Genomic DNA, 72,089 nt, shown 5'->3' with positions numbered 1-72,089 from the left:
TACATCCATATACAGCTATACTAGTTAATACTTCAAAAGCAGGTAGATAGATGGCACTATCGTATCTATAATAAACCTTGTTAAAATAATAATTTGTTTTATTTTTATTATTAATAAAATTATGAATAAAAATAATAATGAATATATATCTCAATAATTTGCATTCTCTCCATTGACTCGAATATTTAGATAAACGATACTACTAATCTATTACTACAAATCCACAATCTTTTGTTTCCACGTTAGAAACAAATTAAAATAATAAAACATTATCCCCAGTTTGCTGGTTTGAAATTTTTTACATTGTTTTTTGTTGTTGCGAAACCAGCATATGAAGGAAACATATAAGGGTGAGTCAACATTACTAAGTGTACATAGAAGTTAGAAAATATGATTTAAAATCTGAGTACTACTTAGAAGTTATATCATTCCAACTTCACTTACCACCAAAAATTCACGTACATCTAATCTAACTCTTAGTAACTTTCCACCACAAACACAAACTTTACCTAACTCATGCGTAAAATAATGAAAACATTATCCTCCATTTCGGTGGTCAGTTATTTTAAAAAACTTTTTTCTATTTTTCTTTCGAAACCAGCATACAAATGAAACACACACACACACACACATATAAAGGGTGATCCATCTTTACTAATTTTACTCAGAAGTTAGAAAATACAACTGAAATACATATGTCTATATATTAAAGCCAAATCCATTTATGTTTACTTCTTTTTCACTTATATGTGTGTAATATAAAACCAAATACATTCTTGTTTTGTTTTTTATTTGTGTACAAGGTGAGAATAATGGAAAACCAAAAAATTGAGTTTGTAAAAAAGAAAGACAGAAAAACATATTTAACAACCTATTAAGATAGAAAAGAGAAAGGAGAATAACATATTTGAACTTAGATAAAATATCTCCTCTCATTCTTCTAATTATGTCAATTAGTGTCTGAAATCTTGAGGAGACAATCTTAATGTCTCACCGGTGGAGTTTCAAGACTGTAGATGAAAATAAATTTTGTCTTCTTAGAAAATCTCTCTACAAATTGAAGCAATCTCTTATACAATATGATAATTGAGATTTGATAAGTTTAAGGCAGGGAATGGGTTTTCGCTAAGCAACTTTGAAAATTAGGTGTATGTCAATTGGGTTAAACAGTTGTAGGATAATCTTGTTATTATACATTGATGACGTGTTGATAGAATATAAAAACAAGAAGAGAGTCCAGAACGTGTAATGGCTTTTAAGAATTAAGTTTGAAATGCAAGACATGAGACATGTAAAGAAACTTTTGGGCATATAAAAGTAGGACAGGAGACACAGTGTTATTCCTTTTTTAATGTGATTATCTTCAGAACGTGGTGGCTAAAATTGGGGGATGTCAGAAGGAAAACCGGTTCAAATACCTTTAAAATCTTATTTCAAACGTTTCGAGAGAATGTCAGTAGTTGAGGAAGTTCGGGCAACTATGGAGCGAATCCTTATGTGGCTAACCGTGTGAGCCAGTTTATGGCAAACTACATACGAGAACAATGAGAGACAATGAATTGGATCTTTTGAATTATCAAAGGCATTTTGCGGTCTACTCTATGAGTAAGTGAATGAAGATGAGGCAAATTCTAGAGACTTCGTAGATGCAGACTTTTCGATGACTTGATGAAGAGACAAATGTAGATAAGGCATGTGTTCACCTTGTTTGGTCTATTGAGTTCAAAAGTGCAACTGCAACCGCTGGTTGGGCCACGAAAGAGGCCGAATACATATAGCCACCAGGATTGCAAAAAATTAGGTTGAGCTATTTTTGAACAATAAAAGCATAATACGCTTGCCTAAGAACCAAAAGCTACACAATAAAATGAACCACATCGACTTAGAGCTAGTTTCATTAGACGTGTAAATGGGTATGAAGAATTAATAACAGTTTAAAGGTGAAGTCGGCGAAGAGTGTGTTAGGGGGGATCGAGTGGACAGCGGGGATGAGGCTAAGCCACGTGAGCTACAATTCTCAAGCTTAATCCCCACTTCGCCATCCTCTTCATTGTGACGACCCGACCTTTCGCACCGTCTTACTGTACTTGCTTTTAAAACTTTAGAAAATTCTTTAAAAAACTTTGAAGGAATTTTTTTTTTTTAAATACATCGTATAAAGGTGAACAAAAAATTTTAAGAACTTAAAAAGAAACAAACATAAAAATAAATATGAAGATTGCATTTCAGCATTTTAGGAGAAGTACTTAGACAAAACTGAAAATATGAAGTACCAATTTAAAACCAAGCTTAACAGCAAAATAAAACCTAATCCAAAAAATAACTTTCAATGAATAACAAAAACTTTTTGAAACTTCATAACTACAAGTACTTATTGGAGTTTGAAGATTGTAGATGAAAATAAATTTGTCTTCTTAGAAAATCTCTCTACAAATTGAAGCAATCTCTTATACAATATGATAATTGAGATTTGATAAGTTTAAGGCAGGGAATGGGTTTTCGCTAAGCAACTTTGAAAGTTAGGTGTATGTCAATTGGGTTAAACAGTTGTAGGATAATCTTGTTATTATACATTGATGACGTGTTGATAGAATATAAGAACAAGAAGAGAGTCTAGAACGTGAAATGGCTTTTAAGAATTAAGTTTGAAATGCAAGACATGAGACATGTAAAGAAACTTTTGGGCATATAGAAATCACGTAGGACAGGAGACACAGTGTGTTATTCCTTTTAATTTGTAATGTGATTATCTTCAGAACGTGGTGGCTAAAATTGGGATGTCAAAAGGAAAAACGGTTCAAATACCTTTAAAAGCTTATTTCAAACGTTTCGAGAGAATGTCAGTAGTGATTGAGGAAGTTCGGGCAACTATGGAGAGAATCCTTATGCGGCTAACCGTGTGAGCCAATTTATGGCAAACTAGATACGAGAACAATGAGAGACAATGAATTGGGTCTTTTGAATTATCAAAGGCATTTTGCGGTCTACTCTATGAGTAAGTGAATGAAGATGAGGGAAATTCTAGAGACTTCGTAGATGCGGACTTTTCGATGACTTAGAGAAGAGACAATTGTAGATAAGGCATTTGTTCACCTTGTTTGGTTATCTATTGAGTTCAAAAGTGCAACTGCAACCGCTGGTTGTGCTACGAAAGAGGCCGAATACATACAGCCACCAATAAAGGATTCCCCTTTAGCTCCACGGGTTGATCGATGAGCTCGGGATCGCAAAAAAGTAGGTTGAGCTATTCTGGGACAATAAAAGCATAATACGTTTGCCTAAGAACCAAAAGCTACACAATAAAATGAACCACATCGACTTAGAGCTAGTTTAATTAGACGTGTAAATGGGTATAAAGAATTAATAATAGTTTAAAGGTGAAGTCGGCGGAGAGTGTGTTAGGGGGGATCGAGTGGACAGCGGGGATGAGGCTAAGCCACGTGAGCTACAATTCTCAAACTTAATCCCCACTTCGCCATCCTCTTCACTATGACTACCCGACTTTTTTGGACTGTCTTACTGTACTTGCTTTTTAAACTTTAGAAAATTCTTTAGAAAACTTGGAGGAATTAAAAAAAAAGACACATCGTATAAAGGCTAACCAAAATTTTAAGAATTTAAAAAGAAACAAAAACATAAAAATAAATATGAAGATTGCATTTCAGCATTTTAGGAGAAGTACGTACTTAGAAAATAAATGTGATAATATCTGAGTTGTCATGCGGTCATGAGCTGCGTATATTTAAAGAAAATTGTTGCATTATATGCTAGCATTTGTACGATGTGTATAATATAAATGGTAAACAAAAAAAGTCGATTGAGAAAGAAGATTAAAGGGGACACATTACTCTTTCTTTTGGTGACAACATGTAAAAGGATATACAATCTAGGATCGACAGCCTTCTACGACACAAACCGAAAACAACTTAAACTTACAAGCAGCTAAAAACAAAAGTATATGCTACACTCTTGTGCTATCGTACACTTGCGATGTGCGTGTAGAGAGAAATCTCCACACCAGGGACTGAGAGGGGCGGGACCGAGAGAGAGGTACAGACGAGTGGCGGTCACACCGGTGAAGACGACGGTGGGAAGCAAGACCCGACAACAGTGAAAGTTGATTTAAAACAAGTAATTTTTAAAAATTTGTGAAAATTAAAAACTAATTTGTTAACTAATTCAACAAAGAGGAAAAGAAGAGTAAAACACATACCCGAGAGAGAGAGAGAGAGAGAGAGAGAGAGAGAGAGAGCGGAGTGACAACAATACCTGGAGAGGGAGGTTTAACATCAACCAAGCTTAGAGAGATAGATAGAGAGAGAGAGAGAGAGAGAGAGACATAGAGAGAACAAGAGAGTGAGGGAGTGAGAAAGATTGAAACAGAAAGAATGAGAGAGAGCAACTAACCAGAATTTCGGGGAGTGGCAGAATGGTTGAGGATTTATGGGAATCACACGCGAGAGTGAGAGAGTGAGAGAGAAAAAGTTAAATATAGGGCATGAGAGATTGATTCACCTCAACGAGCAGCAGAGCACTATGGTACTGGTTTCGATGAATCAAGGGATGCAGAAGTCAATCGGAGAAAATGGGAATCTGTTTCGCGCGGTGTAAATTTTTTTGGGGGATTTTATATTTTATAAACTATATTCAAACCTAGAAAATGGAAGAAGACGAGTCTATTTGTTTTAATTTTACAGAAGCGACTAGTTGCGTCTGATTCTCGTATATATTTTTTTCGATAATAAAATAAGAGGCGAATTTCACTCTTCGATTTTGGAAAATTACATATAGACAGTACTATTTAATATGGACGTGATAAGTCGCGTCTATTGGCATACAGATTTAATAAAAAGTGGGAGTGGTCAAAATTTTGGAGAAATTCGGATTCGAACGCAAATTCTCGCATCTGAAGAGTATATTGGCGCATCCACCATACATAACAAGTCAAAAAAATTTAATAACTTGTCACAAAATTTACGGCCGAGAAAGAAAAAGCCCGAAATATCTTGTTAACCTTCGATTCGTCGTCTATAAAAAATATCGACTCAACAACCCGACTTCAAAATTACATTATCACATAACAATGTCGGTTCATAAACCCCGTTCAAACCAACACGAGTTTATACTTGTCAAATCAACCATAACGACAGTCAAACCCGAGTAGCAGCTGAAAAACGTATCATAACTTTAGCTACACAAAAAAATCAACGATTCAAAAACCATAGCGGAACTAACATCCGTAGCTTTCTAACGACCTATTATACAATCAATTTCAAGCACAATAGCTATATGAAAAACTGTCCGCAATTTCGGGTCGTTGTTCTGGAAATTCACAGTTCACAGCTTTAAACACACAACTTCAAAAATTCATAACTAAATCAATACTAAACGGATTTGCACGTTAAATCGATTGGGATTTTATTTCTCAACGGATCGAAGAACATAGCGTTATCTCTCCAAAGGTCGAGGACAACGAGCATCCAATGATTATCTTTGTTGTACGGCATCAAAACTTGTTCCCCAAATTTGCATTGTCGTACCATGTTTCCAACGTCATTGACTCGTTTTGACAAATAAGCGTCCTCGTCATTGTTTACGATGTACGAACTTAAACTCGGATTTATAAAACAATAGTTTCGAGTCTTCTTCGCCTTTTCTAGGCTCGAGTGAAGATAACTATGACAAACAAGTATTTAGTTGATCAAAACACTAAATATTGAATATTGATATTAAAAAACACATATAAAAAAAACACTTACTCCATATAAACCGTTATGCTCCCCGCGCCAATTTCCAAGTATTGCAAAAAATCAGAAACATCTTCAAATGACACCGGAATCGGAATAGCGGCGAGACTTGGACTAACATTGACCATAATCACATCCCATTCCGGTAACATTACTTTGTTGACATGTTGAGCGAGCAATCAAAAGTTGGAATTAAACACCTTGTACGAAATCTTCTTAGCATCGTCGATGCCAGGTTCACTCTCAAAACCGAGCTTTGAGTGTTGTTTGACGACCGGACCGCGACTCTCTATTCTCGTGTCCATTTCTACTAATCTCTTCAGCCACAAGACAAACCCCCCTATAGCATCTTCAATGATTTGAGCTTCTTCGGTGGGAATTGACAATTTTTTTTAATCAAAACCCTCAAAACGGTCACGCGTAAATTTCCTTCCTCCAAAGGTGAGAAGTGAACTATTCTCCCATTCATGGACGCTCGCCCATTCACAACATGAATTGTGCCTCCTTTCACAACATCATCAATGAAAAGAAGACACTCGATGCTTTCATCCGAACTCGGTGTCACCGGCATGGTTGGATTCAATGAGCAACTAGCACGAACACTATTAGGTTTTTCCACAACGATACGATCGTTCTTCGGACGATCATCAACAATGATAGGATTGATCTTCGTACGATCTCCAACATCGTCGTGTTCTAAGAAAATCACGAATAAATATCAATAACTTAATACCAAAACATTTAGGTTTATTAATAAATTAGATAAAAAAAAAAGAATGAACATACCTAAAGAGACCGCTTCATTCATTGGTTCTTCAACATTTGTCATCTCTTCATCATCAACAACTTTCTCGTTGAGATTCTCTTCCACACGCTCGACACTAGGCGACTCGATATTAGCATCTCAGACATTAATGCTACCATTTCTACCGAAGGCTTTCATCACCAAAGATTTCAACTCGCTCATTTCCCGACGCATCTTAATTACTTCTTCATTCGGCGTTGGAGGAACAAAGTACTTGAAACGCGAAGTGTGTTTGGATCGACCGCGAACTCGCGATGTTCCCAAAACTTTTTGCAAAATGCTCTTTCGCGATTCCGACACTCATGTCTCTTGCGTTGCTTGTTGTGATAATGTTTTCTACACACAAATTTATTTGCAAATAAAATTACAAGATTAATTGCTATAACAAATATAAAGTACTTGCGATTTTTTATGCCATTAGTTTTTCTTTCTCATCCTTGTAGTAATCTACGTCTTTCATTCGCGAGTCAATTCAAAGTTCCTCTTTTGTAGGTCATTCCCCCGTTTCGTCGTGCTAGTAAGAAGTAATTATACAATAAATTAAAAAACAATTGCAAAATTTGGAATAACTAAAAAAAAAATGAATCTAACCTTTTCTTGATCAAGCTTTCGATATCCATTTCGGCCCGTTCGAGATTTGTACACACTTTTTCCGGTATTTGCTTTCCCATGTTCCGATGTTTGTTTGAACATTTCGGTTCGCCTATACTCAACAAATGCTATCCAATCTTCTTCGGTGACACTTGTGTAGAATTTCAAAACACAAGCCTGTGACGACCCGACTTTTCAGACCGTCATACTTATCTTAATTCTCTTACTTTAAAAATAATAGTGGATAATTTTTTTTTTTTAAACATCGTTTCATAAATTTATAAAGTTTAGATTTTAAAATAAAAAAAACTTTGAATATAACCAACATTTGAAATCTTACAAAAACATTATTTGAAAATATGAGAAACACTTAATTCGGAATTCCAAACTAAAGTAGATGGTTGGAATATTCAACGAAAATAAAACCATAAAAATTCAACTTCAGTTTTGCAAAAATAATTAAACTTGGAAAGTATCTTAAGCATAAAAATCTCAAACCGAGTGTTTAGAAAATTTCGTAGCGGAAGTCTTTTAAATAAGTGAGCGGAACCACAACCCAACCCCTTAGCCATCGAACGCCGCTGATCCACCTCCTCACTTGTTCATTTGTTGCTTACCTACAATACGGACGAATACACATAATATGAGCTAACGCTCAGCGAGAATAACTATGACTCACAAAAAGATGAGTAATGCGATGCATGATCCGGTTATTAGTGTTTTAAATTCTAATAGTGTCATGGTCTTTCGTATCATAAGTCTTATCATATTTTATTCGGGGTGCCCCTAGAGTAGTCGTACCAATTTCAGTGTACACTTTGGAAACGAACTACGGGGCTGCGACCTCCCATAGTTCGCACCATCTAATAACATATCATATGAGAAAACTCCCTTTATGAGCCCGTAGGTCGGCTCGAGAGAATTCTCTTAATACCTCCGTAGCTCGAGGCGGTACGACTCTCTTACTTATCTTATCACTTGGTTATTTGCGTTACATACAAAGATGACATATGACATAAACATAAATGAAACATGCTAATAAATAGAACATGTTATGCCAAAATTGTACTAAACTCATACATAAACTCATCATAACGAGTCATAACATAATAATCACAATTCACTCAATAACATATACATGCACATAAGAGATATCACACAATCAATCATATAACACATATAAACCAATTCAGATCACACACTCATCGTAACTTAATTTTAAACTAATCCGTATTGTAGTGAGATTATTCTCACCTTGTTTCGAGAACGTGCGACTTTAAACTATCGGACGATCGGAAAACGTATTTGGCTCGGGACCTAGACGGAAGAAAAAAAATGAATAAAGCTTATCACTAACTATCTCTAGTACTCTTAAAAAAAACATACAAGGCTGCTGGAAAGAGAATTCCAGAACTGAAAATTGGACATGAAAAGACCAAAATACCCTTAATCCTAAAGTATCGGGGAAAAACATTTTCTGGAAACAAATTCTGAAAAAATTACAGAAGCTAGAGAATAAAAAACTGAACGTTTTCATCTTCAGTGGTGTTACCAAAATCGGATCCCAAACAGCAGAACTAAATTAAAAGTATAAAATGTAAAAAGACGCTTTAAAAAAACTTCTGGAACCTATCTGCGCACTGGTCCAAAATTTCGGTTTAGAAATAGTTCTACTAATTAAAAACTCATAAAAAATTTATCATATAATATAAACACATAAAATTATCTTGTATAAAAATTTCATTCAAAAATACATCTTCTAGGTATTTTTAAAAAAACAAGACATTGCTGATTGAATCAATGTGAAACTATATGCGCACCGATGGTAAATGTTTTTTTATAAAATAAACCATTCAACTAAAAATCATAAAATTTTAAACACATACCGAAGACATCTATACTATTCAGGTATAAAAATATCAAATAAAAATTCCTTTTTTAGCTATTTCATTTTGAATCAAAACCTTGCTGTTTGAAACAGAAAACAAAATTATGCGCGCTGATCATAATTGAATTTTAGAAAAAAAACTGTTTGTCCAAAAATTATGAAATTTAATATACATATTATAAACATCTTGATTATTTCCGTATAAAAAAATCAGACTAAAATAATGTTTTTGACTAATTAATACAAAAACGTTTTCTTACTGCCTATAATCTTGATAGAATTGAACATGCTTAAATCTATCTTTTCCACAAACAAAACTTATATATGAAAAAAAAACAAATGGCTGAACACCAAAAGAGAGATGAACAAAAAGAATACCTTGAGAGATTAAAATTGGGCTGGTATACCTTTGAGCCTCTCAATAGAAACTACGTGGAATTCTATGTTGGTGGCTAAGGGTTACTATTTTTTTTTTTTTTTTTTTTCGTATGGAGATGAGAGGAAAAAAAAAGAGAGAGTAGTGAAAGATAGTCTGAACGTGTGAGATGAGGAATTCAGAAAGAAAAACTAAGGGGAAAAGAGTCTATGATGTATTGGATGAAACTTGCCCTATTCTTTTTTTTAAATCAGTTTTCAAAAGATTGGTTAGTTAATTCATTCATAAATTTGATATCAAAAATTGGTCAACTTATGAATTATCACGATATGTATATACATATATACTCATTACCATAACTTATGTAACGACCCGACTTTTCGTACAGTCTTACTTATCTTGCTTTTTAAACTTTAGAAAATTCTTTAGAAAACTTGGAGGAATATTTTTTTTTAAAACACATCGAATCAAGGAGAACTAAAATTTTAAAGATCTTAAAAAGAAACAAAAGTATTTTTAAAAAAATATGAAAATTGCATATCGAACATTTCATGAGAAGTATTTAACCAAAATTGAAATACGAATTTGAAACAAAACATAACAGCAAACGTACTAAAACATAATCCATAATCTAAATCTCAACCAAAAATATTAAACTCTTTGAAACTTCGAAATAAATGAAAATAAAAACCTTTAAAAATTATTTCTTAAAAACTCGTAGCGGAAGACTTATTTCGTGAATGGAAACCATGACCCAACCCTCTCGCTATCGACGCCGCTAGTCCGCCCTGCTCAGTTCCTTGCAAGTTGTTTACCTACAACACAGACGTATATTTTTTTTTCGAAGAGATGAGCTTACGCTCAGCGAGAATAATATAAAGTTCACAAAAAAAAAGAGTAATGCAATACATGAACCGGTTATTAGTATTTTAAAACTAAACGGTGACTTGATCTTTCTTTTCTTGATTCTATCAACTTTTAATTCGGGGTGCCCCTAGGGTAGTCGTACCTATTTCAGTGCACACTTTAGAGACGAAGATATGGGGTTGCAAGGTCCCACACTTCGCTCTATCTTATAAATTTATTAGGGCCTCGGCCCGAGAAATTTCCCCATTTGGGCCCATAAGTCGGCTCGAGAAATTCTCCTTAAGACCTCCATAGCTCGAGGCGGTACGACTCCCTTGCTTATCTTTATCTTTTCACTTTTTTTTTCGTTACATGCACGAATGACGTATGACATACAATAAACATGATAACATGACTAGAAAAAGAACATGATATAAGTATTCTAATTTATAACATATCATCACATAACATATCATACCATATCATATCATCACATAGCATACCATACCATATCATATCATAAACTCAACATATCATAACATATCCTTCATAATTTATCATACCATACCATATCATATCATTACATAATTACATACTATACCATATCATATCATAAACTCTGCATCCATAACATATCATTCATAATTTATCAAATCATATCATATCACACATATGTCAACAATCACATAATAACAATATAAAAAATATTATTAACTCATTCAGATCATATACTTATCGTATTTTATTTTGAACTAATCTGTGTTGCAGTGAGATTATTCTCACCCGTAAATCGGAAGTTACGATCGTAGATCCTTGACGGAAACAGACGCTTTAAATAACTCAGAACCTAATCGAATGAATCGATAGTTAACTTTATGCTAATTATAACATTTAATACACTACTAGGATTCTGCAAATTTTCTTGATTGCGGCTGAAAGAAAAAATCACTTAAATACCCTTGGGCTCGGGAAAAATAAAACTTTGAAAACAAAACTGGAAAAATTACTATAAGAGGTCAAAAATATTTTGAACATTTTCTCCTGAAGTGATGTGGTCGAAATTGGTTTGGAACATTAAATAAAATATTAGAGGCTTAAAACACAAAAAGTCGCTCTTTTTTTTAGAGGACTGATTTAAAACGAGTCTGCGCGCTGCTCGAAAATAAATCCGAAAATATTCTTTGTGCATCCAAAAAAAATTCTAAAACTTAGATCACAAAATGATATCATATAAATGAATCTCATATTAAAGTTTTAGATTAAAAAGAAATTTAGAGATATTTAAACCAAGAACGTTTTTTTTCAAAATTTGGCGGACCGGAAAAATCAGTGTATGCACTGTTTGGATAAAACTCACAAAATAATATTCATAGCTTTAAAAATTATAAAATTTAAACCACGACTGAAAAACATATGGAAGTAGACGCTGTAAAAATATTAGCTTAAAAAACATTCATAGCTATTTTAACAAAAATTGACTTTGTCACTGCTCGAAACTTATTTCATAAACCTTCAGCCTATTCTTTTCTTCTCCATAAACAGTATTAAATCATAAGAACAAAGAAGAGTATGAAAGCACCAAGACCACGAAATTACCTCTCTAATTGAAGAAAAGTTCACTCCTAACACTCCTAAATAGGAGAGGTTTTGAAAACGGGTGGTTATTGTTTTGAGGGAAAGACAAAGTGGGATAGAGATGAATAGGTGGGAGATAGATCGTGAGAGAGTCTGGAAGAAAAGAAATAGGGTGCGCTTTAAAGAATTTTAAAATATATAATATATAGTTAGGAAACAAGATTACACGTACTCCTGATGTTACTCTTTAATATATGGAAAAATGGCATGAACTAGCCAATTCAAACTATGGCTTTTGCAAAATAGCCATAGTTTCATTAGGTTAACCAAAATAGCCATCACTCTCATCCCTGGACTAAATTAATCCTGCCTGGATTAAATTTAATCCCGATATTTTGTGTGGATTAAATTTAATCCTGCCTGGATTAATAATCGCAGCTTGGCTATTTTGCTTGTACTTGATAAACTTTGGCTATTTTGCAAATCCTTAAGTTCTATTTGGCCATTTAGCCGCTTGACCCTTAATATATAAGCAAATAACAAATAACTTTTAATTTATTATTATTTCTTTGGCTCTAGGTGGAACACAGTTTTCAACTTGTTGCTATATATATGCAACAGTTGATCGTAAACCAAATATATGATTTACTATATATATATATATATATATATATATATATATATATATATAATATTACATTCGCCCGCATATCTATTATATATAAATATATAATATATATCTTTAACATCTAGTTGTATAACCATATCAAAAAGAAAATACCTAGTATATTTCCTTTTTATTTTATTATTTTATATAAATGGGTGTGGTATTTAAATTCCACACATATAATTATATATATATATATATATATATATATATATATTCTTCTTCACTCACATACATATATGTGACATAAAAAAAATACATCAATATAAAAAAAAAGACTTAAATCTTAATCTATAAAATTCATAACGTTATCTACAATGTTGAATTTCGGGGTTTCACAATCTCCCGTACTTATTAGAATTTTCGTCCCGAAAATGAACTAGAAAGTCGACAAGAAACGTAAAAACTCTTACTTGGACATAATAAAACTCTCTTAAAAGATCGAGATATTGCGATCTCATGTCGTCTTCCCTGTGACAACCCGACTTTTCGGACCGTCTTACTTTACTTACTTCATTTACTTATCAAAATTATGTATAAAAAAATATGAGGATTTTTTTTAAAATCATATAATACTCTTACAAAACCGTAATTTGGAAATTCGCGGATTATATATTTTTTTCTTCGAATACATACATTCTCAAATACCATAAAACAATAAAACCATAATAGTCCTTATCAAAATAATTTGGTCAACAGTATAACAAATAAGTGAATAAAAACTAAACTTTAAACTTTGATCATGGTAAATCTTTGACTTGAAAATATTTTGACATTTACTTGAAAACTGGAATTTTAATACCAACTTAATAGAAAATAAATTATAATAAATTTTTTAATCAAGCTAAGGATAAAATTATACAATACTATAACATACTACTTAATCTATATTAAAAACTTTATTTTAGAAATTATATAAAATCTAATTTATCTTATGCTTAGCGGAAGTCTTTCTTACGAAGTTGTAACCATAACCCGACCCTCTTGCTATCGACGCCGCTGATCTATACTCATCACTTAGCAGAAAGTTGTTTACCTACAGCACATACGTAAAATTTTCGTGGAAATGAGCTATCGCTCAGCGGGAACAATATAAAACTCACAAAACAAGATGAGTAATGCAATGCATGAACCGGTTATTAGTATTTTCATTCTAAAGGTGAAATGGTCTCTTCTTAACATAAATCTTATCATATTTTATTCGGGGCTCCCCTAGAGTAGTCGTACCAATTTCAGTGTACACTTTGGAAACAAAGATATGGGGTTGCAAGGTCCCATACTTTGCTCCATCTTATAAACTTATAACATATGAGAAATTTCCCCATTTGGGCCCGTAAGTCGGCTCGGGAAATTCTCCTTGTAGACCTCCGTAACTCGAGGCGGTACGACTCTCTTACTTATCTTTTCACTTTGTTATTTAGGTGACATGCAAATATGACATGTAATATAGATAACCATCATACATAACATCAGACGTGACATGATTATAACTTAAAAAAAAATAACATGACATAGCTTACCAATGCATATGAAACATAACATACAGCACATACGTAAAATTTTCGTGGAAATGAGCTATCGCTCAGCGAGAACAATATAAAACTCACATATCATATCATCGTACTTAAGCATATCGTATCATGTATCATTTGGCTTATAACTATAAACAAAACCATATAATACTATCTAACTAACCACGTCATGAATCACAAAACTCATCATAATTTTATTTAAAACTAATATGTGCTGTAGTGAGATTGTTCTCACCTGAGGATTGAAATTACGTTCTTTGATCGTGAACGGCTAAAACGCTCTACTCGGTTCAAAACCTAATAGGAATGATTAACAATTAAGATATCACTAATTACTCACTAAAAAATACTATTATGGACGGAAGATGTTTTTGGAAAAATTCAGAATCAATCGCTAATTGAAATTACTAAAATACCCATAGCTATGGAATCTCGAGAAAATAAAAGCATTAGGATAAATTCTGCAAAAATTTCAGAAAACATAAACTAATATTCGGAACAGTTTTTTTTTTCCATAAGAACAACGTTAAAAAGAGTGTTTTACTATATATTAAAATTCATATACATAAAATAATATCTTATTAAAATTTCAGCTCAAAGTAATATATATATATATATATATATACGTACATTTTTTTAAAAAAATAAAAAAAATCATATAACATGTTGATCATAAAAAAATAGATAAACCAGAATAAAATAAATAAATCTTTTGTTTTTAATAAAAGAATTTATAAACAAAATTATGATCATGAACATATATCTTGAACATGAAATACTAACGAAAGCAATACCTTTCAAAAGGTCGAAAGAATCTTTTCATGCGCTTCGCTTCTTAGAACCCCAAAAATTAGTAATTAGGGATCTTTGATAGTTGTGAAAATTTTGTTTGGAATATGAGTGTGGTAAAAGATAGAGAGAAAAAAAATGAGACTGACGAAAGTTTGAGAATGAGGAAAGATTCTCTATCATTTTTTTTCTTTACGTTGGAAAAAGGAAAATTTTGCACAACAAATAATCTCCAAAGAAGAATTCTGAATACCTCCTATTGAATTGAACGTAGCCATTCATAGACGATTTTAAAAATATTTCCTTACCCATCATATATTAATTCACTCCATACTTAATGTCATATATACACTTTCCTTTTATTCAAAACAGCCTTGCCCACTTTAAAGGTAATTTAAATTCCTATATAACAGCTATACCTATAAATATAATTAACACGTAGTACAACCATATACTAAATGTATTCACACACAAAATTCCAAGAACACATGAGGAACTTTTTATTTGTATTTATTCCTTAATAATCTTACTGTGTCATATATATAAAGATATTAAAACCAATTATTCTACAGATATTATAGGTATACAAAATATGAATCGGATAATTTACTCTAAACATACTTAATATATAAAATATTAATTACTTTAATTTGGTAACGTATGTTGTGCTATAACTGATATATATAGCTTCCCTCTAACATATTCATGATTTTAAATTAAAAGTACAACCAGACATATATATATATATATATATATATATATATATATATATATGAATATATATTATACACCATAAAACATCTTCATGTTCATAGGACATAAGTTTGGTTTAGAAATATCTTTTCGAGGGAGATAACTCTCATAACTTAATCTTGAAATTAAAACTATTCAAATCACCAAAAACAAGCATAAAGCCTAACACATAATAAACAATTTAATTTAAAAAAAAAACATAACAAAATTCTAAATTTCATATAGCTAGGTTTGGGTTTTCACAATCTCCCCTACTTATTGGAATTTTCGTCCCGAAAATTAACGAAAATGGTCATGATAAAACCATAAAAGTACTTACTTTGCAACATTAAACTTCTACGAACATATTGAGATATTGCGATAGGATATCGTCATTGGGTTTCCATGTGACTTCTTCCATCTTATGATCCAGCTATAGTACCTTGACTAGAGTAGAATCACCTTGTTCCTTAGGATCTTCTCCTCTCAATCGAAAATCTGGACCGGCTTTTCTTCGTAGACGTCAAGTCCTAGTGTACTTCCTCTAGGATTAGCTCATGATTTGAATCGGGTATGTACTTTTTGAGCATCGAGATGTGAAACACATTGTGTACCGAGGTAAAATTGGGATTCAGAGCTAGACGGTAGGCTACTTGTTTAATTTATTTTTTATATGTGATCTTGAAAGGACCAATGTACCTGGGGTTCTATTTTCTCTTCTTGACGTAACTCATCACACTCTGGAGAGGTGCTACGTTCAATAACACAGTATCTCAGACTTGAAATTTAAGTGATGGCCTTCTCTTATCGGCCCAGGTTTTTAGTCGGCTTTAGGCAGTTCCCATTCGATCTTGTATTTTCTTGATAGCTTATGTTGTGCCTCGGATAAAAAATCTGCCTTCTCGAGACTATTTCATCCATATTCAAACCAGTGAATTGGAGATCGATACTTTCTACCATAGAGATCTTCATACGGTGCAATGTCGATCGAGGCTTAGTAGCTAATAATATGAGAATTCAATGCCACTACCCATATAGTATCATAACCCTCAACCGTCTTAGGTAGTTCAACCACAAAATCCATTGTGATTTGTTCAAACACTTCCATTCAGGAATCTCAATTGGCTGCAATTCTCTGGCTGTTCGTTGGTGTTCGGCCTTCACTTTGGCATGTAATACATTTATTAACAAAAAAATTACAACGTTGCCCTTCAGGCCGTTCCACTAGAAGTGTTCTCAGAGGCTTTGACACATCTTCGTGGAACTTGAGGGAACTGAATGCTGTGTCTCATTAGCTCCGGTCAAAAATTTCCTTTATAACTCATCTTCGTTGGTTATAGAGATCTTGCCATAAAAATTTTGAATCTTGACTTTTCACTGTGTCGTCTTTCAGCCTAGACATCTCAGGATCACGCCCTTGCGCCTCTTTGATTCTTTCAAATAGATCTCAATGTAAAGTCATATCGGCTAACCCTTGAGTGACAATTTCAACTTCCAATTTTTTTTTATTTCGTCAACTAATTGAGGAGATAATTCTCGCATCATCGATAGCCTAACCTCATATTTTTCTACTTAAAGCGTTTGTTATGACGTTTGCCTTTCTGGGGTGGTAATCGTTACCATAGTCATAGTCCTTAGCCAATTCTAACCACATTCTTTGCCTCATGTTTAACTCCTTCTGAGTGAAGATGTAGTTTAAGCTGTTATGATCGGTAAATATCTCACACTGAACTCTATACAAGTAGTGTCTCCAAATCTTGAGGGCCAGAACCACTGCGGCTAACTCCAAATCATGAGTAGGATAATTCCTCTCGTGGTTTTTGAGTTGTCGTGACGCATAAGTTACTACGTTTCCATTTTGCATTAACACAGCACCAAGACCTGTCTTTGATGCATCGCTGTAGATAGACAAAGGTTCTCCACTTTCAGGGACTATAAGGATTGGAGCGGTGGTGAGTCTTTTATTCAACTCGCGAAAACTCTGTTCACACTTCTCGGTCCACTCATACTTCTTATCTTTCTTCGTGAGGGCGGTGAGTGGAGCAGCTAATGTAGAAAATCCTTCCACAAATCTTTTATAGTAACCTGCTAGACCGAGAAAACTCCTTATCTCTGTCACACTTCGAGGTGGCTTCCAATCATTCACGGATTCTATCTTGGCAAGATCGACGGAGATTCCATCTTTAGAAACTACGTGTCCGAGAAAATGCTCTTTATCTAACCAACATTCACACTTTGAGAATTTGGCATACAACTGATGTTGTCTTAGCGTCTGGAGTGCGACTCGTAAGTGACCCTCGTGATCTTCGGCGCTCTTGGAATAAATCAGTATATCATTGATGAAGACAATAACAAACTTATCCAAGACGTCGCTAAAGATCCTATTCATCATATCCATGAATGCTGCTGGGGCATTAGTGAGTCCCAAAGGCATGACCGTAAACTCGTAATGGCCGTAACGGGTGCGGAATGCAATCTTTGGAATGTCGTCCTCCTTGACTTGTAATTGATGATAGCCGTATCGCAAGTCAATTTTCGAGAAGACTTTCGCTCCCCTGAGTTGGTCAAATATGTCATCAATCCTAGGAAGCGGATACTTGTTCTTGACCGTTACCTTATTGAGCTCTCGGTAGTCGATACACATGTGGAATGACCCATCATTCTTCTTGACAAATAGAACGGGTGCTCCCCATGGCGAAAGACTAGGGCGAATAAATCCCTTACCCAACAACTCTTGACTTGTGATTGTAACTCCTTGAGCTCGGCATGAGCCATTCGATAGGGTGCCTTAGAGATCGGACCTGTTCCGGATAGCAATTCAATCACAAAAGAAATCTCACGTTCGGGTGCTAACCCATGGAGATCTTCAGGAAAGACGTCAACATATTCCCTCACCACTGGTACCTCGTTCGGATTTGCTTCTACCTTCTTGGTCTTGTCCACTACCGACGCTAGGAATCCATAACACTCTTTACTAATCAATCTTCTAACTTGTAACACTGACACCATCATCTTTGATTTCCTGAGTGGCCTTCCTACAAAGGTGAACTCTCATCCTGATACCGGTTTGAAGATTACTCTTTTGTGGCGACAATCGATAATTGCATTGTTCTCGTCTAAGAAGTCCATACACCAGATAGCGTCCAAGTCTTTAATCTCTAAGACAATGAAATCACTCTTTAGCTCTTGTCCACCTATAATTATCGGTACTCCTTCCAGACAGTACTCCGATAATAACTCATCACCAGATGGTAATGCCGTCCTCAAAACCTTATTAGTTTTTACTACACTATCACCTAATTTCCTAGCCAGTTCTAATGAAATAAAGTAATGCATGACACCAGCGTCAAACAATACTAAAGCGTCAAAATGAGCTATAGGAAGCTGACCTGCTACCACATTCGAAGAGCTGGCTAGAGCATCGGCGTTGGTGTAAGCGTAGATGCGAGCTTGTTGTGGTTGTGGCATTTGGTTGGCTGGAGGAGCTTCTAGACGACCCAAGGAGATTTGTTGCCCTTCTAGTACAGCCGGCATGTAGTTGAGTCATCCGTTCTGATTGTGTTGTTGATACTGTCTGTTCTGAGCGAGATTTGGTTTCGGGCAATCCTTGAGAAAGTGACCATGCTGACCACACTTGAAGCAAGTCATGGTTCCTCTCCGACACTCTCCAGGATGCATCTTTCCACAAGTCTTGCATATTGGAAAATTTGTGTCTTCTATCTTAACCTTGTTGTTGGCGTTACCCCTATTACCGGGATGAGTCCTTTTCTTCCCATTCTCATTTCCTTGGGGTTGCGCCCTGAAGCCTTGATTGTTGCGGTTAAGTTGGTGGTTATTTGGTTGGTTTGGCTTCTTATTGGCGTCAGCACCCTTGTTTTGACCTCTATCTTCTTTCCGAGCCTTATAAAATTGGGCTCGTTCCTCCTTCACTTGGATCATATGATATTCGGTACTCGTAGCATATGATAAAATCTAAGATGGTGGAAGATGGGTTACTTCCCTTTAACAATGGATTTATCCGAATCAGCTCAAAACACCCTCATCCTTTTGCATCTTCTTCCCTTGGTGTATTTGTTCCTCGACTCCTATATCTTAGTTTCTTGAGCTTTGAGCCAATTGAGTAAAGTGGTGTCTAGAACCTCTAGCTTTGGTTGAGCTGTCAGAGCATGGAACTAAAATAGTGCTCTTAGTACTCCTTTAGGAGTACTAACTCAACTCAGATCACACTACTGGTATTGCTATTCACAAAAAAAATTCTTTACATATTGCCGTAGAAGATTTTATTTGAATATATAAAATAACACATATTCATAACGTAAGATGGCATCTTTTGAGCCATTGAAAATTTTTTTTTTTATGAAAAGAAGTGTATAAATACAAACGAAAAGAAAGTAATAACATCAAAATGGAGTAGAGTTTTGATCGGCAAGGACCACGATCAAATTATCCATAAAATAGACAAGTCTTTACTTGTCAATAAAATAACAAAAACATCCTGACCTCTAGCTCTTTTGTAAACTTGCCTACTAATTTCAATTCAATAAAAAAAATTGTAACCAAAACATATTAAACTTACATGAGTAGAGGGACAACCGTGCGATCGAATAGCGAAGAGGGGTCATAGGCTCGTTGCTCTGATACCAACTGTGACAACCCGACTTTTCGGACCGTCTTACTTTACTTACTTCATTTACTTATCAAAATTATGTATAAAAAAATATGAGGATTTTTTTTAAAATCATATAATACTCTTACAAAACCGTAATTTGGAAATTCGCGGATTATATATTTTTTTCTTCGAATACATACATTCTCAAATACCATAAAACAATAAAACCATAATAGTCCTTATCAAAATAATTTGGTCAACAGTATAACAAATAAGTGAATAAAAACTAAACTTTAAACTTTGATCATGGTAAATCTTTGACTTGAAAATATTTTGACATTTACTTGAAAACTGGAATTTTAATACCAACTTAATAGAAAATAAATTATAATAAATTTTTTAATCAAGCTAAGGATAAAATTATACAATACTATAACATACTACTTAATCTATATTAAAAACTTTATTTTAGAAATTATATAAAATCTAATTTATCTTATGCTTAGCGGAAGTCTTTCTTACGAAGTTGTAACCATAACCCGACCCTCTTGCTATCGACGCCGCTGATCTATACTCATCACTTAGCAGAAAGTTGTTTACCTACAGCACATACGTAAAATTTTCGTGGAAATGAGCTATCGCTCAGCGGGAACAATATAAAACTCACAAAACAAGATGAGTAATGCAATGCATGAACCGGTTATTAGTATTTTCATTCTAAAGGTGAAATGGTCTCTTCTTAACATAAATCTTATCATATTTTATTCGGGGCTCCCCTAGAGTAGTCGTACCAATTTCAGTGTACACTTTGGAAACAAAGATATGGGGTTGCAAGGTCCCATACTTTGCTCCATCTTATAAACTTATAACATATGAGAAATTTCCCCATTTGGGCCCGTAAGTCGGCTCGGGAAATTCTCCTTGTAGACCTCCGTAACTCGAGGCGGTACGACTCTCTTACTTATCTTTTCACTTTGTTATTTAGGTGACATGCAAATATGACATGTAATATAGATAACCATCATACATAACATCAGACGTGACATGATTATAACTTAAAAAAAAATAACATGACATAGCTTACCAATGCATATGAAACATAACATACAGCACATACGTAAAATTTTCGTGGAAATGAGCTATCGCTCAGCGAGAACAATATAAAACTCACATATCATATCATCGTACTTAAGCATATCGTATCATGTATCATTTGGCTTATAACTATAAACAAAACCATATAATACTATCTAACTAACCACGTCATGAATCACAAAACTCATCATAATTTTATTTAAAACTAATATGTGCTGTAGTGAGATTGTTCTCACCTGAGGATTGAAATTACGTTCTTTGATCGTGAACGGCTAAAACGCTCTACTCGGTTCAAAACCTAATAGGAATGATTAACAATTAAGATATCACTAATTACTCACTAAAAAATACTATTATGGACGGAAGATGTTTTTGGAAAAATTCAGAATCAATCGCTAATTGAAATTACTAAAATACCCATAGCTATGGAATCTCGAGAAAATAAAAGCATTAGGATAAATTCTGCAAAAATTTCAGAAAACATAAACTAATATTCGGAACAGTTTTTTTTTTCCATAAGAACAACGTTAAAAAGAGTGTTTTACTATATATTAAAATTCATATACATAAAATAATATCTTATTAAAATTTCAGCTCAAAGTAATATATATATATATATATATACGTACATTTTTTTAAAAAAATAAAAAAAATCATATAACATGTTGATCATAAAAAAATAGATAAACCAGAATAAAATAAATAAATCTTTTGTTTTTAATAAAAGAATTTATAAACAAAATTATGATCATGAACATATATCTTGAACATGAAATACTAACGAAAGCAATACCTTTCAAAAGGTCGAAAGAATCTTTTCATGCGCTTCGCTTCTTAGAACCCCAAAAATTAGTAATTAGGGATCTTTGATAGTTGTGAAAATTTTGTTTGGAATATGAGTGTGGTAAAAGATAGAGAGAAAAAAAAATGAGACTGACGAAAGTTTGAGAATGAGGAAAGATTCTCTATCATTTTTTTTCTTTACGTTGGAAAAAGGAAAATTTTGCACAACAAATAATCTCCAAAGAAGAATTCTGAATACCTCCTATTGAATTGAACGTAGCCATTCATAGACGATTTTAAAAATATTTCCTTACCCATCATATATTAATTCACTCCATACTTAATGTCATATATACACTTTCCTTTTATTCAAAACAGCCTTGCCCACTTTAAAGGTAATTTAAATTCCTATATAACAGCTATACCTATAAATATAATTAACACGTAGTACAACCATATACTAAATGTATTCACACACAAAATTCCAAGAACACATGAGGAACTTTTTATTTGTATTTATTCCTTAATAATCTTACTGTGTCATATATATAAAGATATTAAAACCAATTATTCTACAGATATTATAGGTATACAAAATATGAATCGGATAATTTACTCTAAACATACTTAATATATAAAATATTAATTACTTTAATTTGGTAACGTATGTTGTGCTATAACTGATATATATAGCTTCCCTCTAACATATTCATGATTTTAAATTAAAAGTACAACCAGACATATATATATATATATATATATATATATATATATATATGAATATATATTATACACCATAAAACATCTTCATGTTCATAGGACATAAGTTTGGTTTAGAAATATCTTTTCGAGGGAGATAACTCTCATAACTTAATCTTGAAATTAAAACTATTCAAATCACCAAAAACAAGCATAAAGCCTAACACATAATAAACAATTTAATTTAAAAAAAAAACATAACAAAATTCTAAATTTCATATAGCTAGGTTTGGGTTTTCACATTCCCGTTCTCAAGATGGTATATATTTAAAAAAAAAATCATCTCCAAGATGATGAAATCGATCCTTAGCTCTGACCATAATTATTATCGGTACTTTTTTTTAAGTAGTACTAGGATAATAATAAAGCATTACCGGACGGTAAAGCCGTGCAAAAAAAATTTCTAGTTTTCTCTAGACTATAGCCTAACTTTTTTTTTTCCAACTAAAAAAAGAGTGAATAGCAACGGAGTCAAACACAACAAGGGCGTCATAACGGACCTGTGACTACATCCGAGGTGCTGGCTAGGGCATCAACATTAGTGTAGGCGTAGATGCAACCTTGAGGTGACGGTGGTGTCTGTGTTGCTGGTGGTGCTTCTAGTCGGCCCATGTAAAATCTGTGGCCCTTTAATTTCAGCTTGAATGAAGTTAAGTCACCCATTCTGATTGTTCTGCTCGAAGTTCTACTTTAGACAATCTTTAAGAAAGTGTCTTGACTGACCACACTTGTAACATAGTATACTGCCCATCTTACATTCTCCTGGGTACATCCTCATACATATGTTGCACTTCAGAAATGACCCATTTTCTGTCTTGACTTTGTAAATGGCATTACACTATTTTCAAGATGGCTCATCTTCTTCCCATTTTCATTCTCGAGATATTGCGCCTTGCCGACTTGGTTGTTGAAGGGAGGCTGGTCAGACTTCAGAGATACTGTTGCATCTTCCTCTACTTTGAGTCTTCTCTTCCTTCCATGCCTTGATGTACTGGTCTCGCTCCTCCTTCACTTGAGCCAAATGGTATTCAGCACGAATTGCACGTTCGAGACAGTCTGCAACAGTGGATGGTGGATGACTTCCACTGTCAATAGCTAGAGCCAGTTCCGGTCGAAACATTCCCATCCTCCTTTGAACTCTTTCTGACTCGGTCGGAACCAGGTGAAGGCATAGTCTTGCCAGCTGGTTGAACTTGCTCACAACTTCAGTCACAGTCATCGTGCCTTGCTTTAACTCCGTAAACTCTTTTTGTTGAGTTTTCATTGTGCGCATGTTAAAATACTTATTGTTGAACTCCTCGATGAAGTCGTCCCAAGACATAGTGTGTGTGTCTCTTCTAGCTGCTACTGTCTCCCACCAGTATCTTGCATCCTTCTTCAGAACAAAAGACACGCACATGACCTTCTCAATTTCCGAGATATTCATGAAGTTGAAGATCTTCTTCATCTCTGACATCCACTCATCAGCCACTAAAGGATCAGCGGATCCTTCAAAATCTGGAGCTCTCATCCTCCTGAACCTTTCGAAAAGATCATCAGCCACGACAACTTGGCCCATCTGAGGTACGCCTTGAGGAGGTGCTGGTGGTGCTTGTTAACCATCTCCCACATTTCCATTCACTTGGGGGAGGTGGTTCCTCAACTCTTGTACCTCTGCTTCTTGAGCTTCGATACGTTGCAGCAATGCAATAACGAGCACCGCAAGATCTGGTTGGGCCGCTGGCTGAGGTCCCGGAGCTGGACCGTTGGGATTCTCTACTGCTCCATGTTATGCGGGAAACGTAGCGACATGATAAGCATCTTGCACTGGGACATCAACGGCAACTCTGCATCTTCCTCTACCTCGGCCTCATGGCCTACCTCTACCTTGTCCACGAGCAGCTTGAACGTTTTCCATCTAAGTAAAAAAAAATATATACCTAACATATAAACAAAAAAAATAAAAGTACTAACTTACTTTAGTAGGGGGCAGCCGTGCGATCGAATAGCGAAGGGGGTCATAGGTTCGTTGCTCTGATACCAACTGTAACGACCCGACTTTTCGTACAGTCTTACTTATCTTGCTTTTTAAACTTTAGAAAATTCTTTAGAAAACTTGGAGGAATATTTTTTTTAAAAACACATCGAATCAAGGAGAACTAAAATTTTAAAGATCTTAAAAAGAAACAAAAGTATTTTTAAAAAAATATGAAAATTGCATATCGAACATTTCATGAGAAGTATTTAACCAAAATTGAAATACGAATTTGAAACAAAACATAACAGCAAACGTACTAAAACATAATCCATAATCTAAATCTCAACCAAAAATATTAAACTCTTTGAAACTTCGAAATAAATGAAAATAAAAACCTTTAAAAATTATTTCTTAAAAACTCGTAGCGGAAGACTTATTTCGTGAATGGAAACCATGACCCAACCCTCTCGCTATCGACGCCGCTAGTCCGCCCTGCTCAGTTCCTTGCAAGTTGTTTACCTACAACACAGACGTATATTTTTTTTCCGAAGAGATGAGCTTACGCTCAGCGAGAATAATATAAAGTTCACAAAAAAAAAGAGTAATGCAATACATGAACCGGTTATTAGTATTTTAAAACTAAACGGTGACTTGATCTTTCTTTTCTTGATTCTATCAACTTTTAATTCGGGGTGCCCCTAGGGTAGTCGTACCTATTTCAGTGCACACTTTAGAGACGAAGATATGGGGTTGCAAGGTCCCACACTTCGCTCTATCTTATAAATTTATTAGGGCCTCGGCCCGAGAAATTTCCCCATTTGGGCCCATAAGTCGGCTCGAGAAATTCTCCTTAAGACCTCCATAGCTCGAGGCGGTACGACTCCCTTGCTTATCTTTATCTTTTCACTTTTTTTTTCGTTACATGCACGAATGACGTATGACATACAATAAACATGATAACATGACTAGAAAAAGAACATGATATAAGTATTCTAATTTATAACATATCATCACATAACATATCATACCATATCATATCATCACATAGCATACCATACCATATCATATCATAAACTCAACATATCATAACATATCCTTCATAATTTATCATACCATACCATATCATATCATTACATAATTACATACTATACCATATCATATCATAAACTCTGCATCCATAACATATCATTCATAATTTATCAAATCATATCATATCACACATATGTCAACAATCACATAATAACAATATAAAAAATATTATTAACTCATTCAGATCATATACTTATCGTATTTTATTTTGAACTAATCTGTGTTGCAGTGAGATTATTCTCACCCGTAAATCGGAAGTTACGATCGTAGATCCTTGACGGAAACAGACGCTTTAAATAACTCAGAACCTAATCGAATGAATCGATAGTTAACTTTATGCTAATTATAACATTTAATACACTACTAGGATTCTGCAAATTTTCTTGATTGCGGCTGAAAGAAAAAATCACTTAAATACCCTTGGGCTCGGGAAAAATAAAACTTTGAAAACAAAACTGGAAAAATTACTATAAGAGGTCAAAAATATTTTGAACATTTTCTCCTGAAGTGATGTGGTCGAAATTGGTTTGGAACATTAAATAAAATATTAGAGGCTTAAAACACAAAAAGTCGCTCTTTTTTTTAGAGGACTGATTTAAAACGAGTCTGCGCGCTGCTCGAAAATAAATCCGAAAATATTCTTTGTGCATCCAAAAAAAATTCTAAAACTTAGATCACAAAATGATATCATATAAATGAATCTCATATTAAAGTTTTAGATTAAAAAGAAATTTAGAGATATTTAAACCAAGAACGTTTTTTTTCAAAATTTGGCGGACCGGAAAAATCAGTGTATGCACTGTTTGGATAAAACTCACAAAATAATATTCATAGCTTTAAAAATTATAAAATTTAAACCACGACTGAAAAACATATGGAAGTAGACGCTGTAAAAATATTAGCTTAAAAAACATTCATAGCTATTTTAACAAAAATTGACTTTGTCACTGCTCGAAACTTATTTCATAAACCTTCAGCCTATTCTTTTCTTCTCCATAAACAGTATTAAATCATAAGAACAAAGAAGAGTATGAAAGCACCAAGACCACGAAATTACCTCTCTAATTGAAGAAAAGTTCACTCCTAACACTCCTAAATAGGAGAGGTTTTGAAAACGGGTGGTTATTGTTTTGAGGGAAAGACAAAGTGGGATAGAGATGAATAGGTGGGAGATAGATCGTGAGAGAGTCTGGAAGAAAAGAAATAGGGTGCGCTTTAAAGAATTTTAAAATATATAATATATAGTTAGGAAACAAGATTACACGTACTCCTGATGTTACTCTTTAATATATGGAAAAATGGCATGAACTAGCCAATTCAAACTATGGCTTTTGCAAAATAGCCATAGTTTCATTAGGTTAACCAAAATAGCCATCACTCTCATCCCTGGACTAAATTAATCCTGCCTGGATTAAATTTAATCCCGATATTTTGTGTGGATTAAATTTAATCCTGCCTGGATTAATAATCGCAGCTTGGCTATTTTGCTTGTACTTGATAAACTTTGGCTATTTTGCAAATCCTTAAGTTCTATTTGGCCATTTAGCCGCTTGACCCTTAATATATAAGCAAATAACAAATAACTTTTAATTTATTATTATTTCTTTGGCTCTAGGTGGAACACAGTTTTCAACTTGTTGCTATATATATGCAACAGTTGATCGTAAACCAAATATATGATTTACTATATATATTACATTCGCCCGCATATCTATTATATATAAATATATAATATATATCTTTAACATCTAGTTGTATAACCATATCAAAAAGAAAATACCTAGTATATTTCCTTTTTATTTTATTATTTTATATAAATGGGTGTGGTATTTAAATTCCACACATATAATTATATATATATATATATATATATATATATATATATATATATATATATATATATTCTTCTTCACTCACATACATATATGTGACATAAAAAAAATACATCAATATAAAAAAAAAGACTTAAATCTTAATCTATAAAATTCATAACGTTATCTACAATGTTGAATTTCGGGGTTTCACAACTTACGCCTAAACAGTTGCTATATATATTTGTATATATATAATGCGTTACTGGAACAAATTACCAGGATTCACAAATCCACTCCCCACAATTATTATATATACCTATATACATATATATATATATATATATATATATATATATATGTATGTATCTTTATAATAAACACTTCACATCTTTTACATAAACACTCATAAATATTCTACGTCATAGCATAAAATGTTTTATATAACCTTGCCATCACAAACTACTGTAGAGCATAACTTATATTCTACGTCATAGCATAAAATGTTTTATATAACCTTGCCATCACAAACTACTGTAGAGCATAACTTATCGAATATATATATATATATATATATATACTAGATAGTAACACGTGCTACGCACGTGGTTATTATAGTTTTATTTGAAAAGGAAGAACTTAAAATAATTCAGTTTTTCTAAACTAACAGACATTAAAGAGAAAATAAGAATTATAAAGCAAGTATCGTATTCACAAACAAATAAATAAAACTAATAATTCCCATAGTTTTTCAATCAACACACGCAATCCTAAAACGCAAAGATGTGAGAGAAAAAAAAGAAAAGTATAGAAAATGCATGATGTTCTTTTAAAATAAAATAAAAAATAGTTCAATCAAAGTCTAGGCTTTTTGTTGGAGCTAGAAGTTCCGGGGGAGAGATCATCATCTTTGTTCTCCAATTCTTGGTCGATACAATTAAGCTCGGAGAGCTTGTAAACTTGGCTAACGGTGAGTTGGTGTTGCATTCCTCTTGAATTTACAAATCGCGTGTCTTGAACATAGAACGCTTTAGTGATAGCTTCTCTCGCCTTGAATATTGGTTTCAAGGAATCTTTTTGTGTACCCTGTTTTAGCAAATGTGATTTAGTTTTGTAAATTATTCAAAATAATTTAGATAAGCAATACACATATCCATTTATTGATTAACCTGCTCCAAAATTTTGGATATTTGTGAAGCCTTGCATGAAAAGATCTTTTCAGCAGTATAACCAAAGCACGTAGCTTCGAATTTCTCTGAGCCATCCGTCAAAATGAACTGAATCCTTAACCTACAAAGTACTTACACGCACGTGAGAGATATAGTTTCAAATTTTGAGCTCAACGATTAAAAAATTCTATGCATAGCACATACCACGGCACGACTTTGCTCTTTTCAGTTCCACAATTTTTGCATGTGAAACGTTTATTGATCGGGAAGTTGGTTCCTTTCTTGCAATTCGAACATGCATTGTAGTAGAAACGTTGTTCATAATTTACGACCGACGCCGTCGCTTTGACCCAATAATTTCCAGATTTATTCTCCTACTCAAGTTTGAACTTTTAGACAATGAAAATTTTAATTTAACAAATAGAACGTAATAGTTTTCTTTCATACCTTCATCTTGGTATTTATGAATTCAGCAAGTAGCAGTAAATCTTTTTCTTTGGGTGGTGGTATAGGTTGCGTCGTTGGGTTCTTTTTTTGTTCTTTTGCCAACTTTTTTAGACTTGATGCATTTTCCATATTCCTAGATTTTGGAAAAAAAAAAAGGTTAGTGTTAGCAAAAAAAATTAAGACCCACAAGTTGAAGTCACATGAAACAACATGCATGTATATACCACAGAGAAAGAGTTTTGGCAATGGAGAATTTAGGGTCGATATAAATTGTGCTCGATCCTTTTGTCGACAAGACGATGCCACCTAGGAAAACAAAAATTATTCAGCGATAATTCGCCATATGATATTAGAAATAGGTCCAAACAATTATTGAGTAACCATTATTAACAATCCTCAACAAATAGTATAGATTTCTATAAATTCACCCTAATCGTAATTATTACTTGTGTAAAACGTGTGTGTACATATATATATAGATCGGTTTTGTGTGGAAATAGCAATTAGCACTAAGTAGTATTTTTATTAGCTACCATATTTTTATTATTATTATTCTTTATAATAATAGCTGTTGAAACTTCTTTTGAATCTTGTTCATGCCTTAATCCAATCTGTTGTGGCACATATTCAACAACTATTTGTATGCCGTAAATCTCTAATCTACGTAAGGTATATTATAATTTTTTTACGTCATACACATATGGATTTGCGAGCTATTCAAAATAGATCAAGTAATGGAACTAATTTAAATTATTTAAAACCAATAAGTTATAATGGAGTACAGTTTATCTTTCCAGTCAAAAATAGATACTTCGGATTACAGCTTTGTGTACATATACAAGTAACTCTTTTATGTGGCTATGTAAAATATATATATATATATATTTATATGTATATGTATATGTATTATTAATTATATATCTTAAATAAAATAATTAATTATTAACATTTTTATCCAACAATATAGTTAAAATAAAATTAAAAAGGGCCTGGTTATACTACTCAAAATCAAACTGGAGAAATATTATCTATCAAAATCCAGAATCTCGAGGTTAAGAGAAAATTACAAGATGGGTGTATATTTATATAGACAAAAAAAGAAACACTCACTTTTCCACAGATATATTGCTAAAATGACGATCCCAAAAACAGAACATTAGGTTACCAAAAACACAGGAAAAAAGCTAGTTTTTAAAACATAAATTTACTTGTAAATCTACATTTTTTTACGTACAAAACAAAAGGTTACCAAATTCTATGTGTGTTATTGGTGAAAATCTACATATTTTTACGTACAACAAGGAAAGGCTGTGAAATTTTAGTAATTAAAGCATAAGCATAAGAAAATCTACTATTCTGTAAGGTTTAGTTAAACAGCCTAAGAAAGTTAAGTTTTTTATAAACGATAAAATATAATTCTAGTATGGCTAAAAATTTGAGTAATTAAAGCATAAGAAAAAAAAAAGATTTACCTTGATAGTTTTTGGCTTTCAAATTTATTCCTGCAATAACCGGCCTGGTTTTCTTCATAGCTGAAATTAGGTTCGCTTCGTTTGTTGCAAAATTATCCCACAACGCTAATTTGATTACTTCAAAGCTGAGAGGAAAAATTAAAAGTGTTAAAAAAAATTAATGAGTAAGAAGTACCCATGAGAATTACAAAGAAAGACGAACCTTTGATCGATCAATGTTAACTGGCAGAAATCTACGTTGTTTTTTTTATCTTGTTTCGAAATGTGAACGACGACTCCTAAGACGTCTGCCAAAAAATATGTTATGAAGATAAAATAAGAAATAATACAAAGTTAGACATCATTTTGAATATGTATGAGACAATTTGTTAATTTTATAATACGTACTCAAATCGGTTTCTGTATCGATGAAAGTCTTGCACAAGTCGAGCGAAGTGAAATTGTATAATATTTCGACCATTTCTATGTTATCTTCTTGCACTTCTTCAATCGTTGTACTTCTTCTAAACGTTAAATGAGTGTGTGTTCCATGTAATTTGAACGCAGGTTTTTCTTCATCCACCGTCGCATTTGACACATTATATGTTTTCCCTAACTCTAGAGTGTCTTGGAGAGTCTCGACGTCGTTGTTGAATATTGTCGCCCGTATCTTGTTTGCCTATTAAAAAAGAATTGTTTAAAATGGTAAAAGTTATTAAAAAAAAAAAAAAACAAACGTTGTTTTTTGAAAACACTAACCTTCGAATCAACCAAAACCATGTTTTGGTGTTTGGCTCCGGTGTCTCTATTTTTCTTCGGACTTTGTTTTTCAACGACTGTTAATTTCGATGTCCATTGGCGGTCGCTGGGATTTAATTCTGGGATTAGTTTTTCGACGACTTCGTTTCCGTCTTCGCTGTTTGAACCACCGGAAAACGACGACCAACTCCGGAAATTAAGAAAAGAAAGTGTCATGCACATTTTTTTTTTGAGTTCTATTTTTTTTTTATCTCGTTCTACTCATCGTTTTATAGAAAGAAAATATTTGTGTGCGGTGGAGAGAACTTTTCATAACCATTATTTTAAAAATATTACACTACAAAAACACTGCTGGATGTCTAAATTTCTATTAGCAACGAAACCAAAACAGAGGAAAAAATCAGTGGGAGTGATGAACAAGCTTTACCTGGATGATGATGATGTTGAAGAAGAAGACATGTTCGATTTTGGCGGATGATGTTTCCCCGGGTGTGTAATTTTGAATTTTGTTTGAAAGGTGTGTTTCTCTTCTTTATATACTATCGAAAAAACGTGTTTATTGAGGGGATGCATCAATAACTGCTTTTCAGTTCCAAATATAACTGCTAGACAGTTACGTTTATTGCTTATTCGGTTTAAATTCGAAATGGGTAAACTGCCCGTGTTAGTTATTTCTGTGTTAGTTATTTCTTTCCACTACTGTTAGAAGACGCTCAACTCCCCAGCATCCAAGTCTCCGGTTATTACTTCAACTGTTTTAAGCTCACTTTCAGGTATGTAATCTGAGGGTTTTAAATTTACATTCTTGCCACTGTGTTTTTGGCTGGAGAAGATTACCAGCGAGTAATGAGAATCGTCTGTAGATGTAGTGCCCACAATGAGTTTGATGTTTTGCTTGTCTGAGAATAAATATGTTTTATGATCCTCAATTACTTTATTTTTCTGATCTTATATAATGAAAATAGTAGGACCAGTTGTTGTAATTACTTCCAATTAATTACTTTCTGGCTTGCCTAAAGTAAGTTACCAGTTGGTCACAGACGTATAACGTTCCACATGAGAAGGTTTTGTAAAAAAGGTGCGTGCTTCATTATTTTTCAGCCACCAATGGTCAAACGGGAGCTTTTCTCTAAGTTTCCAATGACTTTGTTAAGCAGTAACACCACTGTTATCCTCTCCGTTCTAACCTCGTTTGCGATTCTCGGACCGCTTGTTCTTCGAAACGGTGAGCTACAGACCCGGAGTGTTCCTGCTAATGGGCGAGGAAGTGAAAGTGAACGCAAAGGAGGATTTTCGAAAGCGGCTCGAGAAACTGATGGACGAGTCTTCGAGTGAAGTCGAGAATTCGGCCAAACGTTTCTTGATCAAATAGATCGAATTCACCGTTTTTGAGACCATATACAGCCTCATGCAGTGCACTCCGGATCTTTCGGGTGGTGATTGTACGGCGTGCCTCGCTGAGGCTATCGAACGTCTGTCGATATGTTGCGCAGGCTCTCTGGGTGGTGGAGTTTTGTTACCCAGCTGTGCCGTTAGGTATCACTTTCACCTGTTTTACGAGAACGACACTAATTGCTCCGCTGATGTACTTGAACTACCGCCGCCGCCGTGGCCCACAGGTCAGTAGAACAACGAAAAGGTTATCTTTAAAGGCTTATTAATTGAGTCAAACAAAGTTCTAGATTGTGTTTTGAAGTTGTGAAATTTTTTGTGAGAAAAAGCAGTAATTTTTTTCAAGATTTTATTCAAGTACAATTAAGGTAGATTTAAACAAATAAAAAATCTTAGGTTTGGTTTTCAACTTCGTCAAAGTCTTCATCTTTCTGAAAATAAAACAAACTCATATATTTTTTTTTTTAGGTGTTTTTTTTTTTTTTTCCTTTTCATTTGCTTGAGCTGAAGCAAATCGAATGTGATCGCTTCTGAGAATAAAGTTTTTTTGAATGGTGCCCTGTTTCATGAATTTGATTTTATCTCCGTGGCAGGAATAACTGTATGGAAAGCCGGTGATTGTGGCGGATAGAGAGATGGTGGAAGAAAAGGCCGACGAGATTCTTTCAACCGCTCACACATCTAACGTCGCTTTCCTCATCGTTGGCGATGGTTTTGGAGCCACGACTCACACGGATCTCGTAGTGCGAGCGAGGAAACTGGGAATCGAAGTGAAAGTGGTTCACAACGTGTCAGTGATCGTTGCCGTCGCGGACTGCGGATTGGAACAATACAGCTACGGCCAGATTGTCTCGATCCCGTTCTTCACTGAATCTTGGAGACCCGATTCTTTCTACGAGAAGATTCAGCAGAATCGCAATATCAGCCTTCATACTCTTTGGTTGCTAGATATCCGGGTGAAAGAGGCGGCTATGGAAGCGTAATGCAGAGCTAAGAAAGATTATGAACCTCCGAGATTCATGATGGTCAACACGGCGATCGGGCAGCTCTTGGAGGTCGAGCAAATAAAAGGAAAATCTGTGTACAATGAAGACACTGTGTGTAGGAGAGGCGCTGCGAGAATTCTACACAACTGCTTGGTTATGAATCAGCTATACTATACACGTTGTTGCGGTTTTAAGGAAATTTATTGCAAGTAGTTTTGAAATCGATTAGTTCTTTTAAGTAAACCTTTTCAATTGAGAGTCATGGTTCCCGAATGGGACTCAATCCGTCACCGACACTGGCAAAGCCAGAGGTAATTTTCGTAATTTTGGCGTGTAATATTATGGTATTTTTTTTTTTAAAAAATAAGTGTATATGCATACGATGTACATGTTATACATATATTTATGACTACTGGTTTTTTTTAATTGAAGCAAAAAAACAAGCCTTTGTTATTTGCAATACCCACTGTATTCAACTACAGAGTACAGTCTGATTGTTGGCATTTGAAAGGCCATCATGATATATTTGCATTATCCACTTTTCACTACAGATATGGACATATGTTTATTCAGATGAATTAAAAATATTGAATAATTAGCAAACCACAACTCTTGTGGGCAACCAGATAAAAACACCCTCTTTCCCTAAAATTTGAATGGTGTGGGACACAGACATTTACCACATATAATAGTTAACACCCCCAATTCAGCTAAACCCTAAAGTGCCATGAACATGTTTCCAAATCTCATGCAGGAGAAAGACAAACCGGGCATATATTATACACGTCAAATAACCGATATTCAAGTAGTAATGAAAGTAAAATAAAAGGAAAACTCAGCTGAAGCTGTGATTGACCTTGAAAGGGTCCAATAGGCTGCTGCAATAGCTTGTGGAACCCTGGGAGAGAGCTCTTGGTGGCCTTTCCACTCCTCAAAAGGCTACAAAGCGATCGGACTTTCCACAGCTGCGGAATGGACGCACAGCAACAGTAGACTGCAAAACAATCCTGAATAAATCACTCCCCTATTAACAAGGACTGTGAATCAGTCAGCATGTGAACATATCGGATTGGAAACCAACGCTTACCATGTCGTCGCGAAAAAACCAAAGGGCCCATCAGAACCATCATGATATATTTGCATTTTACATATTTGCTTTTGGCTTCAAGGAAATAAGGAAATATGCCAAACATGAGAGTAAGAAGTTGAAATCCTAATTTGTTTTGGCTGTTGGTGATGGTCTTAGTGCATTTGAAATCCGAAATCCTAACTCATATTTGCATGCAAAAGCTGGAAAGGCCATCAAGAATTTAAGGTATTATACACGTACCCATGTAATAGAAAGAACAAGATTTCCAAGTTCAATTAATGTTGCAAAGACAGTAGAAATGCTTACAACAACAAACTTTAGAGCCGATATTTGACGCCGCTTGGATGTCCCTCTATACTAACAGACGGCAGCGACACCGCAAGGCTTCCCAGGTTCACACAGTACGAATCCCAACAGCCCATTAGTCTTTAAATATACAAGTGTCACTACTTTTTTTTTTTTTTTTTGCTGTGTCACCCAAGGATTCCAAGCAGCTGATCAAAGAGTATTTCAAAGCCTTGTAACTCATCAATAAAAAACGTTGTAAAAATTGTATTATAAAAAAATAGGAGTTCCGAAATACGAACCTGCATCCGGCAATCCGACTTTCGAAGCACCAGATATCCCTCCTTCTCGTAGTGTCTTGGATCGCGATCTTCGTGAACCTCTCTATACGAACCAGGTTGTCAAAGTAATCAAGCATTTCCAAGCCCTCGACACGCACTTCACTGTAATCAAGTTATTCAGAGAACGAAAAACCATTAGAGTAAAAGAAGAGAGTCAGAAATAAAAGAAATAAAAAATTGTTTGTATCGGACCTGATATCCAATACGGGCACGTAGTTTCAGAGAGCGAAAGTGAAAGTGAAAGCTTTGTTGTCTGTGTTCCTCACTCAGGGTATCAATCTGAGCTTCGCAGGCCTAACACATACTCCGAGCGTCAACTCGAAGCTACATAAAACAGAAAAGAAAACGACTGTTAATGAGTAAAAAAAAGTGCACACATTGGGACAGATGATCCAACACCTTACCTACAAGACAAGGTCTTGAATTCCTCGTCGGTTGACTTGACGAGGTTGACTTGATCCTCAGGACAGCTGATGTCTTGGCGTAGGCCGGAGTAAGAGACAACGAGCCATCGTCGTTCAATCAAAGCCTGTTCCTCGCGAAGACGAGCTGTTCCAGAGAACCGGTATTCCCAAACTGCAAAAAAATGACAGGCTATTATAACCAATAAATTTAGGATTCTTTTTTTCGTGTCAATGTTTGTGAAATTATCTGTGGAAAGGAAACAATTCAGTTTCCTTTAGAAGATTGCTTGTTAATTAATCGATCAATATTGAAAGTACTTAACATGTGTGCATATGGTTAATACGTTAGAAATTCCTATGAAAAGTTAATCCGTCGACACAGAAAGCAGCCTATACTATATATGTTGCGAAGCAATTTATTGACGAAGAACAGTACATTATTAAACTACGAATGGCAGCTGAGTGAAGTAGGTAATTTTCTCATTTCGGAAGAATTAAGCATAAGCCGTGAGGGTATTAAAATTAACGCTTACGCCTTGGCAAATACAGTTGAAGCCCCTGGTCCTTTTAAACAATTTCGACCACAAAAGTGCTCTAATAATATGAAAAATACCTGCGAGTGATGATTACGACGGAGCATAGTACTTGGCGGCCAACAACGGTCCCTTTTCAACATAGAGGGATGACGTTAGAGATCGAGAGAAACTTAGAGATGTTGTCGACAGTAGATGAGTAACTATAAACATCCAGCTAGCTTTAAGACGTCGTGAAACACAATGTTTTTTGTGCACCCGAAAACAACGTTTGTGGATTCTGGACTTAATAATACTTTGACTGATTTTTTTTCCCTAGCCCGTGATAATGCAACATAAAGCTGTCCGTGCGAGAAAACAGGTTGAGGCAAGTATAGTCCGACAAAATCAAGTGTCTGCCCTTGGGCTTTATTGATGGTCATAGCAAAACACAGTCGAATCGGAAACTGAGTTCGCTTAAATGCAAATGGATTTTGTTGCGTCTCCAGAGGTAAAAAAGGAATCCTAGGAAGAAAAACCTGTTTTCCTTTGTGTTGGCCATTTGAGATTTCTGCTTCTATAATATTTGACGAAAACCTTCGACAGACGAGTCTTGTTCCATTTGATAATCCTTCGGCTGAATTTAAATTCCTCAATAATATGATAGGACAGTTTTTTTTCAGTCGGAGTTGATGTGGAGGAATGCCATTTGGGGTTAATGTGTTTAAGAAGTCACTTTGAAATGTCTGCTCAGTGGCATCAATGCAGTCATCGAAACTGTAGTAATTATGAATATCACCTACAAACAAAAAAAACAAGGAGGAACATTTGAAACTGTTAATTGGATTAATCAATTTTAAAATTACGTAATGGAAAAAGGTAAGTCGGTTTTAATACCTGGGAACAAATCGATCATCATGTCATTTATCGCGTCAACAGAGTCATTTTTTGGTGTGAGAATAATATTATTCATACTATAGGATGAAACATCATCCACGTCAGACAACCTTGGGAAAACCTATCCAAAGAAATTCGGAAGCTAAATATTAAACAACATAAATTATTTTCGAAATAAAGTATGCTTAAATAAAGCGATTTTTAATATACCTGATTGATGAGCAAAAGAAGTGATGTCCTCTCGTCAACAAAAGGAAGAACCATGTCATTTGGAATTTGTATATAATCTTCATTGTTGATGCCTCCATTTCCGTTCCCGATTTGAAGTAAATAATTTGAAAAGTCTGAATCAGTGCTCGCTCTTACGTTGTGATGAAGTTTGTATCTTTGAAATGAGTTCCACAGATAAGAGTTGACAAGCGATGCGTTGGCAACATCTGAACGATTACCACGTGGAACAACTGGCAAAACCTGCCTAAAATCGCCGCCGAAGACAACAATTTTTCCACCAAATGGCAGCGAGCAGGAATTTAAGTCTTGCAGTAATCTATCAACGGCTTCAATAGAAAAGCGATGCGTCATTGGGGCTTCATCCCAAATGATAATTGTTGCAATGCGTAATAAACTCGCCAGCCCTGATTGTTTACTCACGTTACACTGCATCGATTCCTTGATTTCAAGTGGAATTTTGAAACGGAAATGAGCCGTTCGACCTCCTGGTAAAATACTGGCCGCAACACCCGAGGAAGCCGTCGCCAATGCAATACAACCACGCTTTCTTACAGCAGCAAGCAATGCACAGTAGAGAAAACTTTTTCCAGTTCCTCCGGGGCCATCAACAAAAATAATAGCTGAATATTTTAATTCTACACAGCGCATGACATGTTCGAATATGACTCGTTGTTGGGTATTTAACATCTCTGCTGAATGTATGTCAGCCGACGAGATCGGTATTCGTCGTTCATCGTCAATAACTTTGGCATTTATTTCATGAATGCTAGCCTTGACAAATGATGGAGCGATCGAAAAATCATTTATATTTCTTCCAAGCATTTCAAGCATGTACTGTATTTCTTTAAGAGCCGATTGTTCTGCATTTTCCGAGGATAGACCTTTGTGGCTGAGATCAGCTATCATGTCTTGCTTAAATCTGGACCAAATCGAAGTTGGGTTCTCAAGTTCACAATATGCCAATAAAATGACAAACAGCCGGCGTAGCTGCGATGGCATCCCAAAGAAAGTGGCTTCCTCGAAACAAATTCCATAATGATCGTCGAACTGCAAAAGTCCACGAGCTAAGCATGCGTCTCTAAAAGTTTCAGCAACGACTTCATTAACACATCTTAAATCTTCAAAAGAGGTAGGACCTTTGCAATGAGATAGTAGCAAACGCAAATAATATCGCTCTCCTTCGGTCGGGCCCACCGAAACCATTCTGCCTATGACAAGTTGTTTTTTTCTTTTCATCCAAAATTTTCCCCCGTTGTGCCAGACAAAATGTTCGGGTATTTGCTTATACAATAGTTTTCTGGCTACTTGATCTATCTTGTTTAGGTTGAAGAATTCGGTGAGCATACTTTTGCATAACGGAGCAGCCGATAAAACGTCTTTAATATTTGCGTTGTCACGAAAAGCGACCTAATAAAAAATAGTGAAGTGTTAAAATAACAGATTTAAATGGTGTAGGAGGTTAAAACATTTATTTTTAACCTAACAATTGTATTGGATACCTGTTGTTTTCCAGGTAAATGGATTTGAAGTGGCAGCACGTGGGGAAACATTTCGTTAAGCGAAAACCCAAATATTCTCCAAGCAGCTTCTGGCGGAGCAATCCATCTTGCTTGTTGAAATTGTTTAATTTCGTCAACATCTGTTTCATCGTGACTCTTTTCAAGTGAGAACATGATACGATCATGGCCTTTGTATATGTACTTGTATAAGTATTTCACGGCCTTAATGGTTGAGCAAATCTCGACATTTAGATGACAATCAAAATTAGCCAATAGCCATGGATTATAAGGTACAACCCATCTATTATCGAGCTCTTTTCTTCGAACAATTACTACTGGACCATTTGAAGGCCGCTTGTAAAGAGGATAAGAGTCTTCGCCAAATTCAGAAGAATCAAGAAACGGTCTTGGGTAATGATCTTTGCACTCACCATTTTTTTTCATACATACATTTTTTGGATTCAAGTGTCCACAAGGTCCATGCATCATGTGTTTCAAGACAAGTGAATGTAACAACGGTTGCTCTTGTTGAAGAGGAATCTCTGCACAAACAACACGGTCTATCTGTTCAGAACGGTATATCTTCGAACCAGCCTTTAAAATGATCAAGAAGTGAGCATGTGGCAGTCCTCTCTTTTGGAACTCAACAACGTAAACATACGCAGCAACCGGTCCAAAAAACTTTTCCTTAACAATATATTTTTTAAGTTGTTCTACTTTTGCTCTGAAAATCCGAGATGTCAGATCTGGTCTATTCTGAGCTAAATCAAATGGCTTTAACTGTTCTTGGATTTCAGGCCAATTTGGATTACAAGTGATCGTAAGGAAAATATCCGGCTTTCCGAATTTACGGACCAGAGCCATTGCGTCAAGATAGCGTCGTTGCATATCTCTTGGACCACCAATAAATGACCCTGGAAGAACAATGCGTTTACCAACCTCCACACCTCTTGTGCACCCCATTTGAATAGCATCAACAAGACCCTGATATAAGTCAGCCCGAATGTGTTGTTGATTTTTTCGAAGAAAATGTAATCGTCCCGTTTCAATTTTAACGTACATGTCGACGATGTATTGTTGGAAGAGTCGACCAGCGTGTAATAAAATGGATGTTTGGGGATGGCGGATTTGAAGCTTGTAACAATAGTAATCCCGGCAAGAAACTCTCGATTTGCGTTTCCATGTTGTGTCACCTATGAAAATAAGGTAATTATGAATTACAATAATAAAAATACGTATACTTAACGAAATGGAAAACCATTGCAATAATACATTTATGAGTACGAAAAAATAAAAGAACGAAGAATAAGGAAAATGGAAAAATATAAATAGAAGTACCTGTGTTCCGTGGTTGAAGTAATTCTTCTATATTCACTGAATTACTTTTAGAATTTCGTTGCACCGAACCAAATAAGTTGGACGATCCGAGTGTGTTGCGAGGAATGTTTGGATGCCAACCAGTTTCACCACGTGGGAATAAAATCGGATATTGTAAAGGGTCATAGCATCCATAGTCATAACGAATAGTATGCGTACGATCATCTGATCCATGAACAACAATATCCCTGTTCCATTGGTCACTTGATGGACCATCTTCTACCCACATTGCTGCTACTTGAGAAACACATGGCAAATTAAAAACCCGTTGATCTAGCCCAGGATCCGTCTTTATACATATAGTGAAATCATGAATGTCAGGAACATTGGTCAACTTCTTGAAGAACTCGGAATACGGATTTGAAGCCATGAGCGCCATTAATTTCTCGATAACAAGTACGTCTAAATTATTTGAATATTGTTGACGATTTTGTACTTCATGATCTGTATCATGGAAGTAAAGTTGAAGAGAAGAAATTGCATTATCATCAGGATTTAATGTTTTCATCCAATGATAAATTTGACCTTGAACACGGAATGTATAAATCCCTGCATTTTGTTGCAACAATTTTTGGTCCAAATGAACACCCATTGATGTGAACGCGAAGCTTGAATTATATATTCTGACATAACGACGAAAGTTGTCTGATTCTGATCCGCTGGCGAAGAATAAATCCTGAAGAATAGCGGGCGTTTCTTCCGTCGTCAAACGAATTTGACCAGAAGAGCAACAGAATGTGGGTGGCTCAAACTGGAATTTCAAAGCATCACAGAACGAACAATTTTTCTCGGCTTTTAAGAGTTGAGGATGGTCAGGCAGTTCATAATCTCGAAACAAGTTCCTCAAACCAGTAGTATCTGGGAAAAAAAATAAGGAAGACAATAAAAAAGGACTTATTAATCTAAAATATCTCAAATGCATTCCAAAATAAATTAAAGATTGAAAAACTGATAATGATCAGAAAACATAATATTTGTCACCCAAATAATACAATTAGGAAAATTCTAGATTATAAAATTACACTTAAATAATGTTGTCAACGAGCATAGTATCTGAGCGTTGAAGTATTAGTTGCAGCTCGTTGGCGCTTTGTTTGCAGCTTTTTGGCGCGTGTTTGGAAACTTCTTATGGCAAAAAAGAATTGAAATTGTTTCGCACCTTTGTAGTAGCTTCACAAAAATACAGAACATCGAATACATTACTACCCAAACGATTAAACAAAGTCAGAGGGTAAAAAGAGCAAGAATGATAACAAAATTTGGAAATACCAGGACAAGGATTATTGAGGTCGACAGCATCAACGGAGATTTGGTCAGGGAAAAAAGCTAATCTCCGACTCTTTCTGTACTTGGGCTTACGGTGACCAGCTTCCTGTATCTAAAAATTAGATTCAGTTTAGAAATTATTAACTAAATATAATTTTAACAAATTTATATTTGAAAACATAACCAAACCTCGTTTTGTAACTTCTTTCTTGTGCAACTCATGAAGTCAGCTAACAGAGTTTCAGAAGGGATTGAATCGCTGCCTTGATCGGTGGAAGAGGACGCCATAGTGTTAGCAGACAAGGATTCTCGACGAGACATTTTCCGTTTCTTAGGCTGCTTCATTTGTACCAATTAATCTGGACGCATCTCAAAGAAGCACAATTAGATAAAACTTTGACAACATTCTTGAGAGCTTAAATAAATTCATACTCATTATCATTCAGTAAACAAGATTGGTAAAAAATATTGGAATTAATTGTTAAAAATAAACTACACAAATTATGGCCTTGAACATAAATAGAGCACATTCAAAATGGGAAGAAGATAACATAATAATTAATTTAAGATTTCAATTAAGTATCCAAAAATTTTATTCCGCAAATTTCTAGCAGAAGAAGTGAACGAGCTGTTACTTACCTTAACCGAGACAAGCACGATAATTCGGACGTCTCACTTGTTGCGTTGTTCGAAAAGACACCGCGTCGGATCTTCTACAAATTATTGAGACAAGGATTCCGCAGTTCTTCCCTGCAAGAAATTGTAGAATTACTTAGTTCCAAACTCAGTATATAGTTTTAAAAAAAAAAAAAAAAAAAAAAAACAAACTGACCACTTCGTTGAATACACAAACTCAAACAAATTGACTATTTGCAGTGTTCATAATTAGGTTTTTTTTTTAAAAAAAAAAAAAAAAAAAAAAAAAAAGAACCAAACTCACCACTTCCTTGAATACACAAACTCAAATAACGTATTAACCATATGCACACATGTTAAGCACTTTCAATATTGATCGATTAATTAACAAGCAATCTTCTAAAGGAAGCTGAGTTGAAGATTAACAAGGAAACAGAGTGAGATTTCTGGGGTTCTTGTTAGAGAATTTTTTTCTGCTGTCTTTGTAAATGAATCTTCGTTTTCCTTGTCTTCAATCCAAAACAGTCCAAAACAGCAAAAAATTTCTGTATAAGTAAATAAAACCGACAGGTTTTTCCTTGGTTTTTTTTAATCATACTGAACACTACAATTGTGAATCCTGTTTCAGTATTTTGACCAGCCAAAGATACACAAAAACAAACTTAAACTTTACATATCTGACCACAACACAAACAGATTGAGCTAACATTTTCAGTTCATGAGAGACCAGCTGTATGTAACATGTGCTGAAAAAACACCAAACCAAGACACGAAGCTTTACCAAAACATATTGTAATGCATTAAACACAAACGAAAAAATGTCAAAATTGACGGCAATCTAACAAACGCATATGTGAGTCGGAAATTAACATAAGAACTTGATCATCAAGTACAGTGTGCACGGCCATGTTTCTGGAAATTAAGCACAATATTATTCTTCTGTTAACAAATATCAGCAGATTAATCTCCTAATAAGTAAACAAACAAAGCAAAGTAAAGCGTTAATATAATCAATTCAAAAGGCCTAGAAACACATTCAAGCCAGTGGAGAGAGAAAACCAGCCGAAAATTAATACGAAATAATCCTTTTTCTGCGGGAAGGAACAAACTAATCGCAAGAAAAACGAACAAACGAAGCATTCAGATCTCAGAAAAAAAAACCCCCAAAATTAAAATTTAAGGGCGTAGTTTGACAAACCTTTGTGATCAGAATCGCAAAACCCCAAACTAAAACCGTACAGAATGAAAGCCCCAATAAAATTGTGAATACTGTTTCAGAGACAGACAAATTTTTCCTCTACAAACTAAAACCGTACAGAATGAAAGCCCCAATCAAGATAGAAGAAGACGACGACGAGACATAAACGGAGACTCGAGATGATGAAAACAAAGAGAGCGTAGCGTGAAGAGTAGCGGAGACGATGAACACCGGTGATGTCGCGCTAGGCAGAGCGTTTCGCTGGCGCCGAGGGAAGAAGCACGAATGACAGAAGAAAGCGAAGAGAAAGAAAGAGACGCGACTTTAAAAAAAAAAAAAATCGGCTTACACTTCTATAGAAAACCAGCGGTCACGACTTTAAACCTAAAAGAAATTGGTTTGCGTAAGGAGTTGGCTGACATGGCATGTTTTAATTGGATAAACCCTTATGAACAGTGTTTTTGCATTCACGCTTATTATATTATATTATATATATATATATTATATAATAGAATAGATATATATATATATATATATATATATATTTATGTAGAGAAATTTCATTTTCTGGGCTTAATAAACCATTAAATATCAAGATTAGACCCTAATGTTTAAAAATATCTAAATATGAACTTTTGACCCAAAATCGGACACAAATACCCTTGATTCAAAAAACCCATGTGTTTTCTCTCATTTTCAAATGATTTTCATCACAAATCTTTTTCATTTTCGAATTGGTTGCGTTAGGATTAGAATTTTCGGTGGTCGAGCTCACCGCTGAGCTCGTGGGGTTCGGGGCAACGCCCCGATTTTTTTTTTTTTTTTTAGGAATTTGGGTATGTGTTCAGTTTCGATTTTGAGGGTTTCACCTTGAATTTCATCGTACAGCATCGTACGACATCGTACAGCATCGTACGATGTCGTACGATGAGATACAATGAATCTCACATTGAATCTCATCGTACGACATCGTACGATGAGATACAATGTGAAACCCTCAAAATCGATAAAATTCATACACATTATAATGTACTATGTCGTACGATGCTGTACGATGTCGTACGATGCTGTACGATGTCGTACGATGCTGTACGATGTCGTACGATGCTGTACGATGCGATACGATGAGATTCAATGTGAAACCCTCAAAATCGAACCTGAACACATTCAATGCTGTACGATGTCGTACGATGATGTACGATGTCGTACGATGTTGTACGATGTCGTACGATGCTGTACGATGCGATACGATGAGATTCAATGTGAAACCCTCAAAATCGAATCTGAACACATACAATGCTGTACGATGTCGTATCTCATCGTACGACATCGTACGATGCTGTACGATGTCGTACGATGCTGTACGATGAAATTCAAGGTGAAACCCTCAAAATCGAAACTGAACACATACCCAAATTCCTAAAAAAAAAAAAAAAATCGGGGCGTTGCCCCGAACCCCACGAGCTCAGCGGTGAGCTCGACCACCGAAAATTCTAATCCTAGCGCAACCAATTCGAAAATGAAAAAGATTTGTGATGAAAATCATTTGAAAATGAGAGAAAACACATGGGTTTTTTGAATCAAGGGTATTTATGTCCGATTTTGGGCCAAAAGTCCATATTCAGATATTTTTAAACATTAGGGTCTAATCTTGATATTTAATGGCTTATTAAGCCCAATTAATGAAATTTCTCTTTATGTATATAAGAAGTTTTACTTATGTAGCGCATAGAAAAAAAAAACTTATATATACAGTTACTATACACATGTTATTTAAATAAGGCTATGTTTAATACAACTAAAACATCTATTACTATATACATATACATAACACAAGAAAAATAAATAAAAACTAATTTAAAATTCTAATTCTTTGGTGGCGAGGTTTTGGGGTTTCACAGTCTCCCCTACTCATTGAAATTTTCGTCCCGAAAATTAAAATAAAGGTTGAGACAGAACATAAAGATTCTTACTTTAAAACGCTAAGCTTCTAGGAAAAGGTCGGGATATCGTGATCTCATATCATCCTCGCGTTCCCAAGTGGCTTCTTCGATTTTATGATTCCGCCAAAGTACCTTGACTAATGGAATCACCTTGTTCCTTAGGATCTTTTCTTCACGATCAAGAATTTGTACTGGCCTTTCTTCATACGTCAAGTCTTCGTGTACTTCGATAGGCTCTTGTATTAACTCATGATTTGGATCGGGCAGGTACTTTTTGAGCATTGAGACGTGAAACACATTGTGCACCGATGCTAACTTGGGATTCAGAGCTAGACGGTAGGCTACTTTTCCGACTTTGTCTGTGATCTCGAAAGGACCAATGTACCTCGGGCTCAATTTTCCCTTCTTTCCGAATCTCATCACGCCTTTGAGAGGTGCTACTTTCAAGAATACGAAGTCTCCTACATGAAATTCCAGTGGTCGCCTCCTCTTGTCAGCGTAGCTCTTCTGTCGGCTTTGGGCAGTTCCCATTCGATCTCGTATCTTCTTGATAGCTTCAGTGGTGTCTCGAATAAAATCTGTCTTCTCGAGGCTATTTTCTCCGGATTCAAACCAGTGAATCGGGGATCGACACTTTCTACCATAAAGAGCTTCATATGAGGCGACGCCGATTGAAGCTTGGTAGCTATTGTTGTATGAAAATTCAATAAGTGGTAGCCTCTTATTCCAACTCCCACCAAAATCCATGACACATGCTCGTAGCATATCTTCTAAGGTCTGAATAGTCCTTTCGGATTGGCCATCCGTTTGGGGGTGAAAGGCAGTACTGAACTTCAGTTGTGATCCCATAGACTTTTGCACACACCTCCAGAAGTTAGAAGTGAAGCGACCGTCACGATCTGAGATGATGGACAAAGGAACGCCATGCAGTCTCACTACGTTATTAACGTATAGCTCAGCCAACTTCTCCACGGAGTACGTGACTTTTATCGGTATGAATCTGGCAGATTTGGTCAAACGATCCACCACTACCCATATAGCATCATAACCCTCAATTGTCTTAGGTAAACCAACCACAAAATCCATTGTGATTTGTTCCCACTTCCATTCAGGAACCTCGATTGGTTGTAACTCTCCAGCTGGTCGTTTATGTTCGGCCTTCACTTTTTGGCAGGTAAGACATTTACTGACGAACTTTGCAACGTCGCCCTTCATTCCGTTCCACCAGAAGTGGTCTCGGAGGCCTTGATACATTTTCGTGGAACCTGGGTGAACTGAATATGGAGTCTCATGTACTTCAGTCAAAATCTGCCTTCGTAACTCATTTTCGTTGGGTACACAGATCCTTCCATCGAAAAAGAGTACATCATTCTCTGCAAGAGAAAATTTTGACTCATGACCTTCCACTGCATTGTCCTTCAGCCTTGATATCTCAGGATCACGTCTTTGCGCTTCTTTGATTCTATCGAACAAATCCGATTTTAAGGTCATGTTGGCTAATCCCCAGGTGACAATTTCAACTTCCATGTTGTTGATTTCGTCAACAAGTTGAGGAGATAATGCATGCATCATCGATAGCCGAGCCTCATCTTTCCTACTTAACGCATCAGCTACCACGTTCGCCTTTCCGGGATGGTAATGGATACCACAATCGTAATCCTTAACCAATTCTAGCCACCTTCTTTGTCTCATGTTCAACTCTTTCTGCGTGAAAATGTACTTTAAACTCTTATGATCGGTAAATATCTCACACCGAACACCATACAAGTAGTGTCTCCAAATCTTGAGGGCAAACACCACTGCGGCTAACTCCAAATCATGAGTAGGATAATTCCTCTCGTGGTTTTTGAGTTGTCGTGACGCATAAGCCACGACTTTGCCGTTTTGCATTAACACAGCACCGAGACCTGTCTTTGATGCATCGCTGTAGATAGACAAAGGTTCTCCACTTTCAGGGACTATAAGGATTGGAGCGGTGGTGAGTCTTCTCTTCAACTCGCGAAAACTCTGTTCACACTTCTCGGTCCACTCATACTTCTTATCTTTCTTTGTGAGGGCGGTGAGTGGAGCGGCTAATGTAGAAAATCCTTCCACAAATCTTCTATAGTAACCTGCTAGACCGAGAAAACTCCTTATCTCTGTCACACTTCGAGGTGGCTTCCAATCATTCACTGATTCTATCTTGGCAGGATCGACGGAGATTCCGTCTTTAGAAACCACGTGTCCGAGAAAATGCACTTTATCCAACCAAAATTCACACTTCGAAAATTTGGCATACAGGTGATGTTGTCTCAACGTCTGGAGTACAACTCATAAGTGTCCCTCGTGGTCTTCGGCGCTCTTAGAGTAAATCAGTATGTCATCGATGAAGACGATAACAAACTTATCCAAGACGTCGCTAAAGATCCTATTCATCATATCCATGAATGCTGCTGGAGTGTTAGTGAGTCCAAAAGGCATGATAGTGAATTCGTAATGACCATAGCGGGTGCGAAAAGCTGTCTTCGGGATATCGTCATCCTTGACCCGTAATTGATGATAGCCGGATCGTAAGTCTATCTTCGAGAATACCTTCGCCCCCTTGAGTTGGTCAAACAAGTCATCAATCCTTGGAAGAGGATACTTGTTCTTGACCGTCACTTTGTTTAGCTCTCGGTAGTCAATACACATGCGAAAAGACCCATCCTTCTTTTTGACAAATAGAACGGGTGCTCCCCAAGGCGAATGACTAGGGTGAATAAATCCCTTATCTAACAATTCTTGAAGTTGAGATTGTAATTCTTTGAGCTCGGCAGGGGCCATACGATAGGGTGCTTTGGAAATTGGACCTGTTCCAGGTAGCAACTCGATTGCGAAAGAAATCTCGCGTTCGGGCGCTAAACCAGGTAGATCTTCAGGAAAAACGTCAACATATTCCCTCACCACTAGCACATCTTGTGGTTTTGTTTCGACCTCCTTCGTCTTGTCCACCACAGACGCTACGTATCCATGACACCCTTTACTCATCAATCTCTTAGCTTGCAATGCTGACACCATCATCTTTGGTTTCTTGAGTGGTCTTCCTACAAAGGTGAACCTCTTCCCCGTCACCGGTTTGAAGGTTACTCTTTTTCGCCGACAATCGATCACTGCATTATTCTCCACCAAGAAGTCCATACCCAAGATGGCATCAAAGTCTTTCATTTATAAGACAATGAAGTCACTCTTTAGCTCTTGTCCACTTATAATTATCGATACCTCTTTCAGACAATATTCCGATAATAACATATCGCCAGACGGTAATGCCGTCCTGAAAACCTTCTTAGTTTTCACTACACTGTCGCCTAATCTCCTAGCCAGTTCTAACGAAATAAAGCAATGCGTAGCACCAGAGTCAAACAATACTAAGGCATCAAGATGAGCTATAGGAAGCTGACCTGCTACTACATTCGAAGAGCTGGCTAAGGCATCGGCGTTGGTGTAGGCGTAGATACGAGCTTGAGCAGGTGGTGGCATTTGGGTGGATGCAGGTGCTTCCAAACGACCCAAAGAGATTTGTGGCCCTTCTAGTGCGGTCGGCATGTAGTTGAGTCGCCCGTTCTGATTCTGAGGCTGGTACTGTCCACTCTGAACAAAATTCGGCTTCGGGCAGTCCTTGAGGAAGTGACCCGGCTGACCACACTTGAAGCAGGTCACGGTCCCTCTCCGGCATTCTCCAGGATGCATCTTTCCACAAGTCTTACATACTGGAAAATTTGTCCCCTCTACCTTGACCTTGTTGTTGGCATTACCTCCATTACCGGGATGAATCCTTTTCTTCCCATTCCCATTTCCATGGGATTGCGCCCTGAAGCCTTGATTGTTGCGGTTGAGGTGATGGTTACTTGGTTGGTTTGGCTTCTTATTGGTGTCGGGACCCTTGTTTTGAGCCCTATCTTCTTTCCGAGCCTTATAAAATTGGGCCCGTTCCTCCTTCACTTGGATCAAGTGATACTCAGCTCGCATGGCACGTTCGAGACAATCGGCAACCGTGGTAGGTGGCTGACTTCCACTATCAATGGCTAAAGCCAACTCTGGTCGAAACATGCTCATCATACGTCTGACCCTTTCGGCCTCTGTCGGAACCAAGTGTGGGCACAGTCTCGCCAATTGGTTGAACTTACTAACTGCCTCAGTCACGGTCATCGAGCCTTGTTTCAGCTCCGCAAACTCCTTCTGTTGAACATTCATTGCCCTCATGTTGAAATACTTCTTGGTGAACTCTTCCAAAAAGTCATCCCAAGTCATAGTTCGCACATCCCTCCTTGTTGCCACTGTTTCCCACCAGTAACGCGCGTCTTTCTTCATGACAAATGAGGCACATATGACCTTCTCCTGCTCGGTTATGTTCATGAAGTTGAATATCGTCTTGATCTCCGATATCCATTCGTCAGCTACTAACGGGTCGGTCGATCCTTCGAATTCCGGAGCCCTCATCCTCCTGAACCTCTCGAATAGGTCAACAGCAACATTGACTTGACCCATTTGAGGTACACCATGAGGAACGGCTTGTGCTGCCGCATGCATGGGAACATAGGGTGGCGGTGGCGGTGGCGGTTGTTCCCCTTCTTCGACCTCTTCATTTTCCTGATGAAGCTGGTTCCTTAAATCGTGTATCTCAGCTTCTTGAGCTTCGATGCGATGTAGTAAGGTAGTAACTAGAACTACCAGATCAGGTTGGCCAACTGGCTGAGCAGCAGGGGCAGGGCCTTGAGGATGTTCGGCTTCTTGTTGTTCGAAAAAATGGGCAGCCTGAGGGGCATCTTGATTAGGAACCTCAGTGGCAACTCTGCCCCTTCCTCTTCCTCGGCCTCGTGCCCTTCCTCTACCTTGTCCACGAGCAGCAGAGACGTTTTCCATCTAAAAACTCGAAGACATAGCCGTGATTAGGGTTTTTCTTTTGGCTACTAGAAGGGATCGATTATGAAAAGAAAGAAAAACACATACATACTCCATACATAAAACTTTATTAAACTCTTTAAAGAAGAGTGCATTTCCCATAAAATAAATATAACTAAAATAAGCAATCCAATTCGAGCATATCACTCAAATTAAGGCAAAACCAAAACCATAACAAAACCATAGCAAGAGGAATTTAATCCTCGTCTGGATCATCTTCAGAAGGGTCTTCCTCCGATTCTTCTCCGGGTGATCCCATCCTCCAATCATCCAGTGAGTCTCCATCTTCATCTTCTTCATCACTCCCAGAAGGAAAATTTCTTCTAAGCCATGCCGCGGGGTATATGAGGAATTCCATGTCTGAAAGGAATTCTTCAAGCGTAAATCCAGAAGGTTTCGAAGGGGGTTTGTAAAATTTAGCCTTCCCCACAGTTTCTCGAAATCGGATAGCTTATCCCAAAATAGCTGAATCAGCTCTTCGTCGGTAATTGATTCTGGTCGGCGGCTAAAAGTGTTATTAAATCGGTGGTAGTAATCCTCGAACGTTTCTTCGGGCATTATCCTCCATGTCTCAGAGTTTCGACGATAGATCTGTCTCGTGATCTTTTCCTCAAATCCTTTTGGGGTGAAGTTACGCAGGATACCTTCCTTCATTATGTTCCACTCCGCATCTGGGTGTTTCCTGAGCTTCTCCTTCCAATAGGAGAGTGCTGGCACCTTAAGTTGACATGCTGCCATACTGAGCTGCGGAGGACCACGTATATTTAACAGGTGGAAACGTTCCTCCATCTTTGTACACCAAGCAAGTGCACAATCGTCTGGTCTTCCGTCTCTGAAAAGTGTTGGGGGATTCGAGTTCATGAAAGCCTCAAAGGCCTTACGGTCGGCTTGAACCTCTCGGGTGGTTGTCCTCAAATTCATCGACATAGGCATCTAAGTGAAAAAAAAAAAGACTAAGAAATAAACAAAATAAAACAAACTAACTTACTGGAGTAGGGGATGCAGCCGTGCGATCGAATAGCGAGGGTGGTCGTAGGTTCATTGCTCTGATACCAACTAACCTTTTCTTGATCAAGCTTTCGATATCCATTTCGGCCCGTTCGAGATTTGTACACACTTTTTCCGGTATTTGCTTTCCCATGTTCCGATGTTTGTTTGAACATTTCGGTTCGCCTATACTCAACAAATGCTATCCAATCTTCTTCGGTGACACTTGTGTAGAATTTCAAAACACAAGCCGGTCTCTTTAAAGCGATTGGATCGTTGATGATGTCTTTGAGTAGCACTAGTACAATTAATAGCATCAGGTGCGACAAAAGTCGCACCTGAAAGCATCCGTGTCGCACCTGAAGGTATCATCAGGTGCGACTTTAGATGCGACAAAGTCGCATCTGAAAGTGCGCACCTGATGATATTAGGTGCGACTTGTCGCACCCGAAAGTCATCACTATCAGGTGCGACATTTTAAGTGCGACTACTCGCACCAAACGTCGCACCTAAATATCCTCCAAAATAAGTTATTAAAGCGGGAGTTATAGTATCAGATGCGACAAGTCGCATCTGACACCTTCGCGGGAAAAGTATCAGATGCGGCTAGTCGCATCTGATAGTAATTCCCCGCGAAATATTTGGCGAGTACCAGTACAATCAGATGCAACTAGTCGCATCTGATACGTTTCCCGCGAAGGTATCAGATGCGACTTGTCGCATCTGATTGTCTGTAGTTTTTTTTTTAAATGCTGATTCTAATAGAATCAGCCTATTAAATATATAAAAATTATAATTTAAAAAATTAATTAAATAAATTTTTTGTTAAATTAAATAAATAATTTGAATAATATTAATTAGAATAATTATATAAATAATTTAATAGAAATTCTAATATTAAATTCATAAAATTTAATAATTTACGTTCAATAAATTTAAAAAATTACAATCTATTCTTTTTGTTTCCCTTTTTCATTCGAAGTCTTCCAATTCTGTAATGCACGGCCTCCTCTTCCGCCAGATCTTCCGCGTGCGCTGCCGCTCGAACGATGTCGCACCATTTCTACCGAACCTGGCGTCTGATTAGCATTTGGCATTGAAGCTCCTGGCGGCGTCTGAACATTCGGCATTGAAGCTGATGGCGGCGTCGTCCCAGGGTGCATCATCGCGGGAGATGTCTGCATGAGAGACGGATGCTGCTGTGTGTAGGCAAAGAACTGTCGCTGAAACGCCTCCATCTGAGCTTGTTGTGCGGCCAATGCTGCTTGTAGTTCGCTAATCACTGGATCTGGAACGCGCGTCGATGAAGAACCTGAGGACGAGCTGTCGTCCTGAGCCTGAGCCAAGAGATACGAGGATCTCGGGATCGAGGGACCTATCCCGACATACCAATCTCGACGTTGCCCGAGAACAGTATCCATCGCGTACTGCTCCGCCTGGTCTATGTCAAACGTTTGGCATGACTCCGCTGCTTGTCGTTGCATATCCTCGACTTGAGTCATAATTCGCGCCTTCAAACATATGTTAAAAAAATTTATTAAGATTATCGAAATTTGATTATTAAGTAATTAACACAAGTAACTTACAAATGCTTGTTGCGCCCAAGCTGTCGTCCAATTGCCTTGATCATCTTGATGTTTTTTCTCCCACGTGTTTAACGCCGAGGCCAAAGTCCCATCTTCCCTACTCTGCAGTTCTTATGAAAATATGAGTAATGTATTTATTGCAAAAAAAATATTACAAAATTAGAATAAACTTACGTTCAAATGTCGATGAGCCAAAAAAGAAATCGACCCTTGTGTGGACTTCGTTTTCTTGTTCTTTGAATTGTCTCTGTTGCGAGTAGACTTTTTCTGCACATATTAAATTGCGTTATAATTCGATTTCATAGAAGATAACATAATTTTTTGAATTATACATTACCTTCCAATCGTCAGTTGCGAACTCCTCTATCACCTTCTCCCAATCGTCTTTTTGATATCCTTTTGGGATTTCTTTCTTGGCGACATTCATTTGCCCACAACATTTTCCTAAGAAAGTCCCTGATAATCTAGACTTTTGGTTGCGCCTCATACGCTTTGCATCGCGAATGATAGTCTGGTCAATCTGATGACGATAGCAATCCGCCGGAAGCAGCTCCTCGGTCTCATCATCCTTGTACACGAAAGTGTACTCGGAATGAAGTGCGCTCAGAATATTGCCCAACATCTGGGGCGTCACTTCGTTCCAATCACGAAGTGTGACCGGGATATGGACTTTCACCAAAGCGCCGACGCGGTTGTTGAATACTCCTACCTTTTTTATTGTTTTTCTTACGTCCTGGTAGAAAGTTTGGTTGATTGGGTCGTACCTAACAACTTTCGCACCGGGTACCCCATGCGCTGCTTTTGCCGAAGTAGACCCGGTTGTTGGTCCCCTTGTTTTCTTAGGACCTTGGGAACCCGGTGTCTCTAGCGGAGACTCATCTCCACCTGCTCCTGAACGGTGTAGCGGAGACTCATCTCCACCTGCTCCACCTGCATCTGACATCATGTAAGATGTGAACAATATTAGTAAATAAATATTAGTTTTCTGTTTAAAAAAAACGTGGACGGCACCACGGATTTTATTATTAACAAACCTCACATATGGCGAAGGAAAACCGTGGTTACATTATATAGTAAATAAACATACAAAAAAGATATTAATCATTCATCATCATCTATGCCTATAATGTTAATATCATCTTCTATATCGACATCAACAACTTCTCCCTCAAAAACGACCTGTCTCTCATTTTCATCATCGTCTTCTTCATCATCGTCAACGACAGTCACTAACTCAGCTTCATCGATTTCGTGTCGATGATTCAAACGCTCGATGTTTGACAACTCTATAGTCAATGGGATCGAGGCTGAGTTGGAGGGGTCAACTTCAGGAATGTCCCAAATCCCTCGATGATTGCATTCCTGGACGATTTCCCAGTCGCCGCCTTTAATAAGATCTTCGATGTAAAAAACTTGTTTGACTTGAGTCGCGAGTACGTACGGCTCCTCTTTAAACCACTGTTTCGCAGTATAAGCACTCGTTTCTCCAGTAGTCTTATCGGTGTGCACTAGTCGGTTTGCATGATACTTGTCACCGTACCAAATGCATTTGAACAATACAACACTACAGTTATGCCTATAGTTCACAACGATGACGTCTTCCATTCGACCATAGTAAGTGAAATCATCCACAAGTACACATACACCGCTATTTTGAGTGACTCGTTGATTATCGCGACGACGAGTGATGAACTTCACGCCATTTACAAAGCAGCTCGGATATTGATAGGCGAGTTGAAGGGAACCGATAGAAAGCGAATAGAGCTCGTCAGACACGTCAGAACCACTAGCTTTCATATCAAAAATCTGATTACGAAAGAAAGCATTGATTAGCACTTGTGCGTTTATCAAAAAATTGCATTGATATTGTGTTATTACCTTCTTCTCAAACCAAATTTTGAACCTCTTTCTATGCTCCGCTTCAATATCGTGATCTCCAGATTCGCTCAAGAGATCCAAATGCTCGCTGTTATTAAAAACATTACTTCAATAGAAATATATAAAAAAGAATGAATTGAAACACATTCCCAACGATAACTTACGTCAAATATGGATCCACTTCAGGACAGTTGGTATAGATGTACCACTCCGCGTTCTCTTTCTGTTCATCGTCTAATACTATCGGTTTCATCATCCCATAATACTATCGGCTCCGTAGCATCGTCGAAATCCTCGTGATCCCTGATATCCTCCACAGCACCGTGCAATCCTCCTATTCCTCTCTGATCTGTTCCTCCGATGGAATCTTCTTCATGAGGAAGGACGACACGCTCGAGCTCGCCGTGATGATACCATTTTGTGTAGCCTGGGGTAAACCCCTTGTTCAGCAAATGATTCCTGACAACCCCGATGTCGTGCCATCTCACGTTGTTACAAGGTTTGCAAGGACACCGATATTTGCCAATTTTGTTAGGGAATCTTCTTGCAGCGCGAATAAACTCGTTAACACTGGTTTTGTACTGCAATGTCACCCGATTATTCTCCGTGATCCAATCTCTACTTGGATTGGACATTTCGCTGAATGAGAGCGAGAAATGAAAGTTTGGAAGAGTTATTGATAAAGGACGACGGAGATCAAAATGAAAGAGAGATTATGAATTCTATGTTATTTTGAGCTCGGATTGAATAAGTTGGGAGGTTTTAAACTAATTAATTCGAAACTCTACCGAAATTTCGGCAGAGTTTCCCCTATTATACTGACAAACCAAAAACCTGCAAAATTATTTAAAAACATACACAAACCATCCAGAACTATCCTATAAATTAGCTCAGCCCTAAACCGAACCTCCGTGGTTCAATCACAACATTTATAAATGAAAAATCGAAATAAACAAAATATCACAAACTATCAAACATGTCACAAACTATCAAAGCATGTCACAAAACTATTTTTCTTATTTAAATTACAATTTAATTACATGTTAAATCAACTACACAAACTTATCACAAATTAATTAACTAATTATAAACAAAGCAACATAAATGTAATTATTAAACTAATTACAATTTCTAGGTAATAATTTACTTACAATTAATCTAAATTAATTAAAAGCAAAAAATTTAAAAATGTCACAAACTATATATCAAAACATGTCAAAAAACAACTAAAACTTAATTTTAACCTAATATAAACTAATCACATTATTAAACTTAATTATCAAAATCAAACTTATTTTAACCATATATCATATTAATACTAACTAATTTACAATCAATTATCAAAATTTATTATCAAATTACTAAACATATTAAATTAATTATCAAATTAATACTAATTAAGTTACACATTATTATTAACTTACATATTTCACATTAATTAACTAACCTAACATATTATATATATACACTAACCTAACTAACTAATATATACACTAATATATATACACTAACCTAGGACGGCCGGCCGGGGACTCGGGGACAGCGGCTCGGAGGCTGGGACTCGGGGACAGAGGCTCGGTGTGGCTGGGACTCGGAGGCAGCGGGGCCGGGGCTGAGCGCACGGTGAGGTCCGGAGGCACGAGACGACGGCTGTGAGTTTAAACCGAGTTAGAGAGAGCGAGGCAGAGAGGGAGTGAGAGAGAGAAATACCGAGTGAGAGAGAGAGTCGGTGGTGACTCAGAGGCAGCGGGGCCGGGGCTGAGCGCACGGCGACGTCCGGAGGCACGAGACGACGTACGGCTGTGAGTTTAAACCGAGCTGTGAGAGAGCGAGGCAGAGAGGGAGCGAGGCAGAGAGGGAGTGAGAGAGAGAAATACCGAGTGAGAGAGAGAGTCGGTGGTGACTCAGAGGCAGCGGGGCCGGGGCTGAGCGCACGGCGACGTCCGGAGGCACGAGACGACGTACGGCTGTGAGTTTAAACCGAGCTGTGAGAGAGCGAGGCAGAGAGGGAGCGAGGCAGAGAGGGAGTGAGAGAGAGAGAAATACCGAGTGAGAGAGAGAGGCAGCGGTGGCCGGATGAGGCGGGTACGGGTTGGCGTGGTGGTCGGCGAATGAAGAGGCCGAGAAGAGAGGGACGGAGGAGATGGAGCAGCGACGGCGGCGGAGCTCGGTGTGGCTGGGACTCGGAGGCAGCGGAACTTGAGACTCGGCGGCGGAGCTCGGTGTGGCTGGGACTCGGCGGAGCTCGGTGTGGTGGTCCGGTGGTGGTCGGCGAAGTGTTCTTAGGCGAAGGAATAGTCGGAGAAGAGAGGGACGGAGGAGATGGATGTGGGCTAATGAGTTTACAATCGGAGAAGAAGAGAAGTTCGCAGGGAGAGCGTTTTTTTTTTAACAGAGTTTTGAGCGGCTGGAGAAGAAGGACCGCGACCTGGGTTTTTAAACAAAACCCTAATAATCAGGTGCGACAGAATCGCACCTGATTAGTATAATCCGGTGCGACTAGTCGCACCTGATGAGTTATCAGGTGCGACTAGTCGCACCTGATTATAATAATAAAAAAAATTCATTCGCCACGTCAGATTAATGAAATAAAAGAGGGGGAGATGAGGCCCGCTCAAAAATTTAAAACTATCTGATGCGACACAGTCGCACCTGAAAGTTTCAACATATTTTCAGGTGCGACTAGTCGCATCGGATTGTCAAAATCAAAAGACAATTTGAGCGAATTTTTTCGGCTTCTGATTGACTATCAGATGCGACTAGTCGCACCTGAAAGTTATTTAGATGCGACTTTTAGACGCGACTAGTCGCATCTGATAGTCTTGCGCATCAGAAAATCAATTTTGTAGTAGTGTAGATCGTTGTATAACTCATGACGAAATAACCTTGCCGCTTCTCCGACTCTCATAAGGCAATCGTGCTTTTTCGATAGGAATCGTAAACCCTTCTAATTTCGCTCCAAATCCGTTCTTTAATTTTATTATTCTCACTACTACAAATGTTGGATTACACAACGGATATTCCACAACGGAACACAGTACCGTTGTGGAATCTATATGCTTCCACAACGGTACAGTTGTACCGTTGTGGTATGTCCGGGATTCCACAACGGGTCACTGTACCGTTGTGGAATGTCCGGGATTCCACAACGGTACAACTGTACCGTTGTGGAATCTTTATGCTTCCACAACGGTACTGTGGTACCGTTGTGGAATCCCGGACATTCCAACAATGGTACAGTGACCCGTTGTTGGATCTCGCCGCGGCCAAGGTATCAACTCGCCGCGGCCAAACGCTTCCACAACGGTATAGTGTATCGTTGTGGGAGAACTGTAAAACCAAATATTTCGCCGCGGCGAGCTTAAGCCTTGGTCGTGGCGAAATGTTTCCACAACGGTACAATAACCCGTTGTGGAAACATTTCGCCGCAGCCACGTATATATTTGGCCGCGGCGACATGTCGCAGACTGGAACTTAAAAACTTCCCTCTCGATTTTTTTTTCAAAAATTTCAGAATTTTCATTTTCTTCTTCTTCTTCTTCTTCTTCTCTCTCTCTCTCTCTCTCTCTCTCTCTCTCTCTCTCCCTGACCAAAACCCACTATCTCTCTCTATCTCCAACCCACGCCCACTCGCCGCCCCTCCTTCCTCCGCCGCCGTCGCCGCCCTCTCTCTCTCTCTCTTCTCTCTTCTTCTTCTCCGCCGTTCTCTCTTCTTCCCTCCGCCCTTCTCTTCTTCTCACATTTTTTTCTTCCCCACCCTTCTTCTTCCCCGCAACCCTCTCCTTCTTCTGCGCCCTTCCTCTTCTTCCCCGCCCTCCTTTTTCTTCTCCGCCCATTTCTTCTCCCCCGTCCTCATTTTCTTCTCCGCCCCCTTCTTCTTCTCCGTCCTCCTTCTTCTTCTCCGCCTCTCCTTCTTTCAAACCCACCAAACCCACTCTTCACAAACCCACCAAACATTCCGACCCACCCCCACACAAACCCACAAACCTTGCCTCCGACCACAACCCACATCTCCGACAACTTCATTGACTCACCACGCCCCATGCTCGTCGTCTTCACTCCGGGTAAGTATTTTTTTATTTAATTTGTATTTTTATGTTGAAATTAGGTTAGAATTGTTTATTTGTGTCTAAATTATATAGATATTGAATTTGATATTTATGTAGAAAATGAGTGTGGAATTGAATTTTGGTTTGAGTTTATGTTGGATTTGAGTTAGAATATTTGATTACCGTGAGTTTGAGTTGGAATTGAGTTAGAATATTATATTGAATTTCGTTTTTAGTTTGTGTTGGAATTGTTTTGAATTGAAATTGAATTTTGGTTTAAGTTTATGTCGGAATTAATTTGAATTGAAATTGAATTTCGGTTTGAGTTTGTATTGGAATTGGTTTGAATTGAGATTATGTATAATTTTATTTTTTTCATAGGTTATGTCTACTACAACCAAGGAAGTGGATTATTTATTAAATGTTATTTGAAGTATTTCATTTACACGAATATTTGTTTTCTAATGTTTTTTGTTGTTGTAGTAGACAATAACAAAAACCTTGCCTCCGACCACAACCCACATCTCCGACAACTTCATTGACTCACCACGCCCCATGCTCGTCGTCTTCACTCCGTGTAAGTATTTTTTTATTTAATTTGTATTTTTATGTTGAAATTAGGTTAGAATTGTTTATTTGTGTCTAAATTATATAGATATTGAATATTGAATTTGATATTTATGTAGAAAATGAGTGTGGAATTGAATTTTGGTTTGAGTTTATGTTGGATTTGACTTAGAATATTTGATTACCTTGAGTTTGAGTTGGAATTGAGTTAGAATATTAGATTGAATTTCGGTTTTAGTTTGTGTTGGAATTGTTTTGAATTGAAATTGAATTTCGGTTTAAGTTTATGTCGGAATTAGTTTGAATTGAAATTGAATTTCGTTTTGAGTTTGTATTGGAATGGGTTTGAATTGAGATTATATTTAATTTTGTTTTTTCATAGATTATGTCTACTACAACCAAGGAAGTTGATAAAAAGGTAAATTAATTACATGTTATTTGAAGTATTGAATTTACACGAATATTTTTTTTCTAATGTTTTTTGTTGTTGTGCGTAGAAGGATTTTTTTTCGGATTTCAAGCTTGACAACCAAGGAGCCCGAAGTAACAGTCAATCAAAGTTTACGTACAATTGAAGAAGTTATATACACCGGATAACTTAGAAAAAGTTTGAGAAGAGTGGGTATTTTACGTACAAACTTTTATAGAATGTGAATATTAGTTTGATTTTGGATGATATAGATATTTGTTTTGGATGTTTTTTTTATATATATTTGGTTTTGGATGTTATGAATATTTTGTTTTGGATATATAATTTCATTTCAGGTTTTTTAATTAGAAAACTACAAAAATAGCTCTCAGGTACAATTTCGCCGCGGCAACGTGTATAGTTCGCCGTGGCGAATCTTTCCACAACGGTACAATTGTACCGTTGTGGAAAGATTCGCCACGGCGAACTATACACGTTGCCGCGGTGAGATGTTTAAATCTATTAAAATTTTCCACAACGGTACGAGTACCGTTGTGGAATCATTACACAGCGGAGGATTCCACAACGGTATAGAACCGTTGTGGAATCCCCTGTTTGTAGTAGTGTCTCTTTACATCTCCAATCGCGCATCGAAAGTGGAACGTATTCTCTAGCTAACACGCCAAAGTAACTTGACAACTCGTCACCTTCTGTTCCCATTGGTTTCCATTTATCATCAAATTGTATCGGAATTTTTTTACCGAGAGTTTTGACCTTATTAATCCGACTCATAAGAGTGTTTCTTCTTTTTTTATCGGAATTTAGCGCTAGTTGTCTTCTAATTTTTTTTATTTTACCACTATCGCTAGTAGTAGTGGACGATATTGAATCTAATAAACAAAATTCAAAACATAATCTCAATTTTCAACTCAAATCCAATCAAAATTTCAACTCAAGTCCAATCCGATTCCAAACAAAAACACAATTTGAAACTCAATTCAATCTAATGTCAAATATATTCCTAACTTCCAATCACTATCAAACTCAAATTCAATCACAATATAAACTCAAATCCAATCCGATTCTAAACAAAAACACAATTTCAATCTCAATTCAATCTAATATCAAATATCTTCCTAACCTGAAATCAATATCAAACTCAAATCCAACAAACTCAAATCCAATAAACCCAAATCCAATACAATATCTTCCTAATTTCAAATCAATATCAAATTCACACTAAATAAGTCCATGTAAAAATGTTCAAAAAAATTACCCGGAGTTGGATGAGCACAAGGAGAAGAGATGGCCAGAGAGGGAGAGTGCGAGGAGAGAGCGGCGATGTGAGGGCCGTAGAGGGTGCGAGGTGAGGGTGCGCGGCGAGGTGAGGGCGCGAGGGTGGCGCGGTCTTGAAGGTGTACGGCGAGAGAGGGTGCGAGGGCGGCGCGGTCTTGGAGGGGCTCGGTGAGGTCTTGGAGGCGAGCGGCGAGGTCTTGGAGGCGAGCGGCGAGGTCTTGGAGGCGAGCGGCCAGAGAGAAGCGGTGAGAGAGGGTGCGAGGGCGAGGGAGGCCGCGAGGAGGGAGGGCACACTGTGAGGGAGGGCGTAAGGGAGGACGCGCGGCGAGGGAGGGCGCGAGGGTGAGGGAGGGCACGCGGCGAGGGAGGGCGCGTGGTAAAGGAGGGCACATGGGCGAGGGGGCGTGAGGGAAGGCGGCGATGGAGGGGGCGAGAGAGAAGCGGCAGAGAGGGACGGCGAGAAGTGGCGGGGTGGCGAGAGAGATGAGTGGAGAGAGAGAGAGAAAATAAGAATGAAGTAGAAGATGAATGAAAAGAAGAATGAGAATGAAGAAAAAATGGAAAAAACGCTTAATTATAGAAAATGAAATGGGCGGGTAATTTAAAAAAATCCAATTTTTCAGATTTTAAACCGCTTCTACAACGCTTATTCTAAGCGTTGTAGAAGATCGCCGCGGCGAGGTTGATTTCTCGCCGCGGCGAGATGCTTCTACAACGCTTAAAATAAGCGTTGTCGGATCTTCGCGGCGGCGAAGTAAAATTCTCGCCGCGGTGAGACTTGTCCAGAAAAAGTCTGGCCGCGGCGAGAATTTGACTTTTCCGCGGTGAGGCTAACCCTAGACGTCCTCGTCGCGGCGACAGAGGTTGTTCGCCGCGGCGAGGAAAACCCAAAAAATCTTTCGCCGCGGAAAACAATGTGTGTGGTCGTGGAGAGAACATATTTATAAAATATGGATGGTCTCGGTAAGTTTCTCGCCGCGGCGACGACTTGTTCTCGCCGCGGCGTGTGATTCATGCCGCAGCGGGATTTGTTCTTCGTCGCAGCGACCTTGTCTCGCCGCGGCGTCATGATTTTGTCGCCGCAACGAGGACCTTCTACAACGCTTATGGAAGCGTTGTAGAAAGTCTTGCCACGGCGAAGTATAAATCTCGCCGCGGCGAGTGATACGAGACTGATGATATTAATTCTCATTTCTCTTCGAGACTGGTGAAGTGCTTGATCGGATAGAGACTAGCGCAAACAAAGTAAATCCACGCTTTAGCGTTGGTCACGCTTGAGTACCCTTTTTCCCTTTTCAATGACCCAATCCTCTCCCGGAATGCACAACACCCGCGACATCTCCTCATGGTTGCCACTTCTTAGCCATTCCCGATAGACCTCGTTCTCGTAAGGTATGTCTGGGGTCCCACGAAAATTATTGATAGCTTCGACACTCATATCGACCGGTGTTCCCCGGACCATCACAACATCACGTATGGAGTCCGGCAAGTTTGCGTAGAATTCATACACAAAGTTTACGTTCGCATCGAACTCGAGTATGGCACAGTACCTCCCCCAGTCATGACCAACTATGTTGTTGCTTATTAGGTTTCCTATATCCGACGTATTGCTCACATTGAATCCTCTCTCAAGGATCACGTTACGCGGCAAGATTTTGTCATAGTGTTCCTCCGCGACCTTGCTAGTGAAGATAGTGGAGTTGTATTCCTCTTCGGGAGATGGTTGACGAGGTCGCTTACTTTTTCCTTTACTCTGACCTCTGGAAGAGCTCGGAGCCGTGGAGCCCACCGTATTTTTGGTTCGACGCATTTTCAAGCTCCTACAAAACATAATCATAAACAATTCTACAATTAACATAACCGTTTTAAATACTATGTCACACCTATCATAAATTCTATATCAATTCCAACTATATTTAAACATAACAATCTCAAATTCATAAACAATTCCAACAATCACATATTCATAAACAATTCTAACAATCAGAAATTCATAAACAACTCTCAACTGTGACGACCCGACTTTTCGGACCGTCTTACTTATCGTACTTTTTAAAACTTAAGAAAATTTGAGGTAAATTTTTTTTTTTAAAACATAACTTAAAATATAAAGTTTGAAAACTCGTAACCTAAAAATAAATTTTCATTTAAAAACTTGATGAACGAAAACAACCAAAAAGTCGAAGTTGCATAATGGAAATATAAAACCAACACAATACCATCGTAAAATAAATACCATAAATAAAGTCGTAACCTTTAACGAAATTGAAAAACATAACGTAAACCATGAACAAATAAACCTTGGGTTTGGATTATTGAAAAACTGAAACCAAAGCGGAAGTCTTTTATTTTCGAAAACGGCAACCATAACTCAACCCTCTCGCTATCGCCGCCGCTGATCCACCCTCCTCACTTGCTCATATGTTGTTTACCTACAACACGGACGTATATACATAGTGTGAGCTAACGCTCAGCGAGAATAACTATAACTCACAAAACATAAGCAATAAAACAAAAATGCATGAACCGGTTATTAGTACTTTAAATTTTAACCGTGACATGAGATACCCTATTAAAAGTCTTATCGTATTTTAGTTCGGGGGTCCCCTAGAGTAGCCGTACCGATTTCAGTGTACACTTTGGTAACGAACCATGGGGCTGCGACCTCCCATAGTACGCCCCGTCACATACATAAACATATGAGGAACTCTCTATGTGAGCCCGTAGTTCGGCTCGAGAAATTCCTCTAGGTACCTCCGTAATTCGAGGCGGTACGACTCTCTTGCTTACTTAACTTATTAATCGTGTTTATTACGTTAAAAGCATGAGAGACATATGAAAAAAAACATACATGATAACATAGCTAGAAAGATAAGATGTGTTATAGATATTCTAACACACAGCATAAGATAATAACATAAACTCACATATCGCCATATCATATCATAACAAGCACATTCCGAACAAACACGCACACACAAAAATTCACACAATACATAAATACTTCATATCACATAATACGTATTATATATATATATATATTTTTTTTAACTAATCCGTGTTGCAGTGAGATTATTCTCACCTGGATATCGGAATTACGATCGAAGACCGTCGAAGGAAAATGATGCTCTTAATGACTCGGAACCTAAACGGAAAAGGTTGACTATTACTTATCAGGTAAGAAAATGATTTAATACATGACTTAGTTTCTGGAAATTTTCAGAAACGAGATCCGACGTGAAATTACTAAAATACCCTTGGCTATTAGGGTTTCGGAGAAAACTGAAACTCTGGAAAAACTTTTGTAAAAAATCAAGTGCGTATAAAATATAATTTTGAGCACTTTTTGTAAAGGCATCACGGCCAAAATAATATTTTAACTATTTATTAAAAATAAAAGAAGTGCTAAGATCTAACTTTAAAGTTTTTGTCGAAAACTGTCTGCGCACCGTTTTGAAAATAATCAGAAAATATTCAGTATTTGATAAAAATATTTTTCGATTAAAGGTTTAGATAGAAGACATTTAAACCTAAAGTTTCCAAAAAGAATCAACGCAAAAGCAAATTTGTTGAATCCAAAGTAAGCGTTTAAAGTCTGAAAATCGGGAATAGGTTTCAGGTCTGTGCGCCGATTTGAAAATAATCGGAAAATATTCTGTATTTCATAAAAATATTTTTCGATTGCAGATTTAGATAGAAGACACTTAAAACTAACGTTTCCAAAACGAATCAACGCAAAAACAATTTTTTTGAAACCAGCACAAGCGTTTTAAGAAAACGTTTTCAGAGAATCCGAATCAGAGAGAAAAGAAAGCATACCTATTAGGAGCTACGAATTTTTCAAACCAAAAGAGGAATGGGGGAGAGAGAGCAGAGAAGAAGCGTTAAAAAAAAGAGGAGAGGATGCTTAAATAGGGTTTAAATAAACCCTAAAAGCCCAAACCCTAATTCTACTTTTAATTTTAATATATTAATTATTATTATTATTATTATTATTAAACCTAAAACTACACGGATCACATTAACTTTTAAATAAATCTATATATATATATATATATATATATATAAACGTAAGAATCTAATGTTATATAATATAAAGTAATATATATATATATATATATATATATATATATATATTATCACGTTAACTTAAATTTCCTATAATATATATATATATATGAATTATGTATAATAACTTATTTATAATATATAATTTATAAATATTATATAACTTATATATATTATATCCATATTTTATAATCTAAAGAGCATAATAAAATTAAAAACACTCTAAAGTACACATAAAAAAAAAAAAAAAAACTTCAAAAACTACCACATAAATAAATCATTTACTACTACTTTATTAAAAAAACTAACGTAACTCGAACACAAAAATTTTAGCTTTTTAATTAAGCTAAAACAAATTGGGATTTCACAATCTCCCCTACTTATTAGAATTTTCGTCCCGAAAATTAACAAAAATCGAGAAAAACATAAGAATTCTTACTTGGACATACTAAAAAGATCGGGATATCGTGTTTTCATGTCTTGTTCCCGTTCCCAAGTAGCTTCTTCTATCTTGTGATTCCGCCATAGCACTTTTACCAAAGGAATCACATTGTTCCTCAAAACTTTCTCTTCGCGATCGAGAATCTGGACAGGTTTCTCTTCATACGTCAAGTCTTCGTGAACTTCGATGGGCTCTTGGATTAATTCGTGTGTCGGGTCAGGTAGGTACTTCTTGAGCATCGAGACATGAAACACATTGTGCACTAATGCTAACTCGGGATTCAGGGCTAGACGGTAGGCTACTTTTCCGATTCTTTCTATGATCTCGAAAGGACCAATGTACCTTGGGCTCAACTTTCCCTTCTTGCCGAACCTCATCACACCCTTGAGAGGTGCTACCTTCAAGAACACCAAATCTCCGACTTGAAATTCCAAAGGTCGTCTTCTCTTATCGGCGTAACTTTTCTGTCGACTTTGGGCAGTTCCCATTCGATCACGAATTTTCTTGATAGCCTCTGTTGTGTCTCGGATAAAATCTGTTTTCTCGAGATTATTTTCTCCCGCTTCAAACCAATGAATTGGAGATCGGCACTTTCTCCCATAGGGAGCTTCATACGGTGCAACGCCGATTGCGGCTTGGTAGCTGTTGTATGAGAATTCAATAAGTGGCAGCCTCTTACTCCAACTCCCACCAAAATCCATGACACGTGCTCTTAGCATATCCTCTAGGGTCTGAATCGTCCTCTCGGATTGGCCATCCGTTTGGGGGTGAAAAGCGGTGCTAAACTTCAGTTGCGATCCTAGCGACTTTTGCACGCACCTCCAAAAGTTAGAAGTGAAACGACCATCGCGATCTGAGATGATGGATAGAGGAACGCCATGCAGTCTCACCACGTTATTCACGTATAACTCAGCCAACTTCTCCACGGAGTACGTGACCTTCATCGGGATGAACCTAGCAGACTTGGTCAAACGGCCCACCACTACCCAGATTGCATCATAACCCTCAACCGTCTTAGGTAATCCAACCACAAAATCCATTGTGATTTGTTCCCACTTCCATTCAGGAACTTCGATTGGCTGTAATTCTCCAGCTGGTCGTTGATGTTCGGCTTTCACTTTCTGGCAGGTAAGACATTTACTGACAAACTTTGCAACGTCACTCTTTATTCCGTTCCACCAAAAGTGTTCTCGGAGGTCTTGATACATCTTCGTGGAACCTGGGTGAACTGAATACGGTGTCTCATGTGCTTCGGTAAGAATTTGCATTCGTAACTCATCTTCGTTGGGTACACAAATCCTTCCATCGAAAAAGAGTACATCATTCTCCGAAATGGAAAATTTTGACTCTTGGCTTTCCAACGCATCGTCCTTCAACTTTGACATCTCCGGATCACGCATTTGCGCTTCCTTGATCCTCTCAAAAAGATCTGACTGTAAGGTCATATTGGCTAATCCTTGTGTGATAATTTCAACCCCTAAATTGTTGATTTCATCAGTGAGTTGAGGAGATAAAGCTCGCATCGTCGATAGACTAGCCTCACCCTTCCTACTTAAGGCATCTGCTACCACGTTTGCCTTTCCGGGGTGGTAATGGATACCACATTCGTAGTCCTTAACCAATTCTAGCCACCTTCTTTGCCTCATATTCAACTCCTTTTGAGTGAAAATATACTTTAAGCTCTTATGATCGGTAAATATCTCACACCGAACACCATACAGGTAGTGTCTCCAAATCTTGAGGGCAAAAACCACTGCGGCTAACTCCAAATCATGAGTAGGATAATTCCTCTCGTGATTTTTGAGTTGTCGTGACGCATAAGCCACTACTTTGCCGTTTTGCATTAACACAGCACCAAGACCTGCCTTTGACGCATCGCTGTAAATAGACAAAGGTTCTCCACTTTCAGGGACTATAAGTATTGGCGCGCTGGTGAGTCTTCTCTTCAACTCGCGAAAACTATCTTCACACTTCTCGGTCCACTCATACTTCTTATCTTTCTTCATGAGGGCGGTGAGTGGAGCAGCTAATGTAGAAAACCCTTCAACAAATCTTCTATAGTAGCCTGCTAAACCGAGAAAACTCCTGATCTCTGTCACACTTCGAGGCGGTTTCCAATCATTGACGGATTCTATCTTGGAAGGATCAACAGAGATCCCATCCTTAGAAACCACATGACCAAGGAAATGCACCTTATCTAGCCAAAATTCACACTTCGAGAACTTGGCATATAGTTGATGTTGTCTCAACGTCTGTAGTGCAACTCGCAGGTGCTCTTCGTGATCTTCGGCACTCTTAGAGTAAATCAGAATGTCATCAATGAAGACTATTACAAATTTATCCAAGACGTCGCTAAAGATCCTATTCATCATATCCATGAAGGCTGCTGGGGCGTTAGTGAGTCCAAAAGGCATGACCGTGAACTCGTAATGACCGTAGCGGGTGCGAAAAGCAGTCTTTGGAATGTCGTCCTCTTTGACTCGTAATTGATGATAGCCGGATCGCAAGTCAATCTTTAAGAATACCTTCGCTCCCTTGAGTTGGTCAAACAAGTCATCAATCCTAGGAAGCGGATACTTGTTCTTGACGGTGACCTTGTTAAGCTCTCTGTAGTCGATGCACATACGGAAAGATCCATCCTTCTTCTTCACGAACAAAACCGGTGCTCCCCATGGTGAATAACTTGGGCGGATGAATCCTTTATCCAACAACTCTTGAAGTTGTGTTTGTAGCTCCTTGAGTTCAGCTGGCGCCATTCGATATGGTGACTTAGAGATCGGTCCCGTACCAGGTAGTAATTCAATCCCAAAAGAAATCTCACGCTCTGGAGCTAAGCCTGGTAATTCTTCGGGAAAAAACATCAACAAAATCTCCCACCACGGGCACGTCATTTGGAGTTGCTTCTACATCCTTAGTCTTGTCCACCACCGATGCTAGGAATCCATAACACCCTTTACTCATCAATCTTCTAGCTTGTAATGCTGACACCAACATCTTTGATTTCTTGAGTGGTCTTCCTTCAAAGGTGAACCCTCTTCCCGTTACCGGTTTGAAGATTACTCTTTTACGGCGACAATCGATCATTGCATTATTCTCGCCTAAGAAGTCCATACCCAAGATGGCATCAAAGTCTTTCATTTCTAAGACAATGAAATCACTCTTTAATTCTTGTCCACCTATAGTTATCGATACTCCTTCCAGACAGTACTCCGATAACAACTCATCACCAGATGGTAATGCTGTCCTGAAAACCTTCCTAGTTTTCACTACACTATCGCCTAATTTCTTAGCCAGTTCTAACGAAATAAAACAATGTGTAGCACCAGAGTCAAACAATACTAAAGCGTCAAAATGAGCTATAGGAAGCTGACCTGCTACCACATTCGAAGAGCTGGCTAGAGCATCAGCGTTGGTGTAGGCGTAGATGCGGGCTTGTTGTGGTGGTGGAACTTGGGTGGTTGGAGGTGCTTCTAAACGACCTTGGGAAATCTGTGGCCCTTCGATGACAGCTTGCATGAAGTTAAGTCGTCCATTCGGGTTGTGCTGCGGATAATGTCCATTCTGAGAGGAATTTGATTTCGGACAATCCTTGAGAAAGTGACCAGGCTGACCACACTTGAAACAGGTCATGGTTCCCTTCCGGCACTCTCTAGGATGCATCTTCCCACAAGTCTTGCATACTGGAAAGGTCGTTCCCTCTACCTTGACCTTGTTGTTGGCGTTGCCACCATTTCCAGGATGACTTCTCTTCTTTCCATTCCCATTCCATTGGGGTTGTGCCTTGAAGCCTTGACGGTTATGGTTAGGCAGGGGATTTCCTGATTGGTTTGGCTTCCTGATGTCGGGTCCTCTGCTTTGACCTTTCTCCTCTTTTCGAGCCTTGTAAAACTGAGCTCGTTCTTCCTTTACTTGGATCAAGTGGTATTCAGCTCGCATGGCACGTTCGAGGCAGTCGGCGACGGTGGTAGGTGGCTGACTTCCACTATCAATGGCTAAGGCCAATTCCGGTCGAAACATTCCCATCATCCTCCTAACTCTTTCTGTCTCTGTTGGAACCAAGTAAGGACACAGTCTGGCCAATTGATTGAACTTACTAGCAGCTTCAGTCACAGTCATCGTCCCTTGCTTCAGCTCCGCAAACTCCTTCTGCTGAGTGTTCATCGCTTGCATGTTGAAATACTTACTGTTGAACTCATCAATGAAGTCTTCCCAAGACATAGCGCGTGTGTCTCTTCTAGCAGCAACTGTCTCCCACCAGTATCGTGCATCCTTCTTCAAAACAAACGACGCGCATATGACCTTCTCAATTTTCGAGATATTCATGAAGTTGAAGATCTTCTTCATTTCTGACATCCACTCGTCAGCCACTAAAGGATCAGTGGAACCTTCAAAATCTGGAGCTCTCATCCTCCTGAACCTTTCGAAAAGGTCATCAGCCACAACAACTTGGCCCATCTGAGGTACACCCTGAGGAGGTACTGGTGGTGCTTGTTGATCCTCTCCCATATTTCCATTCACTTGGGGGAGGTGGTTCCTCAACTCTTGTATCTCCACTTCTTGGGCTTTGATACGTTGTAGCAATGCAGTAACGAGTACCGCAAGCTCTGGCTGGGCCGCTGGCTGAGGTGCGGGGGCTTGACCGTCGGGATTCATTGCTGCTCCTTGTTGTGCGGGAAACGGAGCGGCATGGTGAGCATCTTGCATTGGGACATCAGCGGCAACTCTGCCTCTTCCCCTACCTCGGCCTCGTGGCCTACCTCTGCCTTGTCCACGAGCAGCTTGAACGTTTTCCATCTAAGATTTCGAAGACATTTTCGCGATTAGGGTTTTTGGCTTCTAAAACTATTAGGATCGATTATATAAAAGACTTAACATGCAAAACACCCTCGTACAAAGAACTTTATGAAACTATTAAGATAATAGTAACTTAAACATATAATCCAAATTCAAAAGTGATACTCAAAACCAAAAAAAACAAAACTAAAACCTCACAAAAAAATAAAATAAAAGGTATTTCAAACTTTAAGGAAAGACAAATAAAACCAAAAATCCTAGAATAGCAAGAAGAATTTAATCCTCGACTGGATCATCCTCAGAAGGATCTTCCTCCGATTCTTCCTCTACCGGGTCCATATTGGAATCGCCCTCTGGAGGTAGGTCATCGTCGACGAGCTCCATATAATGCTTAATGTATCTATTAAACTCTTCGAAAGTTATTCCAGGCGCGGGTTCATAGGTGCAATACTTCCCTTCCTGTTTTTCAAAATCAGAAAGCCCATTCCAGTACACACTAATCGCGTCTTCATCATCCAAAAGAAAAGGAACGTGTGATAGCATGTCAGAGGTTCGATTATGGTACTCCTTTGCAGTCTCCCCATCTTTCATCTTCCATGACCTCAAAACATGACGATAACGCCTTCTTTCCATTTTCGCACGCCAGCCCTTATTGGTGAAATTTCGTATAACCCCATCCTTCATGTACTCCCATCCAGCTCCGGGGTGATCCCTTAGCTTTTCTTGCCAATACTCCAATACCTTCCAGTGGACCTTTAGTTGTGCAAAGGAAACTTGCAATCTCTCTGGAACTTGTAACACCTTAAAACGGATGTCTATGTTATTGCACCATTCTCGTGTGCCGACGATATCTGTCATCGCGCTGCTAAGAACTTGAGGATTTGTCTCTAAGAATTTGATCATAAGGTCACCATCAGTAATGCGGCTCTGGCTTTCCGCGATCACGTGTTTTGTTACTTCAACGTCCATCTAACAAAGAAGAAAGAGAAAAGCTAAACATACAACATAATAAACAAAATTAACTTACTTGAGTAGGGGGAAGCTGTGCGATCGATAGCGAAGAGAGGTCGTAGGTTCGTTGCTCTGATACCAACTGTGACGACCCGACTTTTCGGACCGTCTTACTTATCGTACTTTTTAAAACTTAAGAAAATTTGAGGTAAATTTTTTTTTTTTAAAACATAACTTAAAATATAAAGTTTGAAAACTCGTAACCTAAAAATAAATTTTCATTTAAAAACTTGATGAACGAAAACAACCAAAAAGTCGAAGTTGCATAATGGAAATATAAAACCAACACAATACCATCGTAAAATAAATACCATAAATAAAGTCGTAACCTTTAACGAAATTGAAAAACATAACGTAAACCATGAATAAATAAACCTTGGGTTTGGATTATTGAAAAACTGAAACCAAAGCGGAAGTCTTTTATTTTCGAAAACGGCAACCATAACCCAACCCTCTCGCTATCGCCGCCGCTGATCCACCCTCCTCACTTGCTCATATGTTGTTTACCTACAACACGGACGTATATACATAGTGTGAGCTAACGCTCAGCG

The 72,089-nt window shown here is 37.4% G+C and overlaps 3 protein-coding genes, 1 long non-coding RNA gene and 1 pseudogene across 6 annotated transcripts; 1 reads left to right on the top strand and 4 right to left on the bottom strand.

Moving 5' to 3' along the window:
• Positions 1 to 28,506: 28,506 nt before the first annotated feature.
• Positions 28,507 to 31,991, bottom strand: LOC149376268 (replication protein A 70 kDa DNA-binding subunit D-like). The gene is made up of 10 exons (XM_089606520.1): positions 31,905 to 31,991; positions 31,478 to 31,664; positions 31,127 to 31,397; positions 30,942 to 31,026; positions 30,740 to 30,864; positions 29,492 to 29,573; positions 29,268 to 29,400; positions 29,025 to 29,194; positions 28,821 to 28,941; positions 28,507 to 28,737 (listed from the first exon to the last, which is right to left on the bottom strand). The coding sequence occupies exons 1-10, from the start codon at positions 31,934 to 31,936 to the stop codon at positions 28,507 to 28,509; spliced, it is 1,437 nt and encodes a 478-aa protein (XP_089462646.1). The 5' UTR covers positions 31,937 to 31,991.
• Positions 31,992 to 32,123: 132 nt separating this feature from the next.
• Positions 32,124 to 34,279, top strand: LOC149376267 (uncharacterized; annotated as a pseudogene).
• Positions 34,280 to 34,394: 115 nt separating this feature from the next.
• On the bottom strand, positions 34,395 to 36,166 carry LOC149376266 (uncharacterized). Of its 2 annotated transcripts, none has more exons than XR_016295380.1 (6): positions 35,976 to 36,166; positions 35,764 to 35,895; positions 35,533 to 35,673; positions 35,252 to 35,439; positions 34,943 to 35,145; positions 34,395 to 34,849 (listed from the first exon to the last, which is right to left on the bottom strand). It is a non-coding gene; the product is annotated as an uncharacterized LOC149376266 (long non-coding RNA). The 2 variants fall into 2 exon arrangements; XR_016295379.1 differs by having other exon boundaries at positions 35,533 to 35,668; positions 35,976 to 36,163.
• Positions 36,167 to 37,585: 1,419 nt separating this feature from the next.
• On the bottom strand, positions 37,586 to 38,818 carry LOC149376265 (uncharacterized). The gene has a single exon (XM_089606519.1). It carries the CDS (start codon positions 38,816 to 38,818, stop codon positions 37,586 to 37,588), a length of 1,233 nt encoding a protein of 410 aa, XP_089462645.1.
• A 948-nt stretch (positions 38,819 to 39,766) lies between these two features.
• LOC149376264 (uncharacterized) lies at positions 39,767 to 43,937 on the bottom strand. Of its 2 annotated transcripts, XM_089606525.1 has the most exons (8): positions 43,592 to 43,937; positions 42,397 to 42,507; positions 41,947 to 42,116; positions 41,761 to 41,869; positions 41,514 to 41,661; positions 40,453 to 41,349; positions 40,175 to 40,307; positions 39,767 to 40,098 (listed from the first exon to the last, which is right to left on the bottom strand). In XM_089606525.1, the coding sequence occupies exons 6-8, from the start codon at positions 41,081 to 41,083 to the stop codon at positions 39,891 to 39,893; spliced, it is 972 nt and encodes a 323-aa protein (XP_089462651.1). In that variant the 5' UTR covers positions 41,084 to 41,349; positions 41,514 to 41,661; positions 41,761 to 41,869; positions 41,947 to 42,116; positions 42,397 to 42,507; positions 43,592 to 43,937; the 3' UTR covers positions 39,767 to 39,890. The 2 variants fall into 2 exon arrangements, with proteins under 2 accessions (XP_089462651.1, XP_089462652.1); XM_089606526.1 differs by lacking the exons at positions 39,767 to 40,098; positions 40,175 to 40,307; positions 40,453 to 41,349 and having other exon boundaries at positions 41,387 to 41,661; positions 42,397 to 42,502.
• Positions 43,938 to 72,089: the final 28,152 nt, after the last annotated feature.

Source organism: Urtica dioica, unplaced genomic scaffold (assembly GCF_054948205.1).
Source record: "Urtica dioica subsp. dioica isolate 48M unplaced genomic scaffold, U.dioica_male_clone48M_v1_H2 Urtica_dioica_male_H2_contig_21, whole genome shotgun sequence".
Classification (NCBI taxonomy): Eukaryota; Viridiplantae; Streptophyta; class Magnoliopsida; order Rosales; family Urticaceae; genus Urtica; species Urtica dioica.
This window is presented reverse-complemented; position numbering and strand designations above follow the sequence as displayed.

What these genes read in the sequence shown, in the direction of transcription:
- LOC149376268 (XM_089606520.1), bottom strand. Translation starts at nt 31,936, where the DNA reads ATGTCTTCTTCTTCAACATCATCATCATCCAG. An exon ending in TTAACATTGATCGATCAAAG is followed by an intron (nt 30,865 to 30,941) that starts GTTCGTCTTTCT and finishes TTTTCCTCTCAG; the next exon opens with CTTTGAAGTAATCAAATTAG. An exon ending in GCCAAAACTCTTTCTCTGTG is followed by an intron (nt 29,401 to 29,491) that starts GTATATACATGC and finishes TCCAAAATCTAG; the next exon opens with GAATATGGAAAATGCATCAA.
- LOC149376265 (XM_089606519.1), bottom strand. Translation starts at nt 38,818, where the DNA reads ATGGTTTCGGTGGGCCCGACCGAAGGAGAGCGATATTATTTGCGTTTG.
- LOC149376264 (XM_089606525.1), bottom strand. Translation starts at nt 41,083, where the DNA reads ATGGGTGTTCATTTGGACCAAAAATTGTTGCAACAAAATGCAGGGATT. An exon ending in ACTTCAACCACGGAACACAG is followed by an intron (nt 40,308 to 40,452) that starts GTACTTCTATTT and finishes TTATTTTCATAG; the next exon opens with GTGACACAACATGGAAACGC. An exon ending in CAACAATACATCGTCGACAT is followed by an intron (nt 40,099 to 40,174) that starts GTACGTTAAAAT and finishes GACTTATATCAG; the next exon opens with GGTCTTGTTGATGCTATTCA.